The sequence below is a fragment of the Leuresthes tenuis genome, unplaced genomic scaffold (genome assembly GCF_036924035.1).
Source record: "Leuresthes tenuis unplaced genomic scaffold, fLeuTen1.0.hap1 SCAF_3, whole genome shotgun sequence".
Lineage (NCBI taxonomy): Eukaryota > Metazoa > Chordata > Actinopteri > Atheriniformes > Atherinopsidae > Leuresthes > Leuresthes tenuis.
The window spans coordinates 13,854,067-13,924,282 of NW_027325357.1; the positions used below are offsets into that span (position 1 = coordinate 13,854,067).

Sequence of the window (70,216 nt, forward strand, 5' to 3'; positions counted from 1 at the left end):
GGATTCATCTGCTCACAGACTTAAGCTGCCAACAGCTTAAGACCAGCTTGTCAGTGGCTGTATCCAGCTCTGTCCATGTGGCGCTTTTTAAAAACTAAAGGAAGGCCAAAAGTATGAACGTTAGCTAAATCACACCTATAGGGGATTCTTGAGTGTCTTGTTTCAGGATCCTGGTCATGAATGTGCTGCTGTGAAGCCCTCGTTTAACTGTAAGGGCTTTTTGAAGGATTTGGGAGCTTGGCTGGGGGGGATTTACTCAGTCACAAGAGCATTAGTTAGGTCTGCCAAGCTGTGGCATAACATGTCAGCACTGGGCCCTAGTGCAAAGTTAAAGTGAACCCTTTCCATCACAATGCAGCATAACGTTTCACCTGCTACTCTTTCTTTCATGTGGATTTTGCTGCACAGATAAATTCACATCCATGAAATCTTTGAGAAGCATTGTGGGGAAATTCTTATTTCACTAAGAGACCGTTACTGTGATATTCAAAGAACAGAGAATATGGACTGATTGACTGATTGAGAGAAAGTGGGATAGAAAATGATAGGATGATGACAATGGCATAGAAATAAGTGCAATTAATGTAACAATGAGGGGAAGCAGAAGTGATGAAGAGGAATGTGAGGCGCCAGGTTTTCATTCTGAACTTGTGCTTAAAGTTCTTTCAAAGTTATTTTATAAATGTAATAAAAGGAAATGAGTCCATAAACTATTGATTTAAACATAGAACTGTTAAGCTATTATAGAGTTTTTTTGTGTTGTGTATTAATGACATTGAGTAAATTGCATCGTGGAGCATATGATTTGGCTCAGAAACTGCTATGAATAATTTGTTCTTTTGGAATTATAAGAGGTACACTTTTGCTGACAAGCATTGATGTTGACCCATAACATCTGGCTGATTCAAACTATCCACAAAGTCAGATGGGAAAAAAAGTCAGCTTCAGACTGTCAAGTTCCTCAAAACCAAACTTAGTTTTAAAGAGTTAATTAATTATGTGCACAGTTACGACAGAAAATCAATAAGTTTCTGTTATTGAGCAACTATAATTTATGTAACAATGAGAACTGATATGACAAGTTCTCTGTGGAGTTATTAAAAACAAACTAACTCAAAATAATTTTATTGCATGAATGCATGAATACAATTCTAAATGGGAGATCATTAGATTACACTAACAGGGAAATGAGTAAGTCCATCTCGCTGTTCTTACTGTATCTTCTCTCAGTGTGGAAAAGTGCAGGGTTTTTCTGTGAAGGTGTGTGATTAACTCTGCATGAGTCAGTTTCAGGTGTTTTGCAACTGAAGAGAGCTCGGTAACACACTCCCTTCCCCAGGTTTTTTAAGTTTATAGATGTGAGACATCTTTACACGAAAGCCTACTGTCAGTCAGAAGGAGCAGCGGCACACAGGTTATCACTCACCACATTGGAGACAGTTAGAGGGTCTGCAGCTGGGGTGTCTGCCTTTACATGCTGACAGATTTAGACCAGGCTTGGAGATGACTGATGTGTCTTGTGGGAGAAAAGCTGATAGCAGAAGCAGGTAGAGTTTGCACTGACTATGGGTTGTGGATAACAGCCACTGATAAAGGCTGAATTAAGCGCCATAACAGAGGGACAGAGAGGTAAACCTGTTTTTAGATAAGATATACGTACAGTAAGGATATGTACGTCTCACTGAAGACCAACAGGACAGTTTTCCTAATTTAAGATGAGGGAGATTGAACTCCCTGGGGTCCAAGGTCTTTGGACCAACCAGAGAGCCACGTCTTGTACTACCTTGTCATCATGATAGCTATTACAAATGTGTGATGATGGTGATGACTGGTATTGTCACTTGCCTGAAGTAATGCAATGTGGAATTTCCTGTAAGGTCGCCAGAGTGACGCAAACTCTGTGTCTCAACAGCACAAACTGAGTCATCTATCTGAATAAAATACAATATACCTTCTGTGAGTGCGGCACTTTTATGTGCACGTCTTTTACTTGAATTGTACGCAGTATTGTACCACATTTAGTGGCCAGCAAGCATGAAATAACATTCTTAGGTTTAAACTAAGCCACGCTTTAATTCGTGCTATTTCATATTTTGTCATGTCATGTTAGATTCGAGGTTAGTAGTTAGTCAGCTGCTGCATTAAGCTTAAACAAAGCTCCACTTTTACACTGTACTGAGTTGAGGTTTTTTCTGTTCTCCTTGTATGGCTTCCTTTTTACTCCAAACAGGTTAAACGATCTGATTCTGATTCACTTTACTTCTGTTGGTGCCCAAATGATGACCTAACCTGCAACTGAGAGCAAGAAAAATTAAAATAAAAACTGAAAATAAAAAGACAAGCATGAAAAAAATTTGAAAGAATCTTAATCTCAATCACACACACCTCAAAAGAAACTAGATCTATGGAGTTCAAGGCACAATATCTTTCTGCATGAAAGATGAGATGGGAGAAAATTCCTAGCATGTTAGACATCATGAGAGGGTCTAATTGAAGGCAGGTCTTGTTGGTTTCTTACCTGTAAGAAAGTCTGTCAAAAGTACTGTACTCTTCCTGGGACAAACAGCAGAAAAGCAAAACTAGGAACCACCTGGTTAATATGCTGTATTGGAACATTAAGTAGTCTATAAGTTCATATCATATCAGTAGTAACTGGAGAGCAAATATCTAAAACCGTGACACCGAATAAACTAATATTGTTCTGTTTCTACTAGATGTGTAGTAGCCAACTGTTTACTTACAAATTGAATTTGCAGATTTGAAGGTGGTGACGCACCTTGTTTAAAGCTTCTTTTCAGAGTATAAAAATCTTCCTTTCCTTTGTCTCTGTCATCTCACCCATGCTGTTATCTCTTGGATAGCTGCAATAATCATAACTGAAATAGTGGTACAGTCTTAGTGAAAAAAGAGTTGCTGTCTTCATCTGCAAATCATCAGGGATTACTGGAAAATTTGGGCCAGTGATGTAATAATAAAAGCAATGTAATAGCTTTTTTTTTTTTTTTCCCCTGGTGACAATGGACAGTGAGAGCTAGTGAGGCATGTAAGTGGGTGCTGTAAACAAGCATATTGACAGGAAAATTAGCCTGGGACTGAACATACTGTATGTACTTGGAGGAAATGGGCTAATTAAAACACGGGACTAGGACAGGTTGTTGAGACACACCAGAGCTGAAGGAGTGATCACATTGGTAAGTGAATGGGTGAAACCTCAGGCTGCCTCTCTGTGGTGAATTAACTACGAATCTGTAAAGTCATATTTGATGTACACCATCTAATGGCGTTAGGTAGCCACTTTGTGAACATATCAAAAAGAGTTTTTCAACTGAAAAGAATCAAACAAAGCTGCTTCACTCATCACTACTGAATTATAATCTAAGTTGGCTGCTTTGCCTGTTCATGATGTGACAAGTATCGTCTTGTCACCTTGCTTTTCTGGGTAATTATCAATGTTTTATGGCCTCTAGTGGAGCCATTGGATATTTGAACCAAAACTTTCTGTTCTAAACAACGGTCATTGTTTGAACGCAGAGAGCTATTGGGCTCAAGATAACACTCTGGCCAATGCACTTTCACTTGTATTGCTCTATACGTGGACTGTTTACATCAGCTCAGTTGCCCGAAATATTTTATTTGCCATCTTATGTGTCAATACAGCACAGATTTCTGTCATAGCAGAGATGAACACGGGTTTCCTGGACAACGGTGCAATGATTGACACCTACAACCACCAGTCAACCTCAAAATGAATGTTTTTTCATCAGTTGACAGAGTTGCACTGCTGCATGAAAAGATGTGCAGCTGTGCAATTTTCCCAAGAGGTTTCAAGAAATACAAAATGGCAAAGAAGAGGTACACTTCTGTGATTATACATTTTCTGTTCTGAAGGTCGTATGGTTTTAGTCTGGCAGCTGGGTTGGTTTACCTGTGTTCAACCCAAACCTACTGAAACACAACTCATTGATGCCTTGCAGATAATAATAAAAAAAGCAGAAAACTTCCAGTAATCTTACAGATTCATACCCAAATGCTGATATCTCTTTAATAGAATAGAATAGAGTAGAACAGAATAGAATATTTATTGTCACTAAACACAGTAAACTGAGATTGAAAGCAACTCCTCATTCAGTGCAAACACAAAAAATGTACATATCAACATATTTACACATATTTGATAATACCATATGTAAATTACTTTTCTATAGTTGGAAAGACATCAATAGGTATGTCATCTTACCTTGACTTTTCACAGCAGTTGAAGAAATCTGTACATACATAGATACTACATTTTCCTTTATTTGGACTGCACCATGTGGTGATGGAAGTGTCCTTACGTTTTACTAGTAAAGACAGCATTTACCAAGAAACCATAACGAAAAGTACAAGCTGATTCACTTATCACTGATGACATATATTAAACTGTGTCTCAGCATGTGGTGAAGCATGACAGAGTCAAGTTCCCTGAAATGACTGGGCATGTGGCAGCATGGAGCTGCTGCTAACCTGTACTGAGGAGGACAGACACCCTGAGGGTCAGATTGTGGCAGCTGGTATGTTTCTAAAAACAGTCAACACCCCCCCACCCCCCCGTTCTTTATAGCAGATGCTGATCTCTGTCTGTCTTCAGAAGGAAGCAATTATTGAGTCAGAGGGAAAGACACATCTCCTTTTAATAAAACTGCATCAAATCATCTGATGACTGACAAACTCAACGCGTGACTCAGGCTTCAAATGTAAATGCAGGGTGACAGAGTTCAGCATGAGAGACAGAAAACAGAATTAGAGACCTTCTGGCAGGCAGAGTCAGGACAGAACTTGAAGCATCAGACATCCCAAGCTTTCACTTCCCTCCATTTATCTACTCATAAACAATACTTTTCCCCAGCACTGGGACCTGGCTACACTACCTCCGAGCACTGCTTCTGCAGTTCTCTAGCTGCTTCCTGTCTCTCTCTTCTCTGTTTAAAACTCCTACCTTCCGTCCTATGTCAGATCAGCCTCTTACATAAGTTTGTCCTGGTAAAATTCCACAGTGCTGAATTGCTCTCTGCTTCTCTGGCTTCCAAGTGTTTCAATCCGTGGTGACAACAATTTCTTACTGTTCAGATCCAGCCGCCCACTCATAGGATGTTTTTCCAGCTGCTCACTAACAGGCTACCTCACTTCAAATGAAGCCCGAATGGGAGAGAGGCTGTACGTTTAAGAGAGTCCATCGTCTGAAAACACTGTTATTACTGTGAAAGGCTCTGGCTTCTGCTCTGGAGTATCTCCTGAAGTCAGTCATAAACTAAGGAAGCTTTGGCCACTGATCTGAAGGAAACAGCTCTTTTATTTTTAGACAATATTGAATGTCCCTTGGCTGAATATGCACACAGTAAACCTTGGATGATGTACGTGACATGTCAGAAATGCTTTTTTACTATTTTTCATGGTTTTCAGATATACTTTGTGGACACATTTTAGTTTATTTTCATGTGTGCAGCTGAAATAGATAAAAATAAAAACTTTGGAAAACAACTCAAACCTATATTTAGTTATAGTTCTGTCCTCATGATAGATTCAAAGTAATCATTTACTCTTTATTAGGCTGTATTTGGTTTCTAACAATACTTTCAAACATAGGATTATGACCCACAACATTGAAATTACTGACAAGTAGGGTGAATAACATTGGTTATGTTATTACAATGCCACCAGTCAAGTGATGCAGTATATCTAGAAACAAGAAAACAGTTGGTTCTTAAAGTTTATACTTGATGGAAGAATATAAAATGTTGAAAGAGGATCTGTGTGGCTAACATTGAATGTTCCAAGATCTCAAGTGATAAGATAAAAAAAAACCCTCTAAAATAGAAGGTCTTGTGGGATGTTCTGGGCATGCTGTGGTCAGCTATGAACAACAGTTGCCCAAGTAAGGACATTGGGGAGATGAAAATGATAGCAACACCTGACTAAAGTCTGCACTTTTGGACACTTTTGGTGTTAAGAAAGAAATGGCAGCAGGCAAGAAGTCAGAGTCAGTATGATGGTCTTTGCAATGTTCTTTTGGGAAACTTTGGCAATGGGTATTCATCTGGCATGCATTCATGCATTCATCAAACCTTTCTTCCTATCACACACACCCCCTCATAGCAACATAATTCATTGGTGGTAGTCTCTTTGAGCAAAAAATGCACCGTGCCATACTGCAGTAGCTGTTAGGTGATAGTTTCAGGAACATGAGTTCAGTGTGTTTACTTAGACCCCAAATTCCATAGATCTCAGTAGATATAAGCTTCAGTTGTATTTATTTAAAGGCTAAGCCTGATCTTTTTAGACCCTATGTTGAAATGTGCAAAACTAAAAATTCTGCTGCTAACATCTCAGAACTTAATTCAACGGGACACCATCAGAGATCTTGGGGAATTAACGCCTCTAAGGTTGGATTCACACGTGTGTTTCAGGCATCGAGGCTTTCCATTCACTTTGAATGGATTGACTTATTGCTGAATGGAATTCTCGGTCTTGCTTCACTTTGCATGCAAAGCTTGCTGTGGAAAGTTGAGAACTGTTAAACTGTTTCAAGCAGCAGTGGACGCACCAGACTATCAAATTGCCCTACTAACAGTGTGTCTGATCTCATTACTGATTGGTGCTGCAATTCTAAGTATCAGGACCAGGATCATTGCATTCGTGTGAATCCTGCCCAGAGATCAAAGCTATTTAGACCTAAACATCATCTGGAACTTGATATACTGTAACGGCTTATTGGTTTATCTTTATCATAATGATACGCTTCACTCAATCCATCATATATTTAATGATTGGGTTTTTCTGCTACTTGATGCCAAGCAGGTGTAGAACACATTAAGTTATTTTTTATGAAAACATCTAACTTTGAAAAGGGCTAAATTTGAAGTCAGGCAGCTAAACAAATAACTGAAACTTCCTTTAAAGCTTCATTTACATGAAAGATGATCCGAAATGCAGACATGAGGATGTCAAGCTACAAAGAAACAAGTAAAACAAGAAAAAAGAATAACTCATCCAAAAGCTTCTTTTTCAAGGTAATTTTTTATTGTTTCTTTCATAAACGGTGCGTAATGGAGAACAAATGAAAATCAAACACTAACTGATATGATAATTCAGCTATGTCCACACAATTTTAGTCTCGACCAATAATGTCCCAACTGTGCATCTTATGCTATTTTACTTTACTATGAAATGGTTTAGTTCATCAGCTGCAGCAAATAAAAGCCGCAGGAGCAGAGCAGACAAACTCAAAGATTACAGATAACTCGTCTGATGAGTCACAGACTGAAAGATGACAGATGAGAGACCTATCAGTTTGCTTTGGGATGTAACATGACGCCACCAGAGCTACGCACACACAGTGACACACATGCATTCACATTTACATGCACGCACGGTCAAACAGGACAAACATGAAGTCAGATTAACTTTTTAGTGTCCGTTTCAAGATTCAATTTATATGTCTATTACCCAACAACAAAATTGCATGACAAAATCTTTTATATAATCCCCTTAAGTCCCTAAGACAAAAGCTTTGAAACAACTTGACTATGAATTGGTTGCAGAAGCAGAAAAACCTCGTCAGAGAGACCAACTAAAGGTGTGGAAGGGCTTTGTATTTGTATATGACATCCAAAGAAATAAAAATGAATCAGTAAAGCACATTCTGGCTTATGCAATGCACCGCAGTGTGGAGATACTGAAAAAAAGGTGGGAAAACACAGACAGTATAATGGCATGTCCCAAGCTTATATTGTGCATGGTAAGTGCATGATAAAGATATTTTCCTTCGAGTCAAAATGTGCAAAATGTTCAGATATTCAGCTGCAGCCGATTGCAGATCTGCTACTGCTTATACAAAAGGACCCCACAAACTGGTTGTCACTTCATTTGTCCCTACTGTCACCAGAGTTTACACAGCTGGGACAACACTGTGCTTTTCCACAGTGATAGATAACTGAATCAATCCTGGAGGTGATGTTGGATTTCAAGGTCTGTGGTTATTCTTTGACTCACTGCTCCCTCACAGTCAGAATAAACTAGGTGATATTTATTTGCATTTCATCCCCCTGCATATCCAGTTTGATTTAGAACACAATGGATAAAACTGTTTCTCCTCTTTATTCAGATTATTCAATAAGCTCATGAACTTCTCGTTACTTTATCCCTATCGGCTGCTGTGAGCCTATCAACCACTGCGTTGTAAGTAGCAGGGCAGACTAAAGCCGAACACTTTTGTCCCAGATTTGAACTGTGAATGGAGAGCCAAGCACCAAAGCCCCTTTTGCCCTGACCTGAGGGTTAGTTAATAGAAAGTGCAAACATTATTGCTCCAGTCCTTAGAAAGGGCTAACACACTTCTAAGAATCTAGTTAATTTATATGTACTTTTTGTTTAATGTATCAAGCTCCTGCTGTACGCAAGAAAATGTTGCTGCAATGGATTAACCTCAGCAGAAAAGCGTGATGAGAACAATGAAATACAGCAAAAGGCTTATATTCATCAGACCGTAAGCAAGATAGAACAATGCACAAAAATTGATTCTGTTGTTTATGTAAACGTTCTCACGTGGATATATGGACATACACTAGTTGCAACACACTTGTGAGCTGCACATGCACACAGACACACTGGCTACAGACACGAAGAAGAACAAGTTTTTCTGCTGGAATGGGGGAGGATGGATACTTTATTTAACTCTTCAAGGTAAGGTAAGAACACCTCCATATGTGTGTGTTCGGACAGCAATGGGAGAGTCGGATTTTTATAAACAACAGCTGGTTTCCCTGACCTGTCGCCCTCGCTGCCCCACAACGGGATCTCAGCGTTCCCACATTTCCTCCAGCATCACTGTCACATAGAGCTGATCGAGACAGATGGTCTGACGTCCAGTAGCTTAGTTTAGTATTCTGCTGCTTGGCTGCACAGACTTGCTGGCTGGCTGGATGTCCTCACTCTACATAGAGAGCCTGGCTAATAATTTGTCAGCCCCTGTGGGGTATGAAGCCAGCATGTCAACAACGAGCCCAGTGTTTCTCAGGCCAGCAATGGAGATTAGAGTGATCCAGCCACTCTGCAACCAGGGGGGGGCAGTGGGAGGGAAGGGGTGAGAAAGGAAGCGAGGAGTGGGTGGTATTCCTGGGTCTCTCTGAGGGAGGGAGAGAAGCTTGTGTTTTGCAGTGGTCACAGTCATTTGAGGCAGACAGAAGGGGCACTCGAGGCATACTATTTGCAAGACATGGTACATTTGGACGAGCACAAAAGCACAGCAAAGGTGCGAGAGTATCCATTTCTTCACATCAGGACATGCATGGAGTTCCCCTGATGCAAACAATACCTATGTTTTTCAATGTGAGTAGCTGTTGTGCAACAATGCTCCCTCCTCTGCAGGTGATAAGGCTTACCCCTGGAAATCTACAAACACAGGAAACATGGTGTCAGGATAGCAGGACAAAACAAGCAATTCGTCTGATTTTGTGAGAACTGAAAGTTCCAGGATCAAGATTATCATTGCAGCATTATACAGGTTAACTCCCTTCTGTTATCAGGTGTTCAAACAACACTTTGCTCCACAGTCTACCTGCTACCCACACAAAGAGGAAGAGTTCCCAACCACTACATCACCAACAACACAATACCTATGAATTTCTCTAATATTATCACCATCATTTTGTATGTTTGATTAAAGAAACAAATTTCAGCAGCCCTTTAGGTCATGCAAAGTGTGTGTTCTGCATGTAACTGAGGCTGAAAAAATACACACATCTGACATCTAGTGGCTGAGCTACATAAGTGCCTACATTTACAGTGTTAAGAGGATTTTAGATTTTTAAAAAAACAGCTACACAGGATAAATAAAAGTGACAAATAAGAACCAGAGATGGGACTTTTAAGTTTTTAAGAGTGAATTGTCCATGCAAATAGTTTTGGTTCCAATTTGCTGACTGAAAAATGTTAGCAGTCAAAGCTAGCAATTCAAAACTGTTCCAATAAAAACAAGGGAGAGTAAAGTCAGACAGTAGTTGTGTATACAGATTGCTGCTCAGTATTTTGATTGTATTATCTGTTGAATAATGAATGTATCTGGCTATGGACAACTTTTGCAAAACTTGTAAATAAAATAAAAGTGCTTGCATGTGTGTGACTCTGGAGAACATCATCAATGAAAGTTTATTGTTGCTCCAACACAGAAGGTAGGAGGTGAATTCACGCTTGAAAAAGAAAGCTGCTGAAGCATAAACAAGATCTTAATCTAGATCCACTGTCTGCGCACAGAAACACTGAGCCCACACTATTCACACACAAGATCCAGCCAGAGACATGGTCTAATTCTTTAATATTCCTGCAAATAAAGTGATACTGACTTTTCACAGGGAGGATAGAACTGTGAATACCAGATTGGAGTGGAAAAATTAGGTGTAGGCTGGACACGCAGGCAGGCTGAAGTAAAGAAAAACACCAGGTTTCATCACCGTTCCTCTTACGTCAAGATGACTAACAAGATAGGCAACAGAATACCTCTCTTTATGTTCCCAAACAAACCCTTCCTGTAACTGATATGTCTTCGAATCAGGCCTGTTGACCTCAAGAGATAGTATACCTGACAAAAATGGTGATGGCCACAAAGAAAATTTGTATTCACCTATTCGAAAAACCTGCAACAGTGAGTTCCAAAGGTTTGTTGCTGTAAAGCAGAAAAGAAGATCAGTTTTTTAGGGATCTGTGAGCTGTTGAGATAGTGATCACGCCTTCAACTAAGTCTTGTATGATCAAAACTGCATGTTGTTGAAATGTGTTCACTGTAATTACTTGGCCTTGCAGCCAGGGCCGGAGTGGGACTCATTTTCAGCCCTGGAGTTTCATGCCTCAGACCGGCCCACTTTAGATCACGACCTGTTATTAAAATCATGTCATTTTAACCTTACATTTGAAATGGAAAACACATTTTGACTTAACCAATTAAAATATTTTCAATGGCAAAATATGCAGGTTTATTTCATGTTATTTTCATCCTATTTCCTTTCAATTGTGGGCTTTGTGTATTTACTATATTACTTTTAATGATAAAAAATATAACGGGTCACTACTATCGCTTGGGAATAGAAAGTGGTTATATTGGAACCAGTGCTTGCTTGTTCACACACTCTGTTACGACAGTTCACCTGTTTCTTCCATACTGACAGAAGCAGTCCCTTCATCACTACTGGCTCCCGGCTCTGCTTCCTACTCTAAATCACATTTTAAAAATAGTCATAATTCTCTGCACAAATCTCCCCTTTATAAAAAGCCTTCTGATCAATTCATGTCAGTTTCATTAATGTAGTGCTGAAATCATCTAGCATCTCAGGGCACTTTTCATATAGAGCAGGTCTACACCACTTTTCATTAAATGAATTCTAATAATATTCACTCAATGAGTAATCCTACCAGCCCACACTGGACTTGTGGGCTCATGGCTGGTGCTTGGTGCTGTATCTTGCTTCTGACTCTGACAAAGTAAAATATTACAATTGGTCCCACACAGTGGTACAATGTTATCTATGGTAGTATCATTATTCTTTTTAATCCGTAATAAAGATTGTGTGAAAGCAGCCTATTGCTGTTAGTGGAACTACTTTTGTCACGGGCCTCAGGACACATATGCAAGGTCAGTTTCAGATCAAGAGTGTTTATTAACAACAGGCAGGTTGAGGAGCGCCACACAGAGCAAACAAAAAGGCTGTGAAAGACCTGATGCACTCTCCTCAATAACTATGGTGAAGAGGAGTGCATCTATGAAAAACTATCGAAATCAAAGGGCTATTAGATATAACAAACTCTCTCGCTCTACTGTTGAGGCGGACATAAATAAAGAAGCGCTCTTGGAAAACAGAGGCACTATAAATCTTAACCATAAACTTAAAACACACCTTTAATGGCGGCACAAAAGACCTCTAAAACAAAACACAAAATCGCTCCACTAATGGAGGTTTCTATGGAACAAATAAAAATCTCTCCAAAAAAAAGGAACAAGGCTGTAAAACTTACCATGAGATTAAACTAAAGCTTTGGAATAAATTACTAAAAAAAGATAATGCTCTGCAGGAGGATTCTGTGGAACAAAACGCTAGTAGTGACGCTCATGACAAGAAACAACACACTGGCATAGGACAGAGGGAGACGCAGACTATATGACCACATGAGGAACCAAGGGGAACAGGTGGAAACACTTTGGGAATCAGGGAAGACAATCAAGCACTTGACACAGGAGGAAGGGCAAGGTACCTGAAACGAGAGGGACGTTAGTGATTTTTTTAAAAATACAGGAAATGACGAGACAAGACATGAATCAAAACATAAATCGTGACAACTTTAGGTTCAGTTCTATGTACAGTAACACTAAATGAATCTGAGGGGTTGTGAGGGGATTAAAGAGAGAAATTAAACAAAATGAGATTCTGTCACATAAATCTGTTATAAGTCTATATACTTTTTCTCCAATATTCGGTTGACTGTGAGATATTGGATCATTTTAACATTTATTAAAACAAAGAATTGAAATAAAAAGGGTTAAAAGAAAAAACGAGTGTTCTGTGTATCAGTTTTACTATGTGTTGCATAAGATGGTCATCTTAAAAGTAGGCTAGAGCTGTCAAATAAATGTAAAAATGTTATAATCTGAAATTTGGTACACTGGAATAATAAAATAGTATGACAATTTTCATAAAATTACCTTATAAATAACTTGAATAAATGTATTTTCATCAATGGAATCACATTGGTTTTGTCTAGGAGTTCAGTTTCAGCACAGGTTAATTTTAGGGACATTGCTGTATACTAATAAGACAACCACGGTATTTGGCAAGTTTATTCCAGCCCTGCTAATGTCCCCCTATTTAATAAAAAAGTAGTTCATGTTTATGTTTATGCGGTTGACAGATGCTTTTATCCAAAGCTACTTAAACTTGAGGATATAACATTACAGCTAGCATCATAGCTAACAATAAGCTACATAGAAGGAAACCACTAGTCAGACTCTGTCAGAGGGGACAGGGGTGACAGTGTAGAGATAGAGTGCAGGCAGGAGGTATGGAAGTACAGGATAAATGCAAGGGTAAGAGATACTCTCTGAAGTTCTGGGTCTTCAAGAGTTTCTTGAGTTCAAAGTTCAAATGAAAGTATATAAAACAAAACAGCTATGTGGCTTTCTAAGGGTAAAGAACATGGATAAATAGGCAGCCTGAACCTTTAATAGAAATAAAAGTCGGTTTGAAATCTAATCAAAAGATCATTTGCAAGTGCAAATGTCCACTGTGGGTTAATGCAAATATTATGGGAGGAAATATGACAGTGAATGAGCTACCCTGCATGCAAAGGAGCATGCAAAACCAATACTGAGGTGTCACAAGGTGGTAATACAAAACTTGATAACACAAAAAAAATAAGCATACATGCAATGAAACATCAAAACAAGATCACTGTATTAGTATTAGCACGGTGGGGATAAACACTTATTAGTGTTTTTTATAATATTTCTGTGGCAGTTGTAACAGGAAAAAATCCTCATCAATTTTCACTGTAATGATATGATGAGCAAACTTAAAAAACAATAACTTGACAACAGTTGAGGTTTTGCTGTGACAACATCTCGGGATAAGTGGGTAAACAGGAATTTACAACATGTATACATTCCAAGAGATAGTTACACCAAAGGGAATCAGAGTTCAAACCACAAGCAAATATCAGGAAAGTTTTCCGGAAAGGTGAAACCAACCGGCACAGCGCACACACAGACACAGAAGAGGCAAATTCAGACTTTTATTGTCATGTGTAATAGCTTCATAGCTGAAAAAAAGAGTCATGAAATAAGAATGCACTTTTTACACCTCATCACAACTAATGTCCTAACAATTTTAGTGAAATTACATAACACGCACAATACTGTATTTAGTACTACAAGTATAATCATATATTCTAATAGTAATTAATACATGCCACTTTAAAATGGAAGTTAAAAAGTTCCTGTTCATTCAAACCACAAATGTTAATGTCGGTCAGTTTAATAAGGGCTATTTCACATGATTTAGTGATGCTCTCATCTGGCCCTGAAGGGGAGGGCCTTGGAGCTCTCAGGAGAGTTTGCATACAGTCATATTTTGCGATGTACTGAAAGATATGTACGGTGCTCTCGAGCTTTAACTGCAGTCTCCAGCATATCTGCATCATGGCTCACTTTATTCTGCTGGTGGTGTGCTGGTTGTGTAGAGCAAGCGCCAACGTGAGCTCACCTGAGTGGTTCAGCAACATTTCCACGGAGCTTTTCAGCTTGTCTGGGGACATAAAGCTCGGAGGACTCTTTCCTATTAATGAGCAATCCAGCAACCTCGGCCCCATAACGGAGCCAAACAGCATCAGTTGTGAAAGGTAAATTATCCCTATTATCTGAGATCGTGTGGCCACGTGTATGTTTCACCTGACTAACATAGATTCTGCTTTGTTCTTTTCTGGATGCTGTTCAACAGTGTAAATGAACATGGACTGGGCCTTGCTTTGGTAATGAAATACGCAGTGGATGAGATCAATGCAAACCAGACACTGCTCCCTGGCATCAAATTAGGTTATGAAATCTATGATACATGTGGACATTCTTCTGTTCTTGTGAAGCCTACTCTTTCTTTCCTTACTGAGAAATCAATCAACGCTCTGTCTGTGGAATGTAATTACACTGACTATGAGACCAGCATATCAGCTGTAATTGGTCCCTTCACCTCGGAAATGGTGTCAGTCATTGGAAAACTCCTGGGATTCTTTCTAATGCCCCAGGTTTGGATTCAAATACATCAATGACATACAATAACACCAAGAAACTCAACAGTTGTTACTGAATGTTCTTCGCCCAAACAACAAAAATTTCATTTTTAGATATTTTCACACGCTAGACTTCAGTTTCTTTCGGGCAATTGCTAGCTAATTTAGATCTGGAAATCATTTAGCCTGGCAGTAAACAATTGTGTGGGACAGATCTTAATATACAGAGGCTCCAGTGCAGAATGAAAGAAAGTGGCGTACACACTAGACTGTGTAAAGTATTCTTAATCTTTTGCCCTCCAAATGCCACAGAGCGGGGCCTCAACAAACAAACAGAAAACTATCAACCTTTCTCACAATGTCAATGAAAACTGAACGTGAACGCACTTTATAAAAGCAGAATTCATGGCAGAGCAGTTGAATTGGATTATTTTTCTGAGATTCATTTTTACTAATTTGATAACTGTAGAACATTCAGCAGTAACAGTTAAGTTACAAGATAATCCTGATAGTCATGAGTTTCAGCACAAAATGTAACCCAGTCCAATCAGAAATAAACATTTAGATAGGCTTTCAAACAATCAGATAAGTTGTGATCTGTATTTTTGAGGGTCAAACTTTTCCTTTACTTAAACACAGATACATTTTTAATAATGATCTTAATCTAGATTTAAAAAAACACCAATAAGACAGCAAAAACCTAATATCAAAGTTGTTGCCTGTTTTCTAATTTAAATGTTGCATAGTATAACCTTTTCTCATCCCAGATCAGCTATGGTGCCACCAGTGACAAATTCAGCGACACTCTTGTCTACCCATCATTCTTCCGTACGGTGCCCAGTGACAAATGGCAAGTGGACGCCATGGCACATCTTATACAGGTGTTTGGATGGAACTGGGTGGCAGTGGTGGGCAGTGAGGAGGAGTATGGACAACGAGGTGTGCAGCAGTTCTCCAAACTGGCAGAAAATATGTCTGTCTGTGTGGCCTATCAGGGTCTGATTCCAGTATACACTGAACCCGGCCCAGCAGTCCAAACCATCATTAACAACATCAAAGCAACTGAGGCCAAAGTAGTGGTGGTGTTTGCGCTCTCTGGGGCCGCCGAGTTCTTTTTTAAAGAGGTTAGTGTGGCAGAGAATCAAAGCACTTCCCATCATGGTGTCACATGAATTACATTGGGAAGTCATCTTGTCCACTTTATTGCAGGTTATAAAGAACAATTTAACAGGCGTATGGATTGCCAGCACAAGCTGGTCCATCAGCCAACGAGTGACTTCTCTCCCCAACATCCACAAAATTGGCACAATCATCGGATTCATCGACAAGACAGATACCCTGGATCTGCTCACACCCTACACACATGAACTCTTCCAAAAACTGAGTGAGGAGAGGGCAAAGACATCCCCTCCAGCACTAAAGCCCGGCAATCCTTTCAATCCCTGCTCACAGTGCTGGAACCTGTCAGCTGGTAATATCAGCTTGGTGACTAACCCTACAGTGACTAGAACAGCATTTGGTGTGTATGCTGCTGTCTACAGTGCAGCGCAGGCACTGCATAACTTGCTTGAGTGCAGTTCGGTTGCTTGTAAGTGGGAACCCAACACTAAAATCTATCCCTGGAAGGTAAATTTATTTTCACCTCTAAAGGCAACTGTGTAGAGCTTCTTTTCTTGTTTTGTTTTTGTTTTAACTTTTTAATTAAATCTTATTTTTTCAGCTGTTGGAGGTTTTAAGAAATACTTCAGTTGACATAAATGGTCAAAACATACAGTTTGATGAAAGTGGCAACCCAAACATAGGGTACAGTGTGATTGAGTGGATCTATAAACCCTCAGATGTTGAATTCAGAACTGTTGGATTTTACTATGATGGAGAACTGTCCCTGAACAAATCCCTTTTCAAATGGCACACTGAAGACTCAACGGTAATTTGAGTAATTCTTTGGAACACTGATATCAACTTAAACAATTCAAAAGCCCTTCGATAAAATATGTCCTAATCTTGATCCAGTTTGTGTTCATAAAACAATATTTCTTACCACAACTTTTGCAGGTTCCTCAGTCTACCTGCTCAGGAGAATGCGAAATAGGCCAGGTCCGCAGAGTCAAAGGCTTCCACTCCTGCTGTTTTGACTGTATTGACTGTTTGCCTGGCACTTTTCAGGCTGATGAAGGTAATTTGTTTATTCAGTCTTTTCTTTTCTTTTTATGAGGAATATTTTTTTAATAATAATCGTGTGTATATTCGTGCGCGTGTGTGTGGAAATGACAATGACAATATATCTCACTATAATTATTTTTGGACCTTTAGTGGCAGGGACGTTCAAGAGCCTATCCCCACATGGTTGCTAGGCAACCAGCAAAGACTGCAGGAAATCTGCGCATGCTGCCAAAAAATAATCCCATACAAAGCCCCTCAAAAAAACCCAGTTTATGTTGTTTAAGATGCTTTTACCTTCAAACCTAGCTCGACAAGCTGTTTCCACTGTTTCAGTGCTGACGTTAAGTATGGTTTACCAGGTGCTGCCTGTAGCTCCAGCTTTGATACATAGACACGTGGGGCTGATCTTGTCAGTGTGTAAGACAGTAAGACAGTGTAAGACAGTGAAAAAGATTATATCTGAATTTTTTCTGAATATTGTAAAATCAGTTTTCTCACAGTCATGGTTTGATTTCTAATGGGCATGTCTGCTGAACAGATTTAATTTCCAGTTGTGCTTTCTGACTCACAGACGCCATCCAGTGTTCCATTTGTCCTAATGGTCAGTGGTCCCAGAACCGCAGCACTAACTGCACTGACCCTGTTTATGATTTTTTGGCGTGGAACACACCCGAAGCCCTTTACATAATGCTGTCAGTGATTGCCCTGCTGATATGTCAGGGGTCAGTCGGTGTCAAGTTCCTGATGCACCGAGGAACCCCACTGGTGATGGCCTCGGGGGGTGCCCTGAGCTTTGTGGCTCTACTCAGCCTTATGGGAGCCTGTTTAAGTCTCCTACTCTTCCTGGGGCAGCCGGGGGACACGGTGTGTCGTCTTCAACTGCCCCTGATCTCAATCTTCCAAACGCTCGCCCTATCCATTATCATGTCTATCTCATTGCAGGTGAGTTATTACAGGTAAACTACTGCCCTCCAGTGGCTATATGCGATAACAACAGAGGAAGAGCAGTTTAGAGAAATGGAACGATGGCATGACATAAAACAGATCAAAAGATTACAGTGCTTTCTTCTTATTCCCTCTCTTAGCTTTCCTAAATGTAAGTTATTTCCTTACAGAAAATGTGTATATTTGGATTCTTACTCACAGTCCACACTTAATTGTAGATATTGTACTTTTGTATTGTATGTTTTGTAAAACATACAAGTCACCTTTGCAGAGACTTTGTCTTTCATGGAGAAACCAGATGTCAGAAACTGACAGATTTATATCTATTCCGGTAATATTTATATTGATTCTAAAGTCACTGTTAGACAATAATTTATTAATTTGAGACATTTAAATGTGTAACTGAATTCCACTCACCCACCAAGACACATGATAATCACTGGTTGAAACAAGACATGGCTATTAATACCTACTAAGCTAGTTTTTCTATGCACTGTGAAAGAGGGGAAAATAAACATCTAAGCCTTATTAGTTTTAGAATAAGCTAAAGCTACCAGGAGCCAGCTGTGTGGTTGTTTTAGACATTAAAATCAGAGATGTCAGAGTCGCATGTAGAACATTCCTTAGTTTTGACCAAATTGCCTGTCTTTTGGTCCCGTTGGTCAGAAATCATTATGTACAGAAGGACAAGAAAAAGAGTGCGCATTGTAATCAGTTTGTAAACTCTTGTGTTCAAACAGATTTTCTTTGTGACTGAGTTCCCAGAGATTGCCGTCTCTTACCTGCACACACTGAGAGGCCCTGGAAGCTGGTTGGTGGTGCTGATCTGCTGTGTAGTGCAGGCAGGTCTCTGCGGCTGGTTTGCTCAAGAAGGACCCTCTCTGTCTGAGCATATTGCAAGTGTTATGATAAACTTTGTGAGGGCATTTCTGTCATGTCCAGTGCCAACCGATAAACTTGCTTTAATGCAAGGTTTAAATGGTGCAATGGCTCTTGTATCATTCATGTGCACCTTCATGGCAGTGAAGCCTCTTCGTCAGTACAACCTCGCGAGGGACATCACCTTTTCCACCTTGATCTACTGTGTGATTTGGGTGATCTTTATTCCAGTCTACACAGGCTTGAGCGCTTCTGATTCCACCGGGTCAAAGAGTAGGTCTATGGTCCATGTTTATTTTACCCTGGCAGGCATCTTAGGACTGGTGGTAGCGTATTACTTCCCAAAGTGCTACCTGCTTGTAAGAAAGCCTGACCTCAACACAGCAGAGCACTTCTGTACCTTCCTGGAGGGCGTCCCACCTACACCAGCTCAGGAGGAGCCACAGCCGCAGTCAGAGAAATAAACGGTGTCTCTTTACAATACGATTTCATGAATGATGCTGTCCAAGAAAAAAATGAAGATGCACATTTAAGAGTCAAATATATCTTTGCATGCGTCGTTAATGAAATTTCAATGTTGTGTATTTTACAACTTAAAGCTAATAGCAACAAAACAGTTACTATTACAATGTGCTGTAAAACTATAACTTTATTGCACATTGTATTAAATAATCTGCAGTCATGCAAAATATGAAATATTAACTGAACAAGGTGTAGATGTAATATAGAAACAGAATGTTGTGTATATTTTTATCATAATAATCTACAGTATGTTAGTACATGTAATCTAACCAGTATCATAATAACATTAACTATGAAGAAAGTTGTTTTGTTTGTGTTGTTAATATAATGTTGTTAACAACTACATTAATTGAATAACAATAAAAGTGCAATAAACATAGACATCTGTAAGACATTATCTCTTTAACCCATTATTGTCCTGCTCTACCAGTGTGAGATTCATCCAAGACCCACCATAAACCCATCTGGGCAAAAACATCTTCATGGAAACTGAGGACAACATTTTGGAATCCCAAGCGGGCTCTAAATATTAGCCTGGATGCTAATTAGCTTGTGCGTGTTGGCTGAGCTATTTGATGGGACACATTTTGAATGACTATACTTATTCAGTATTTGTGGAGGCAAATCAGCCTGTGCCACCTCTGTCATTTGATTTCAATATATATTGCCAAGGGAAAGTGTACATCTGGCCGTCGCTTGCTCAAATTTGGATAATTTTACCATAAAGCATCGCCCTAAACATTTGTGCAAAAAAATTTAAAAGAAAAACAACAACAGCAGTGATTCCAGTTTGAATCCTGCAAGGGATTTTTTTTTGTTTTTCCTTTCCTTTGCTTTTTCTTCAGTAAGGAAATTAAAGAGTTTTCTTTTTCCTTGTATCTGTTAATGTCACAAGGCATTGTGATTATTCTTTCATGGAATATCTATGTGGGATATAAGGAAATATTCAGTCTCATAGAGCGTGAATAAATACTTTAAATATAATGAAAGTATCTCTAGCGAAGGTGTTACCAGAAAAATAACTAAAAATGTAGATTACTAAATATGTATTACTTCTTATACATATTGTGACATGAAAAATAGAATCAGTAAACTAATGGATCATCACTTTTTCATCATATCAGTTCAAAGTGAAGCAAATTTTGATGACTCCATCCTCTGAAAGGTAGGTGGACAAAAGCTTTAAGAAAAAGAAAGCTAGACCACTGTCCTGGTAAAATGTTTTTTTGCATAGTTACATTTCCCTACTGAACATCATATACTTGTTACTTCACCAGGTCCGGTTCAAGGTCTTGCCACAGCTAGAAATGACTTTTTCAATTACTTTTTCCGTCACCATGGAGTCAACATTTATATGTATAAATATATATAATTTATATATATAAATATATAATTTATATATATAAATATATCATTTATATATATAAATTCGCTAACACATGGGATATTGAGGGGAGACATTTTGAGCATATCTGAATATTGGGGGGATCCTCCCCTCCCTCCTCCTTCTCTCTTGTATATGGTAATTACGGCCTTGATTGAGAGTAACACTTAGCCTACCAAATCCAAGTTAGTCAGTTCAGTAATAATGTTTTTACAGTCATGTACTTGTGGTTATTGCAACATGATTACTGCGCAAAAATGCTAAGTTTTATGCCAAATGTTAAGAAAACTGGAGCTGAAGTAACAGCTCCAAACTGTTAGTAAAAGCGAGTTAAACATCTTGGAGCTGGGTACCTGATGCCTGTGAGGCTGAGTTCAGGGACTGCTTGTCGAAATAGTCTTAGCAACAGTTGCTAACAACTTAAGCCGCTGCTGGGCTGTTGCCTGTCCTGAGGGAGGTCGCTGGGTTTTCTCTTTTCATACTTACCGCTGGTAAGATAAACTCTTTTTTGTCCTAAACAGCATAACACATGATCTGAAACCAAGCTGTTAAGCTTTTCATAATATCTAGCATGGGCACTTTATGGTTCAGTCATGTTAGCATTGAGTAATGATTGTTATTTTGATGACAATGGGCATAAACTAAGGTTTGAATATATTATTTTGGTTAACCGTATTTACTTGAAATACAGCAATGCGCAGCAAGGCACAATTATAGTTTTCAAAGATGAATATGTTTTGTTAATTGTAAAACTAATGATAGTAAACCTGATTTTCATGGTATGCAATAGCATAGAAAATGTGGTGCCATAACAAAAATCCTGTGTTCAAATGTTATCGTCAAGCAAATGATTTTGACAAAACTTATATTTTGTAGCCTTTCCAATGTAAAAAAAATAATAATAATAATTTTTTTTTTTTAAATGGACAGAAAGTCAAGTGATGTGACATGCAAATGCCGCTTCCAAGCAGAATTTGACCCTAAATAGTTTGGTTTTATTTACTTAACGGTCAGAAGAAAGAATCATTTTCACTAATAATAAATCAGTGTAATCTGTAAACAGCAATACTTTTCACCTTGGTTCTGTGAAGCCTATCTAACCATGCCTCAAGGAAGATCAGCCAAAAGTGCGCGTTCGGACAACAGTGAAATGGAAATTGATGGCACAGGTAGGCTAATGTGGGTCATGCCATTAATTTTAAATATTGCTACTCTCTCAGGAGTGTTATTTTTGACAGTTGCATGGTTGAAACAGTTACAATGTGCACCTGATCTTTGTCAAACAGAATCAGAGCTAGCCAAACTTCAGAGACAACTAAGGATCATGGAAGGAGATCGGCAGGCCTACATCATCCAGGCCCGGGAGCAGATCCGCAAGCAACAGTGAATAAGCACTATACTGAGTTTGTTTGTACTTTGTTTTCTTTATATATCTGATCAACTGTCTTTGTGATGTGGATGAAGGCAGGAGATTGAGAAGCTGCTGAGGGAGCGACATGAGCTGCATCGAAACCTCAGTGCATGCACAAGCTTTTCCCGTCAGCAGCAGGACAGCGAGGACACTCAGAGCCTTCAGATTCTGCTCAAGCAGAGAGACATCGTGGAGGAGGAGCTGGAGAAAGAAAAGCAAAGTCAAAATGAGTTGCAACAAGAGGTTGATCGAGTTCTTTTTCCTCATCTCCTCTCATGCTGCTGAGATTTTTGGTCACACAAACCATCGATTATGTCATGTGTCTTTAAAACTGGTAGATCTCAAGCATAGAGTTGAAGCTGGCAGAACTGAGAGTGGTCAGTACCAGTGATTCACAAAGGTTGGAAGTACGGAGGACTCAGAAGACCATCCGCACTTTGGAATACAAACTGGACAGAGTGAGTCATGATACTCTTTTCTACAAAGTAGCTAAAAAGAAGAGACAAATCATACATATTTCCAGGAGTATATATTTTCATTTTTTATTCTATTCTGTTTCATTTCATTTTATTAAAGATTGAATTTGTCTTATTTCTAGGCCTCCATCCAGTTCAATGAGCAGCTGGCCAAAAACAGCCACCTGAAAGAGGAGTTGCAGAGTCTTCACATAGAGCGAGCCCGTTTCCAGCAACTGCACAACAGGCTCAACAAGGTCAGAGGCTACGTCATATATGATTTAAAGACAAGCTAATTCTGTTTTTGTGTACTTAGCTTTGTTGTCATTGAGCTTGCCTGTCATTTATTCAGGTTGTTTCACCTGGTAAACAGTAGTCAAATTAAAACATGCCCCTCTTTATGTTGTAGGAGCTGCAAGAAGTCCGCAAGAAGATCGGGGAAATGATCAACTCGTCCACTGCTGCTTATGATGCGAGGTGAAATTTAAGATAGCTTCCTCTTTCAAATCTCAAATGTGGAGCAAAGAAGTATAATGTGCAGCCTTTATTTGCCATCTGTACATAAGGGTGGAGGCTCAGTCCAAGATGAACATGATGAGGGAGAAGGCAGTGAAGGACCTTGCCCAGTACAATGCTGAGATGAAAGAACTTGAGAGGGTTATTGCACACGAGTTTAGCCTGAAAGAGTTCATGAGTACCAAGTGCAGCGAGAGGAGTGGGCAGGACAACGAGCACGAGATGGGACCCAGACAGTGTAAGAAGCAGCCTTTTTCATTAAATGTTTTAAATGTTACTGATTAGCTGATTGATTTATATCGTTGAACACCATGACTATGACATTGGTATATTAGCCTTAGGCAACCTGAGTTTTAAGTAATTAGTAGAGATTATATTCTTCCACAGTCTTAACAGCACACGTACTGCCTGATGAACGATTCTTAGACGAGGGGTCTCCAAATTTGCACTGTGCTACACCAATAAAAGGCAAAACAACATACAAGTTTAAGGTCTTTTAGCATCATTACCTTCAGCAGTCAGTTTCAGGAGGAATTTGTAAATGATAAACATGACACTGGTTGCATCAGGTAGAGGTATTGTTGAAGCCATTTCTGCTCATTGTGGTTGTAGACGTTTTCATAGCATTGTGCTCATTCAGCTGAGATTGTGATGGATTTTGCTAGTGTCAGAGCTGAAGGAACAGAAGAGGATGGACTCAGGGGAAGAGTCGCTGGATGCTCTGGAAGAGGTGTTTGAGAGGATTCAGACTGTGACAGGGGAGGACAACCTGGACCTGCTGGTCACCAGGTTCATCCAGGGTAAGTCTTTCGCACCCGTCTATACTCAAAGACCAAACTTCATACTGTCTATTTGCATACGGTGCCAACTTTCATTACTTTGATTTTGGCCTGATCTATTTCAGTGTGAGCTACACCAATTTATAGTACTTTTATTTAAATTATGTTAGAGCCTTTCTACCATATTGCATGCTCATTTTGAGTCACACTGGACCAAAATTCTAACACACTATATATTTTGGATGAGCCATTGAGGAGGAGCAACTATAGCCAACTATATCCAACTATAGCCAGTATGATTGGGTGAGGAGAAATGGTTGAAACCTGGAAAAGAATATAGAAAAAACAAGCATTGTGAACGAAGAACAGTGTGCAGCCAGCTTGGGCTCAGGAAACTGTACAGAATTCAGACTTTAGTAAGAATACCGATGCCTTTTTTATGTTTGCTGCATGCAGAATATTGTGAAAAGAGTGTAAGTTACTTGTGAACCACTGGGCATGCATTTGAAAAACTTCACTTCTCGCATGTGTTTTTGTGACCAAACATCATTTGAAGACCAGACAATCAAGTGTGGGCTTAAGCCTGTGAAAAATCCTGTAGCATGTGACCTCCTTTCACGAGTCACTTGTTTAGTGTTATAACGCTACGACTTCAAAACTCCCAATCATTAGACAAGCAAGTTGTGCAGCATTAACAATGCAATGATCCGACGACACTGACTGAATCTGAATGATGATACTCCTCAGTAATCAAACCAGGGTCTTTTGCTTCAATGTCTTTTGGATATTTAAAATGTCAATGCATTATTTGTTTAAATAATGTTGAGTGAATGTTTATTTCATGTATTTCTGTGATGAGGTTTCTTACTTTACATTCCTTTTCCTCTGAAAGAGCCAAGAGCTAAACACATTTTAACGTATTAAAGATAATCAGTGTCAGTTTAGAGGATTAAGTTTCTAAGATTTCATGTACCTTACTGCTATGCTGCTTTGTTGCTGTTTAGTTGAGGACCGAAACTTTGCACTCTTCAATTTTGTGAATGAGCTAAACAATGAGGCCGAAGCACTGAAGGATCAAATCAGCCATGTAAGTGTTTGTTTTCTGATCAGCTCTAACGTTACATTAAAAAATGCCTTTTACTCTAATAGAACAAGCCAAAGTTGCAGAAATATTTAAGCTTACTCTTTGAGCATTTAATGAAAGGGGAAAATAAGGGTTAATTTAGTTTTAGCAAAAGCATGGTGGGAAGAAGTAGTTTAAGTCATTTAGATATTTACTCTCTACAGATTCGAGACGAGATGGAACAGTTTCGGAGTAAAGGTCTGCAGCGGGAGCAAGATCACCGCTCTCTGCTGAGAGACATTGAAGTGCAGCAAAAGGAAACTGAATCGAAAGCATGGGATTTTGAAAGCAAAGCCAACATCATAAGCAAAATCCTGGATGAGATTAAAACAGGTTTAGCAATGATTTATTTCATGAATTGACTGTATAACAGATAGCTTCTGCTTAGACGAGTGTTTGTTTAGTTCAATTGCAAATAGATAACTTGCAATATAAACAAAAGTGTCCTGTAGTACATGAATAAGGTATGAATAGTTACAGACACACTGCTTTTTTCGAGCAGCTTATTTGGGGATTGACCAGTAGCATAAAGATTGGTCTTAGATACATGTGCATCCACTCATATCTGCGGTCAGTGATTAAAAAGTAACTGTAGGCAAATAACGGATTCATCATACAGCTGTTTTGGCTAGATATGTATCATACACTAGAAATACATTCACAGACAGCTTCAGGGAAACCTAACTTGCTTCCTCCATCTTGCAGGAGTAAACAGTATCATCTCCAAAATGGAGTGTGACCGCTCAGTGATTGAGGATAAACTGGGCTCCTCTACAGGAATCACAGACAACAACATAATGTCCTATCTGGGTCTTGTGGAACAAAAGACCAATGAGCTGCTCACTATTCAGGCTTTCCTAATGTCTAAAGTCAGTGTTTGAACTTTTTACACATATTCTCGTTGCATCTACTGTATTTATTGTGATTTCTGTTCTGTAATACAGTGTGTTTTTGTATTTACAGGATCTGAAAAAGGACTACAATCCGAAAGACCTGGTCAAACTTCTATTGGGTCAGAATCAAGATCTACTTCAGCAAAATATTACCATGCAACCTGCTCTGAACAGGTCAGCCTTTTATTTGTTAGTTACATGTTTGAAATCAAATGTGTACAAATATTTAAACACACTGAGTTGATGAATGTGTCTGTGTTGCTCATCAGTGTGCAGTACGATGCAGAGGAGCCTCTTGGTACTGATGAGGAGGAACGACCCCTTTCACAAGAGGAGCTTCGCAGAAGAATAATCAAGGGGGTTGGTGCAATTAAGAGCCATATCTACTCTGAAATTATTACTTAAGGTTTACATGCTGATTGTATATATTTTTTTTCTTCACTTGATATCCTCAATGCGATTCCTAGGTTATGCAGAAAGAAAGTTCGGCCCAACATGCGGTGACAAAAGCCTCAAAGATCAATCAGCAGCCTGATGGCAAACAGCACTCCCTGGAGGACGCACTCATGTGACACACTGACATCCATGTCTGCGCGTATTAAAAATATGTTCCAAAACATTATCATGTTTTGTAATGTAGATCTATGCTAAACATAATGGCTGATGGTACCAGTTTTAATGTTGTAGCTTGAACATGTATACGTGTAAGGCTTAATTTTATTGTGTGAATGTCACCTTTTTTCTTGAATCATCAAGTATGCCCTGCTATATTATATATGAAAGTGATTTGTTTAGTTGGAGCTAATTAGGTTTAGAGCTATAAAGACTCGGGTAACCAGCTGTCGCTTTGATGTGTGCCTCGCCATCTGGCTTTGACTATACAGTCTGGTCGCAGTACCTCCACCCTCACTGGCAGTGCTTCATTAAGTGATACATGCTGCTATGCTCACACAAAAAGGTTGGGGGCAGCAGAGCCTTTTGTAATTTTAATTGGCATGCTGAGACGATGCTGAGCTGGTTTCACTGTTCACTCATGTTGAACACATTTCAACTCTTTTCACGTGATTTTGCCTTTGTGTTCACTTGGATATTTGAGCTTTCTTAGCAATTTGAACAGGATATATCTACTAAAAGTGGAAAGCTTCTCTTCAGTTTAAGTGCCCGTGAGTGGGATATGTCATGACTGTAAAGCCGTACTCGTCTTCTTGTGAGATGTCACATGACAACTGGAAATACTCCAGAGTAGCACCTGACTCAATAATTATGCATTGATATCGGTGCCACGTGTTTGGATCTATCTGCAATATTGACAAAAGGGTAGACCTGGGTTGGTTAGAGATGGATTTAATTTCATCTGTAATGTGTAATCAGATAACAAAACATAAATCACTTTAATCATTTTAGATTAAATTTGGAAGAATGTGCAACTATATTCTAGTTGCATTATCAAGGATTGTCAAATTGCATTTTCCATTACCTTATCATTTACAGCACGCCTGTAGATGATTATTTCAGCATCTTTTTGTAAAGGGTAATTTGATTAGGCCAAAGGAAAAAAGAAAAGCTGAATATGTTGTCATGCATATCAAAGAAAGTTTATTAAAGACCTGATGTTTTTTTTTTGGGGGGGGGGGGGGGGGGTTGTTATTGTTGTTGTTTATGATGATTTGACGATGTGCAGTTTTTTCCTTCTTTTGTATTTACACTGAAAATGGATGAAGGGAATTTTGAATGAATGCTCCTTTTTAGAAGAGGCTCTTCTTTTGGTCAAACAAGAGGAAAGAACACAGACAGATTACCTAAAGTTTGTCACAGTTATGTTTGTTTAAGGTTAAAGGGGGAAAACGGTCAATTTTAAATATGCAAAAATGCATTTTATTTGCATTGTAAATGTTTTGAAATGCATTATGAGGAAAAGTAACATAACTCTTTTCTTGCAGAAGCTGCAATATGCTCAGTGTTCAATGCTGAGAAAATCAAGAAGGATTCCAGTTAATTACTTTCGAATATGATGGATTTTGATGATAATTAAAAAAAATATTATCATGTATTTTTTATGAGTAACTGGGTACATTTAAAACAATCATTGTGATACGGAAAATGTAGGCCTGCATTAAACTCAGCTTGTCAGAAAAGTGGCATCTTGTCTGGTTGTAAAATGTTTGTAATAAAAAAAAGATGCTTTTGTTTAAGTTTCTATGTCATTTGAACATTTTAACCTGCAACTGAATTTTTTTTTATGCATTCAACACAGCAGCCACATTTTATTAGTCAAAGCAAAGTATTTTAACACGCCTTCAGACATGCCTTGATGTGATCTTCAAATAAACTTTTCTGTTAAGCTTGTTCTTTGTGTTTGTACATCACAGCCAGTAAAGCTCTTTCCCTGTGTCTGCGCAGACTGTTACAAATTTACAGTCATAGTCACACCAAGCAGATTACCATATTATTTTCCCGTGTGTGTGTGTGTGTGTAATATCAGGAGCATCCAAAATAGCCAGTTTGGCTCTAAAAATGTACAGATTAAAAGAAAAAAAAAAAGAAATTCACTTTGATCCTCAGGAGTCTCAAATGTCATCTTATCCAAACATCCTGGAGCGAGCATTTGCTGGGGCAACGGTGGCATTCACTGCAGAGAGCAGCTTCCTACACATAACAGAGAAATCAGGATGGGGAGCTTATTTTAAGAAACATATTTTTACAAGCAGCTCACTGAAACAATTAACAAAGCATGTTTCTATATTTAGGTTTTAAAGGTCACATTGATGGTGTCATACATTTTTTATGAGGTGTGCAAAAGAAGCGATGATTTGACAGACGTGTCTGAACAAGAGGGAGATATATTTAGGTTACTACGTTCATTATCCCGAGTTTAGTCTTTTTATTAACTTGTCAGTTAAAGGATTTTCCCAGGTAGGCTTTGACAGCTGCATTTTCAGGAAGTAAAACCGCTACTTTGTGAGCATTTCTGACTGATTAACCAATGACTCGGTTTGCTCAGGATAATCCCCTTTGCTGTCTCAACTGAGTGGCTATGAAAACAGATTATCAGATATAAAAGGGTGCTGTGGTGGCGAAGCAGAGGGGTGGTGGTGGGAGAAGAGATGGAGGAGGCTTCGTTCTTTGAAATTCAACTCTCACTAAGCCCCCTCCACACCCAACAAATTCTCTGTGCACACGGCTCTCTGCATTGCCATAGTAACCTTCCTTTTAATCACAACAGAAACCTCATTTCCTGCTCCTGACAAAGAGCCCTCATTGCCTGTAGAGGCTGCCTGCATTAGCCATTTCTAAGGCCCACCTTCTTCTACAAGATGAACCTACCAGCACAAGCAGCCTCCTCTTTTTACCCCTCCTCTCCTTATAAGCACATTTTTCACCTTTTCTCATGCTATAACTTGACCGCCGTCCCATTTTAAACCTAGCCCTCTTTTCACATCACCAAGCTCGTATCAAGTTTGTCCTCCACACGTGTGATTGTTTTATTTAGTTCAAGTCATCCCAACAGTTTCTAGAAACACCCGGCCGGCAAGCAAGTGCATGCAAGCACATGGTGAGTTTCTGCGAGCTCATACCTGGCAACTACATGCTTGTCTGTGGTTCATTCATCTGTTCCTCGTCAACCAGTCAACCAGTGTCATGTGTTTTTTAGCTATTGGTTGTATTTAGATTTCCTGTAGAAAGTGCTCTACTTCCTGTCTCCAGTCTTGTTCTGCTTTTGGAAACAAACTACTGCTTTCAATAAAATGCCTTGTTCCCTGCATCTCTGATAAAACTGTTATCTGAACCCAGAAAACCCCTGTCCTCTGTCTCCGCTCTGTCCTCCTCCTCATGTCTCACCGCCTTGTTTGTTTATTTGGGAACTTTGCCAGGTATTTCCCCAGTCAGACTGCCTTCACCCACAACGCTCCCTCCCCTTAAAGTACCCCACACCTCCTCACCCACCCTCCAACACTCACTCCCACCCTCCTCCCACCCGTGAATGTTGCTAAGCAACCACCCACCATGAGAGCTGGTACATTTAGCAGCCAATCAAATTACTGAACATATTTTCAAACAGCCTAAAAAAAGCAAAGGTTTTTCTTTTTCTTTTTTCTGTTTTAAACCAAGTCATTCTTCATTCATGACATCTAGGCATTGCAAACAGATGCAACTGTTACACACTTGTGCTTCTGACAGAAGAGTGCTTTTGATCATTTTCAGAGTCTGTCCACCCCCCCCCCGCTTGTTTCAGCAGTCCACCACTGGGTGGCAGCACGGACAGTTTCTCTGTTGCCACACAGGCTGCAAGAATTTTTTACTGCTGTTGCTAAGCAATCCTGACTCTCATGTCTTACCTGTGAAAGATTTCAGATTTTTACAGATGTCCCTGACACCATTTTGTCTTTGTTATCACCATTTTGAAATCCTTCCGACTCCATGAGGAAACAAAAACAGAACATGCTGGCTCTGCTGAAAAATCTGATCACATCCCAAACTATTAACCTTCTGAACCGACTGTTCATTAGAAACGATTGCAGACAAAACCTGCCTGTTTCTGCTGAGGAACTGACTGAAAAACCCACAATGATGGAGATCCAACTGTGGGTTAAATATTAGCCCTGTACTGTTTCAGTTGGCTTCATCTCATCATGCAGGAGGCAGGAAATGTGCTCTTGAGTGATTAGGCCTGTAGCTCTTGTCTTCAGCTAATGGAGAGATGTGTGTACTCTTTGATATGTTGTGTAGCTTCTTGTTTTCCCTGAGTACGAAGATCTGAGATGTTACACTGACTCTTTTGATGTTTAGTATTTATCTAGCTAATCCAGCTCTATTCACTTTTTCATCATCCAATTGTTTTGTGTATTTCACTCTCCAGGTCCCTGCCCCCCTCCTCGGTCCCCTTGTGTGCGAGTCCCTCATCTCAGTTTTGGTTGCTGTGCAGATGGCTCTTTGTTGGTGCTTCACAATGGGTCTAAGGTCAGTGTGCCTCATGCCACTAACACACGTAAACTTCTTCACTCCAGCTGTCTTGTGGCTTTATCTGGAGTTTATCTAAACAGATTTTCCACTAAACATCATCCCTGCTCATGTGTAAACGGCTAAACTTCTGCGTTAGATTTAGAGGAAGTTATAAAACCACAGATGTAGTGTAACGATAGCCAGGACATCTAAGGCTGTAAACATGTTACGGTATCTTGTTTTCAATACGTGAGGCCCCTTTATGTAGTCACTAAAGTAGACTCACATTTCTTGAATTCTGTGTAATGTGTCAGCTGTAGACAATTTTGGAGCATCTCTGAAATAAATCGAACGCATGAATCTTAGGGAAATAGGAATGCAAATCTACCATCTGCTCTGTGATCTCAAACCACCCCTGCTTTATCATTCAGAAGCTAACGTGATAGTTGCACATTGCTCAAACCTTCATATTTAGAAGGTGGTGTGATACTCTGTATTTAAAAAATAGTGAACAAAGGAGAAGTGTGATACAGTCTAATGGAAAGGTCAAAGCAAAGAACACTTTAAAAGAAAGTATTCCTAATTACTAATCCTCTTGTCGCTCAAATAAAAGACACTTAGCACTATACATTTTTAAATAATTTGTATTAGAAACATAAACCTATGTTAAGGTACACCAAGATAATGTACATAAGTGCACAGCTATGAAAATGAGACTATGTTTTGTCTTTGAGGGTTTTTTTTCTGTGTTCTAAGTAAAAACTTCTGAGCACCACAAGGTTGAGAAACAAAGCCGTGAGGGCTTCAGGCCAGTATGCTGCAGGAGAGAGCAGGTAGTGAAAGAAAGGCGGGAAACTAGAAGGAGGAGGAGCACTTCTTGCAAAGCAGTAGGAATTACTGGAAATTTCCACTTTCCTCTGGCAGGACAGCTACAGGGGTGGAGCTCAGAGGTGAAATAAATAAGGTAGTAAAGCACAAGTTAAACACAAGCAGTGTGCTTGCAGGAAACCATTTGTTACTCCTTCCATTTGTCCTATACTAAATTCATGAGACCTCAGATCTTCACATTATTTGAAAACCATACCAAACTGTGCATGAATTATTTAGTTGTATTCACTTGATCATTAGCAGCTTTGTTCCCATCAAATTTTACCGTGCATGTTCAACAATACTATACACAGTTGGAAAATATGCTAACATGTCCTGCTGCTTAGTTGTTCAAGATGCCATGCATGTTAAATTTGTGAGGATGATTTTGAAAAAAATAGCAACAGTAAGTCCTGCAGCAATCCAGCAACAAAACCAGACGCTAACTCGCTATTCTAATATTAAAAGAAAGTGTGTTTACATGCCATGCATATCATCTCTTCATTCAGCGACATACTCATTTTGCAGCTGCTTTTAGGAGTGATGTAGCTTCATACTAAAGTACCTCAAGTGACCTTTACCAATCAGCTTCCTGTAACGCTTCCACAAAAACCCTCATGTCAGCTGGGAAATGCAGTCCCTGTGGCACATTCTGGATCTGAGCTTTACTCTTTCAGCTATTCTCCATACACCCTCAGAGTGCACCTGTGCAGAGTCTGAGGTCTTGAGAGGCAGCAGTTTTGATAACATGCTGTTTACAGAACAATTGCACTTCAATATGCTGCCCCTGATCATCACAGACAAGGAAGGCAACAGTCATTCAGCACCAATTTTAAACTGTCTTGAATTAAAGCCAAAAACGGTTTCACATCAGAACCCACAGAGAGGCACTCAGCATTGGGAAAACTACTACTGCCTTTTCTAAATCCTTAAAGTACCTACAGACTAATCCATGAAACACTGAAGAGACATGTCCAACCGCAACAGCCGTAAGAGTCAACAGCGCTGTTAAGACATCCATGGTACTAAAAAGCTTTGGTCTACTTTATCTGAATTATTTACACACCTGGATTTTCAGTTCATTTCTCTGACTTTTTGTTGAGTAATGATGAACATAATCCATACTGGTTAATAATATACAGCCACAGACTATGAGTTACATTTCCGAATTGTAAGTCTGAATACATAGTAATATATAAACAATATCTTTTTGTTCCTACATGAATTTCTATCACAAGGTACAACAAAGATTGCATGGAAGAAGGAAGTCCTACCTCTTGCCACAGAGTAAACACCTTAAGTTATAATTTCATGAACAATAAATCAGAAGATTTTAATTTCTACAGTGTTACGTTTTTAGAATTGCTGTTAAAGCCTTGTGAAAAATGTATGATTTAGAAGTTATCTTTGGAGCGTGTCTGGAGATTTGACTGAAAAATGCGTCACTAGAGTCGAGAGACCTTGTGATAGTAGGGTACCAGCAGTCAAAATGTTTCCATTATTATCAATGTTGACTGTACTTAATTGTATTAATTATAGATGAGCACAGTTTGTGCACTTTCTCCGTGTGCATTTAACTGAGAAGACCCAGTGATAAGTCAACATTATATTGCCCCTGCACTCTGCATGGGAACCAGAGAAAGGCAACCAGGCCTTGTAGGACACTGCTGTTCAAAACAAAAGAGCTCAGTTTGCCCCCACCAATTCCTCCAATTATTGAGACCCTTCCCCCACCTAATCCTGACCTTTGCTCTTTGATGGGCCCCACTTTGCTCTTCCCTCCAGCACTGACATTCCTTAAGTGAGGTTAGTTCTTTGTCTTCAAGAAATTTAGGTGAAATGAACCTGCTTGTACTTCCTTTTATTTTATTCCAAAGTCTCTGACCCCAGCAGGAAGGGGCTCAGCTCTTAAAGAAATGTTTTCCCAGGTAGGCAAAGACGAACTGCAGAAAAATATTTAATTCATCTTCAAACACGCCTCACAGTGAACACAAAGAGGCTTTTCTTTCATACAATATTACTTTCTGTGGTCACATTATTTTGGGTAGCATAAAAAAAGTTTTCCTCTGCCTCCGTGTGGAAAGTATGATAACAAAGCTGGCAAATAAGTTTGGTTTACAAAAATCAACTTGTTCTTTTTCTTGGCTGTTTTCACCTTTAAATGTCTCTTTGCCTGACAGCTGCATTTGCTGCTACAGTTTGGCCACTTATTTTACCTGTAGAATGAACGGGCTGCCTATAACTTTTCTTTCTTCCTGTGCAGCAGATCAGAGGTACATGGAAACACGTCGAGGTTGGCAAATTGGAAAAAAAAAATTGGCAGGAAATGATCTCACAAACACTCCTCCTCTCTCTGATTGCTCCCATTTTCCAGTTATAGAGAAAGAGTGAGTAATGCCTTCTGCTGCTTTTTAGTCTGCTCTACAGTTGCTCCCATTGATTTATAGTAGGTTATACCCTCGTACTTTGACAGTTACATCGTAGATGCCTTCTTCAGTGTTTTTAGTTTTTTTTTAATACACTTTATTTACTGTTCCTAATTACTTTCATATGATATATCAGGAGCCTTGGAGTGCAAAACTGAAATCCTTTTACATATCTTAATGGATATATAAAGGTAATATGTTAAATAATATACTTGATATAAATGAGAAACCTTGAATGAAGAAATAAATAAATCTCTGTAACCAGCTCCTTCACTGTCACACAACCCTTTTATCTCTGTCTGTAATTATGCTCCTCGTAATTATATTTCAGCTGAGTGTGGGGTGAGTGACAACACAGGGCCCGTATGCTTCTATAGAGTCAGCAGCTTGAAAGCTGGCATGGCATCGAGAAGATAATTGAGATGGCGTGGGATTAGCTTTTCGAAGGTCCTAAAATTAGAGGGTTTAGAAAAACTTACATTGAGATATTCTTCTTGGATGTGTTGCGACAAGTTCAAGTTGTGAGTATGAATAGAGAAAATTACACTGTTACATGGATTATTGTGTGATAACTGTAGGTCAATTTATGCTGAAAATAAGAAAGAAAGAAAAGTAGAAGTCATGGCAAGTGTTCAGGTTGAAATTATTTTGTTGAAGGACGAGTAAAACAATTGTAGGTCATACTGACATGAGACAGTGGGTGCAGATTTTATGATCAACTTTGTAACTAACTGAGAATGAGAAACTGACCAGCTGCATGCTTCAAAAAACAAAGTTCAGACCCCCCAAAGTTGTGTGTTGCCACTTCCTTTGGTTTAACAGATGGATGGTTGACTGCAGTGGCAGCAACGAAAGCTAACCTCAAATAACTTCTGAGGTAGAGGGAAAATAGCTTTGACAACACCATATTAGCTAGACTAAGGGGTTCTTCATGAATGTGTTTTATCTGTTAACCTGCAAATATGAATTAGACACATCACTCCCATCTGTCATCAAATATCTCTCCCACACATCATACTGCAATACTTCAGTCACTTCAGTGTATTTATTTGTGCTTATGGCAATGTCATCAACAATGTTCAATACAGACTTGGCCACAAATATCTACTATTTTCTACCTCTCATAAGCTTTGAACTGTGTACCTTCTCAGGAGGTAACACTACATATTGTACACCACCTTTAACAGTGTAATAACTTACTCTTATTGTGTGCCGTAAAGGATACTGTCCCACATACCACACCTCATTACTGTCTAAGCAGCACATGTATTGGACATCTGATCCTCCCTATATGACAAACGCATTTGTATAAAAAGACTAAAAAAATTGCGTTTATCCCCTCTCCCCTCTGACTGATACTCTTTGCTATTCTTATTAACTAAGATGTAGCAGTTTAAGGGATATTTTTCCATAAAATATGGACATCAAACAATTCATTGTCCAATTTCCTATTGTCACTGAAACATACAAAATAACTGAATAATTGACTAGAAATGTATATCCAGCCCTTAGGTTGTTCCTGATGTTTCTCAGTAGTTACCAGTGTAATTGAATAAAGATCTGTGTTAAACGTACGTTTTACGCTGGTTTTCCACTGGTTTTGTAAAAAGTGAAAGTGTTAGCACACATGGCTTGTGTAAATTTCGTTAAAACAGTTGTAAATGAAAAGGAGGAGTGGTTGCCTGCTTTTCACACCGGAACATTATTCCGGTTTTTGTGTGTAATTTGACACCTCATTTGCGTAGAGCAGAATGTTAAGACAAAAGATGCTGTTTGACCATGTGTGGTTTAACTTTAGCAATCTATCAACTTCAGAAAATGTTCGGTTGATTTTGGAATCATACAAAGTGTGATTACATTAACAACAGGCCACTTATATCCATTGTCCGTATTTAAGTTGAAAGCCAAACCAAACTGATGGTTAGGAGAAGAAAAGAACTGAGGTGTCACAGAGCAGCGCTTTAAATAAAATTGACCAATCAGTGATAAGATGGTCAGAAGGCGGGACATCTGGTTGAGATTGACAAGACGTTTTGCCAGTGGAAAAGCCCTGTAGTCGATATTGACCAATCCTGTGCGGGATTGAACCGTTGTATCCAACGAGAGTGGATTTTCAACGAGCTCGAGAGAAAAGCTGAGAGGAGCAGACATCATTTCTCTCTCAGCGTCTTTGGATTAACCACACGAAGGCTCAGAGACAAGAAAAAAAATTCTAAACAAGATTATAATTATCTATATAAATTAACAAAATTAGCCATGGCCGACACAGCTGTTGACACAACCGCCACTACAGAGGTTACAGCCAAGGTTCGTTTCATTCACCTTTTTTTCCGGTTGAACAGTCGCGTTAAAAGATTCAGATAACTTTTAAAGTAGTTGCTGTATTTGTTTCATGAATTGATTTTGCTGGCTCCTTTCTTAACAATATTCGACGGTAGCATAACAGTTGACGTTACTTCGTGTAAGTTAACTCAATAACTAAACAAATAAACGTACATTACTTAAATTACTGTCGTCTTGAAATGCTTTTTGCGGATTTTTTTTCCAAATTACCCTACAAAAATTTCAAATTAGCTAGGGAAATGTGTCGGTAATTTTTTTAATATTTTTTTTTCGTTTAAAGTGACTGTTTTTCTGTCCGGAAGTTTAAACGTTTTGGATGTTGGTTGCTAAAAATGCCCTGTTGAGCAGACAAAGCGGTACAAATGGTGCAGCTGGTGAAGCGAAGCTGCTGTGGGCGGGAAGCCGCAGCGCGTTCACACTGCGCGGCATGAGATGAAAACGCTCAACATTAACTACTTTCCTTTTCTAACGTCAATACAGTATTTTCCCCCCCTTTTTTTTCCAATTTATTTTTTTACACAGAAGTTTTAATTCAAACCGACTTGGTGCTAATGGGGTGGTTGTTAACACTTCATTGGCATGAACACTGATTACGGGCTGTTGTTTTGTAGGAGCTGAAAGAGAAGAAAGAAGTAGAAGCGGAGGAGGAGAAGAAGACCGACAACGGGGACGCACCTGCCAATGGCACAGTGAGTTTGAGACGGAAACCAGCCTCGTGGCCTTTTGTCTTTGCGCCCATCATCATGCAGGTGTCGCTGCATCCATCTCCCCCTCCTGTTCAGCTGCTCCCTCCACGTTCTGCTTTGTTTGGGTTGTGAAATGGCACAGATGTTAGTTGGTCGTTTCCATTGGTTTGTTCAGTCTGTGGTTTCTCACAGCTTGATAGTTAATCCTCTGGGGAGGTAATAAGAGTTCTCTACACATGCCCTTTTTTCCAGAGTCCCCAGAGGAGATCTGGGCATGTTAGCTTTTGAGATAGTTGCTTGAAATATTCTGTCATTATTTTTTTTTAACCCCTGCCTCCAATTTTGGGCAGAATCCTGCAGCTTTGTTCAGATAGTTAGAGCTTTGTCACGACATGCCTAAAAGGACTAATCTATTCTTGTTTCCATTCAGAATGGTGCTGAACACAGTGACAAAAAGGAAGAAACCACAGAGGAGGAGGAGGACAAGGAGAAGAAGAATGGCGAGGGTATGTTAAATTTTCTCTAATGGAGTTGAAAATCAAATGTTTTCCTGTTACTTTTTTTTCTTTTTCTGATGTGCACCACAAATAAATAGCTGTAACATGGATGTTGTAATTAGTTGTTGAACCCTGTGTAAGTGGACCTACATACAAGTACAGGGAAGGATAAGGTTGTAATTTGTCAACTGACAAACTGTCCTTGCAGGAAAAGCAGAGGAGGCGCCCCCTGCTGAGGAGACTGATGCACAGCCTGTGAAGCGTGCAGCTGAAGAGGAGGAGGTGGGTTGTCATCAAGCTGAAGTATACAATTTTGATCTCTTGTTCCTGACACATCTGGTGATGTCTGTGCTTTGCTCATTTGTGACATATTCTCCTTTTTTGTTAGGAAAAGGCGGAGACAAAAAAGCAGAAGACAGAGGAAAATGGAGATTCGAAAGAGGCAGAAGTGAAGGCTTAGGTTTTTGCCCTGCTACTTGTTTGCAGTACTGTCTCACCAGCCTGGTCAACATCGTGTTGTAGAGCTTGTGCTTTCTGTATCTTTGAAAGAGATTTCTTTTTGGTTGCTCCCATTTTATCACATTGCACTGGAGTCTCAAAACATAGTGGCCCTGCATCTTTTTTTCTTTTTTTTTTTTAAAGAAATGTTATTTATTGGTCTTTAAAGTGAGCTTTTTTCTACTCTTACAAACTGGGCCACACCATGAGATCAGTTTTTCATTTCCTGACGTTTCACATCAGTATGTTTGAAGCACAGTCTCTATTATGTCAGTGCTGACCAGATGATCCATACATACAGGCAGCTGCTCACCTCCAAGGCTCATGTTGACCTCTCAAATACACTTAAAGGACCAAAGATAAGTTTTAAGCAGGGGATAATGGACAGTTGTTGTTATTAGTTGAGGTGTCATTTTTTTGTGTTGAGCTGCTACTTAATCCCTGGCTGCCCTGTTAACATAACAGATGGTGCAAATGAATAAAGGGGCTCTCTCCTGCACCTCCACGGATAGATAGTGTGACCCTTTTCAGTGGAGGCAGGATTTTGCAATGTTAATTAACCCCTCTTAAATCTTAAAGCTTTGGTCATTTGTTCTGTATGCATTCCACGCAAGTTTGTACCATTTATACTTTGTTTTTCTTGCATTTTCAATGAGTTTTATGTTAAGGTTGGGTAGCCCAGTTCAGTGTACAAGACTGCCTTTTTCAGAACCAGAATGGCATTCGGTTACTTCAACCACTGCTTTGTATATTCTGATTAACAAATAAATTTGTCTTTTTACTTAAGTATGTCTGTTCTCTGTTTATCTGTTTGAATATCATCTGTGTTTTATAAAGCCATGGTTTTATAAGGGGATGATGTCACTTGACCCAATTTTTTTTCTTAACATGGAAAATGGCTGGCTTAGATGCAGGAAGGAGCATGGATAATTTCACTCACTGTAATGGAACCGGGTGCACAGAGTAAGTGGTCGGTCTGCTGCTCTTTGGTGTATTATGACTCCCCCGTGTGGTGTAGCTGAAAGTTTCAGCTCGCGCTTGAGTTGATAAAGCGGGACCACTGGTATCTGAGCTGCAATGGGAATCATTGATCAAACGAAACAATAATTGACACGAGTCAAAAATGGCAAAATGATCATTTTAGTTTCAAATGAACCCTGAATAAACGTAGCTTTTACAGTGATGCTAATATTGAGCAATAGGTGGTACAGTGTAACACAAAAAGGTATTTCTTCCTCAAGCAAGCCACAACAGCATGATCCATACAGGTACTGTTTCCTCAGAAACATTAGCAGGGTGTGCATCTAATCAGTCCAGGAGACTTTAATAGTAGGCAATTACTGATATTCTGCAGAGGCACCTGGACGTCGGGGTGCTCAATGGAACTGTCACAATGAGAGGCTTAGTATACTAAATGACATGTTGTAAGCCCCGAAGTCAGCTTTTGAGGCTCAACACTCGCCATTGCACAGCAGATGTTAAAAATAAATCCTATGTACCACTTTGCTGATGAAGATTACTTCTTCATGATTTAAAAAGGGATGAAATTAAGAACTTCAAGTGACGACCTTTGCTATCATCCATAAGGTCATCACTACGCTGAGATAATGGGCTGAGCACAGTGGAGCAGAAGCCGACTACCTTTGGCATGCGCCCTAATGTTGACAAGAAGCACTTGCTGCTGACTCTCTGAATCCCACAGTCTTTACTTTTAAAGTTGTCCATCTTCAGGGTTACCCACAGTTCACATGAATCTTCTCTCTGATAGCTGTGTTCTTCTGTTTTGTTGGCTTTCCGACTGAATGCTGATTCACACCTCAGTTTCAACTTCTCTTCCTGACAATGACAAGAATCACTGTCATTATTACAATGGAATGGCCGGGGGTAGGGTCACAGCTCACAGGGCTGTACGTGACTTTGTGCGGTTCCCAGACAGAATTAGCCACCAGTACACATTTCTGTTTTTGAAAGTATGTGTCATCTTGTTACTCATGCCTCTATGATGATTAAGTACCAAGCCGGCATTGTACTCATATGCTGTGGGACTTCATTAAGAGTTCCCAGCTCCAAAATGTTAATTGAGGGCCAGCACACCGATTAAGTCTCACGCTGACAAAATCGTGTGGAAAGTGTTGCTTGTTTTGTACATTATGAAGCCCTTCTAAGTGTGGTTTGGATTCAGGTGAATATCAAGTATAGGTTTTCGTATTTATGTGGAAGGAGCTCTTGAATTATTAAAGTGTGAACAGTCACTGGCAGCACATTCATTTAGTCAGAAAATCCTGCTGTAAGTGTGATGCTTTTACGCTAACTCAGAGAAACAGGCAGGTAGACATTCCTTCGGCCATATGACCAAAACAAAAAACACTACCACGTGGCTTTGAGAGATTACACTGCAGATCATGCAGACGTTAGGCAACTGATAAAAGGAAGAAAAAGAGGGGAAAGCTGTGGTTAACTTGCATGTAGTGATCAACATCGCTATCCTAAACACCAACGGACAAACAAGCCAGAAAAAAATGATTTGACAGCAAAGAATCAGACACAGGAACAGGTCAGTCTCATCTGAAATCAATCATAAAATTTCAGTCTCACACACACACACACACACTCTCACACACTTATGCATTCAAAAAGGGCTACAGATTAGTTTGCAAAAGTTAGGAAAAAATGCATGGGCACACACACTGTATGAACACACGGGTCATGTTTACACCTATTAGAGCGGTGGCCAATGTCTGTCTGTCTGTCGAGCTCTGAGAAGAGCAGTGCTGATTAGTGTAAAACAGCGTATGAAACTGTGCTGTACAGTGTGCGGCAGGATGTGCGGTGTGTCCGTCACTAGCAGTGTTAAGAAGGTCAACACACTCAGACACTGAGCGACAGTGTGGGAGCGTGCGCCGTTCTGTGTGTGTGAGAGGTTAAATGAATGAGGAGGCTTTGCTAGATGTGCACCAATAGTGGCTGGGTCTCGCTTTCGGGGGGCTCACCCTCAGGGGGGGGCAGCTGGTACACCACGCAGAGAGAGGAGTACAGGCAGCCCACGAATGACATCAGGCTTGCAAAGTACATCACTCCCTGAGCCCCACCCACCAGTGAGGTCAGAGGTCCCATGGCCACAGAGACCAGGATCTGAGCCAGGAAGTACTGGCAGCTGAGCAGAGAGATGTCCACCCCCATCCCTCGTCTGGTCCCCTCCTCTGACGAGCCACAAAACTGAAAGACAGGCACAAGTTGGTTAGTCGCTTGCTCATATCACGCACACTTGCCATGTCTCTGCACTAAGGATGAAGCTTTAGTCAGCATGTGAATATTAGTTGCATTTTAGTTCCTGTGAAGATCCAACAGAAAACCTACTGATTACAGGGCTTTTAAAACCAAGCAGCAAACCAGCTACTCGCTCTATCACACTCATCATGAGCCCTTTCAGATGGGCTTTTTTTCCATTTTTCACCCTCATGTTTGAATCAACACCCAGGTGCTTCTCTATAACCATTTGTGATGGCAGTCTTACAAGAGTGGTTCAAGTAACTTTCACTTTGAGCATACCGCAAATCTGACCTACACACAGGCACAATGGATGGACATCAATCATCTAATCAGAGTTCTGTGTATCATCAACTGTTCAGGAAGCTTAAACATTTAGAAAAGCAAACTTTTCATCTGATCTGATCAACCAATCACACCATGCCTGACAGGCTAATACGACTTTGGCATCATGTCTTATATACAGTCGTATCTAATCTTGCAGGAATGACAAATAACATTACAGGTATTACACTGTGGCTCTCTCTGTCACCGTCTTTGTTATGTCTGAACGAAGCATGAGGAATATTAACATCAATGCAATCAAATCTCTGAATGACTGCTCAAGACATAAATATTATGTCTGAGAAGGGCTTTCATATCGTGTTTGTATCACTTTTGACAGAACACAAGTCTGAACGGTCTGAACATTTGGTCTCTTGTCATACTGCGTTATTAGATAAATGAATCAAGATGCCGTCCAAACATTTTTTGCCCGATTGTTTTTTCTACCATTGTTTAGGTTCACTTCCACGCGAGGATTGAGAAAAAACCTGCCGAATAATGTTTTGTGTATGGGGTTGAGAGATGCAGCTGCAGCTTCTCCTCTCAGTTGAACACGACACACACAGCGGCCAGCAAACCCAGGTAAAGCATGAGTACGTATATGTATGAGTAAAGTATTTTAGAGTTAATGATTATGTTTTGTCAGATGTAAGTTCGAGAAAGACCCGGGGAGAAGCCAGTCAGCGTCCTTGATCAGCACCCAATAACATGAGGAAAACCAATGTTTTCAATTGCTCATGCAGACAGAGTGATAAAGGCTATTGACAGCTGTTGTGGGAGAATGATGCGCTGCTGAAAAAAAACTATGACTCTTGAGTGAAGGACAATACAGTGTGTGTAATGTGGTTCTCTTTTTCACCATGATGTCTAAATTGAACTAAGAGGATCATTAATGTAAAAGTGACTGATGTCTTACTGACAGAGTGCCGTCCCTTTAGACTGGTGAAGCTCTAAATTAACAGTGGTAATTGTTGTCTCATCTATATCATCTTAATCATCTCAAATCTTTACTAATTCCAAGTAATCCCATTGTAGTTTTGGCAGGATATTTCTGTTTACTTCAGTTTTGCCTTTTTTTTCAGTCTCGTTACCCATTTGAAACACGTCAACCAAAAAATAAAAAAATGTCCTACACTCCCCCATTTTTGACTACTCAGGGAAGACTGTGCCTTTTGGGAGAGGGCTTAAAGAGACAAAAGCTAAAACAAGCGTTTCAGTTAGAAGGTGACAAGAGGTGCTGAAAGAAAGTATTTTTTCAACGTGCTAGCCTCTTCTCGCAGTCCTCAGAACTAATTCACAGACCATTAAATGAGCATTTAATGCACTCTGTAAGTTGATAATGGAAATATAATGACAAATAATCAATTGCTGCACATAAATAGACACTCACCTGAGGGCTCTGGTAGTATTCACACAGCAGAGAGTAAGGCAGCGTACATAAAGAGGAGAAGAGCACTCCGTAGGTGACACAAAGAGAAAGTACCACGTATAGGTTGGTGGACAGTGTTGCGAGGCCTGTGCCCAAACCGAATGCCAGGTAGGCAAAAAAATATAGAGTGCGAAGAGAGAAACGCTCCTCTAGTTTCTCCAATATGGCTGAAAGGATAAACATAAGGCAACTGTCAGAAAAATCATGAGCAAATTCAACCAAGGTAAAAAAAACAACTTTTCTTGAAGGCAGACCTACACTAATATCCCACACATGATGTGATTATGAGAGCTAACCTGAATAGAAAGCAGCACTGAATGCATAGATGCACATCCCCCAGCAGCCCATGCTGACCCCAGCATTGTAACGTTGGTAGGCCTCAGAGTCATGGGGTGCTTTAGGGTCTCCTTCAAAGACAACCTCCCCCATAAAGTCAGTATAGAAGAGCAGCATGCCCTCGAAGGACAACCAGCCTACAACGCAGAGAGAAACAAAAAAGCATTAACTTACACTATAGATATTAAGTATAAAACAGATTTTAAGATTTATCAGCCTTTTGATAAAAAAAATCACATTGAAATTAGGCGATTCTTTTCACCTAAAAAATGATTAGTGCATAAACTCCGCAGAGAAGGAGGCATCCTGTAGATGGCTATACACAGCAGCTTCATTGACATCTGGGATTCTCCTGTCTCCGCATTCTCACTTAGATCACTCTCATAGCGCACTCCATTCAACAAAATATTTGCAACCTACACCAGAGAAAACAGAAAGACACCTTGTTTCAATGTGTTGTTATGACTATTCACTAATCAGCTTTAGTTAAGATCAGAATTTGTGCCTGACCTGCTGACTGAATGTCACTGTTCTCCTGCGTCCATTCTCCAGCCCAACGATCTGGGTCGCCATGGGCTCCTCTATCAGTGCAAGACTCTGAGGTCGTTTCAGGATGCCAGCAGTGGACCCCCGATGCAACCCTGCACCAGGCTGAGCCCCAGCTGTCACTTGAGGCGCCACATGAGATTGTGAATCTTCCTCTGGCTGAGACGCCTCTGCATGCTGAGCATCCTCAGCTGGATGAGACCCCACATCAGCCTGGGTCTGTCGTGCCGGATGGTTCCCTGCCATCTTTGTGGACTCATCCGGAGGAGGGGAGTCCCCTGGTGGCAGGGGTATTGTGGTGGAGCTTGGGCCCAAGGCCTGTGGAGTCTGCTGACCTGTGTAGCAGTCTATGAGCACACTGTCTATATATGAGGTTCCTAATGAGGAGGCAAACTCATTGATGCCAGTGAGTGAGCTGTCCCTGCTTATAAAGCTGCCATATTTTGGAGTGAGGGGGCTTAGGGGCGATATGGGGCTGGTGAGGCCAGCACAAAGACGTGCATTGGCACTGCAAGAATGGGCCAAAGGGTCAGGATTACCTGGGTGAGACTTAGAAAAATTGTAGCTGTAAAGACCTTCCTCATCTTCCTCATCCAGTCCCAAAGCAGCTCCAGGGGGAACAGGAGGAGAGGGAGGAAGAGGGAGGCTGGGGCTTTTCAGGTGGTTTTTACTGGAACTTTTGATCGTTTGGCTCTTTGGTAAGGGCCTCTCAGGGATACTCATCAGAGTCATGGCTGTGGCGATCACTAAAGCAACACACGTAAACATGTAGATGACCCGCAGCTGACCCCCCATTGACCTTCCAAATTGAGTCTGGTCCCAGTTGATTCCACCCACAATGTAGCCAAATCCTCCTCCTAATCCTGTGTGGGGAAAAAAGGACACGACAATGCCAAAATGAGACATCAGTTTAAATCAAAATTTGTATCTGCTGTCCCAAATTATCTTGCAAGAATCACATTTATATCTCCAGCAATATAATAAGAAGGAGTAAACTAGTTTCCCTGCCTGCGAGTAATGCATGAATGTTCAGGCCCCGGTCCTGGTCCTCTGGGCTGCACACATCCATCATGTAGGCATGGCTCGGATTGTCGGCTGAATCTGCGCTGAAGTCCATTAGAACCACACCACACACTGTCAGGACAATGCCCCACTTGTGATTTGATGCTGTGTCAGCCAGGACACCCCCAATGTCCCGTCCATTCAGGACCAGGGTTAGACCAACCAAAGCTCCTGTAAAACAGAAAAGAGGTCTGTGATCGAGTTCAACAGACATAATGCACATAATGTCTTTTGTGGTTCTGAAGTTTTCTGAAGGCTAAGAAAGCTACTTAAGTGTCAACTCTTTACAAAACAGACACCTAATTGTAGAATCTGTCCGTAAGTGCATAGGATCTGACAATTTTGACCATTCTTTATCAAGTCTTTCTCTTGCAAGCTTAATGACTTTATACAAGTGCAATGAAATAACACTATGATATCCCCTAAGCATGTCTTACCTACAGCCAAAGCAAAAATAAAAGGTCTCCTCCGCCCAAACCGGGATGTACAACGATCACTCCACGCTCCTAAGAGAGGCTGAACGAGGAATCCTTAAGGTCAAAGACAGAGGGCAAAGTTTAGTCCACAGAGTCAGAACAGTACCTTATAACTCTTATTCAAAATCACATCATCGTACGTTGCACATCTGCGTGAACCGCTCACCTAGAATGGGACTAACTAACCACACCAAGCTGTAGAATTGATCAGGAAGGCCCATCTGTAAGAGCACAGGAGTCACATAAGCCGTTTCCATGGCATAGCTAAATTCAATACCAAACAGGATGCAGCCATTGAAGAGCAGCTCTTGGAAGGTACGTCTCGGGGGAAGCTCACTGAGGTCCAGCTGGTCCAGGGGACAGGGCGTATTGGGTGGGGGAGGTGGTGAAGGTCGTATCAGCTTCCTACGCTTTGGCTGTCTTTGGAAGTTGTTGGCTCTGTGACTGAGGTGCCGAGTGGTGGATGTTGGGAAGCTGGCAGTTTTAGGCAGTGAGCTCCTCCAGATACCTTCCTGAGCTGTGGATGACCTTCCTCCTGGACTAGCCAAGAGGGGGTCACTGGGAGTGCCCATGCCTGGAGATGACATCTCTCTCAAGCCAGAGTACACTGCAGCATATGAAAAGGTGTTATGCAATAGCATGTTAAAACCCAGAAATGATTCAAACTTTAAGTTTTAAGATTCTGATTACAGATCATTGAAGATCAGCATAACATAGTATGCATGCGGTTATTCTTGTGCTGTTGATGGCTATATATACAGAGCTACCAAGAGGACACTGCAGTCATGGGTAGACAGGGTTGATGGGCACGACGCACTGCATCCAGTGCGCATGCTGTGCGCAGAGCCCATGTGCTCACCGTGGCTGACTACAGCAGAGTACTATGCGGCACCATTCTCATGACGCTTGTTTCCATTTTAATTTTTCATGTAGGAAGAGCAAGTCGGACACAATGGAGCCGTTGTAAAGACGACCAGAAAAACAACGCAGCAACACCCGTCGTATTTAAACGAAATAATTGAAATATGCAGAATGTGTACAGCCACATAGCCGTAGATCGATTGTTTACACCTTTGATGCGAATCTTTCAAGACATTTCCCTCGACTTGTCATTTAGGTTCTAAAGGTGAACACCAAACAATCGACTAAGCTGGGTAAGGAGTTGAAAACGGCGTGCAAACGGAGAGATGAAAGATCATAATTACCTTACCGGGGCGGCTCGTCATTTATTGCGGCACACAGTATAGGTAAACAGAGGAACCACTGTGATGTACGGAAAACGTGGTATTAATTACAGGAGTCATGACTGTTTTTTTTTATTTTTCTTTTTGTTTTGTTTTCCTTTGATGCATCCATCCCCCCGCTCTCTCCTGTGTCCCTTCTCCTCCTTCCCCCTCTTCCCTTCTCCCCATTCGCCTCTTTTCCCGGTCTCTCCCATGACGTCACGCCCCTCCCTGCAACATCAGCACCGCATACACATCTGTCCATCCACACACAGTACAGAGTCTGCATATTTACTGTACCTGAGCACAGGTTCATGGCATTTATACTAAAGTAGAATACATGTTACGCTTTTCTCCATTATCAAGTATAAGCAACACTGTACTTTCATACATTTACATTTGGTAACGACAGCTATTAATTACTTAAAAAGTTAACATTTGACCTGTTCGTATTTGCGAAAAAATGTATAAACAACAAATATAGTCATACAGAATTACAGATAGAACAGTATAATTACAAACTGCTAGTGATTGCTGATATCTGCATTTGTTCACTTATGCTATATTATTATACCATAACATTTTAGGATGTTTAGCCTACTAAATGTTTTAGGATGTTTAGCCTACTAAAAGCCTACAGAAACTACTCATTCTCGTCTATCTTATTGTTACTTAGCAGTAAATACTGACATAATACGGAGACTATTTCAACCTCCTGATGTATGTGTTTTGTTTCAGTTTTACAGACGGAAGGTGTACAGGTTTATGTCCATGATTTGCAGAGAAATGAAGCACTGTGTGGGTAAAACATTCAGACAGATTAGGGTGGGTTTGTCCCATGTACTCCCTGTTTTTCAGGCAGTAGAGCTCCAGTCTCTGTGGAAGGACCAGACAGTGATCTTCTTCTTCCACTGAAACAGTTTTCTCCTACAGGCCTAATTTCTATGTTTCTTATCTGACTTTGCATTCATTCAAAATATACATTTTTTAAATTTTAGATCAGTTTTTATGACTGAAAACTATCCAACTGTATAAAATTGACAACAAAACACCAAAACTAATTCAAACTCTTGGATTTGCAACAACTAACAGATAACTTTTAGTCTCTCTTGGTTTGGGTGAAATGTCAGCGTCTTCTCAACTTTGAAGCTTCCAGTCAACAGTGTTGATCATTTTGCAAATAAATGTACGTAAACTACTTGTTTCTTTTTTGTTTCATATAATTATGTATAACTAAAAAACTATAAATAATGTATTCATCTGAGGTTTTCCCCAGTTTGCTAATATTTAACTTATTATTTAATGTAGATCTTTATGTATTGTCAGGAAAATAAGAAAAAGGTGCAGAAATTAATTTTAAAAAAGCATTCTAACATAACTATTCGGTCACTATTTGGTAGGACTACCTGTTCTTCAACACAGCCTGAATTGTAAAGCAGGCAATATCCAAAGACAAACTTTGAACAACACTTAGACAGCCTGGTGAACCATTGCTCAAAACCACTTTTATGAGACAGTTTTTTTGACACAGTAGACCATTTTCACAGAAGATATTCTGATTTGGTACAGCAGGGTAATCTAAAAAAATAGAGATTAGAAATAACAACACATCTTTCATCATGTTTCAGTAAAACCAGCAACACTGAGCCAAAAGAGGCTTCAAACTAGTCCCAGTTGTTCTAAGTGTCATGTATATGTCTGCCTTGAAAAATCTTAGTTTCTCCGCAGTGGTTGTATTTTGTGTCTGCTATTTGAGAAATGGTAATCGTCTGAAGTAAATCTTTTCGGCCAACCTTATTTCTGTGGAGCAGATGGGATGTCTCACACGAGAGGTAATATCCTCCTTAAGAATTTAAAGTGCCAGCTTTCTGCCGTCTTTTCTTTGACAGTAATGGTCTCTGCAGAAATACTTTAATTTTAGGATCACCTCTAAAAGCAGGCTAATTATGTCTAATTGACTTGTTGTGTGATAATCTGGCCTGCGGGTTGAGGAGGAAAAACTCCTAAGGGATGTTGTATTAAAATGGCTGTCACTGAAACATGAGCTTGATTTTTTTTCATTAAATCATTTCTAGTTTAACTAATGGGCACATGTGAAAGCATGCTTTTATTAATGTGATGTTGTTAAGATAACTGACAAAACTGCAAATTTAAACTCAAGTTACCAACTACATTAGACTCCTGGACTCCCACAAGTTCAGCTGGTATTAAAACTGGGAATACTGGACCTGAGAATTTACATTGACAACAAACTGGGCGGGTCAAAGTTGCATCATCTTGGGAGGATCAGATCTTTCATTGTTTGTAAGACCATGTTGCACATATTCTATCACTTTGTGGTGGCGGGTATGATCTCTCTGGTGGTTGTGTGATAAGGCCGCAGTGAAAAGTACAATATTTCTTTCTGAAATTAAGTAGTTGAGTAGAAGCAGTATGAGGAAATAAAATCACCTTTAATGTATACTTAAAACAGAGTTTTAGTAAACTGTGACTTGTTTTCCCTCCAGGTTTGATTACCACTGATTTTAAATCAGAAAATGGTTTACCAGCAGTTCAAAAGAAAATAAACTGCTGTTCAAACTCTATAAAACTCGGCCGAAGACAGCAAACAAAGGTATGGCAGTAAATACCTTTGAACTTTCAAGGTGTGGTATAGACACCTTATACAATCTGTGTTATGAAAAACTGAATATTTACACATATTCAGGCACCAGTCTGAGTTCAAGTTAAAACGACTCATCCACTGTTTCACACAGACTACAGGCATTATACAACAGATATTATACGGAGAAATAACAGATTTAAAAGGGAAACAAAATATTTAATAGGAGTTGATCATAGGGACATCTGCACATGCTGAAACCAGTTCCTACAAAGTCCCGCCTCCTATTTTTTTAAACGCACCTTCTGATTGGTTGAATTTTGGGTACCACCAGAGTCTGATTGGAGAATAATGATGAGTGGGCGTTTCAGGAAGAATGTGTTTTGCAACCGATGTGCGGGCGTAGTATACGTTAAGTTACTTACTCATTACAGACAGTTTGTCTCACTTGGATTTGTTAAATCGGAGTCGTTTAAAAGTGCGTGTAGTTTAGGTGTAGAAAATGGCAAAAGTTGATCTTGTTAAAGTTGGAAAGAACTTACTTAAGAGCTTTGACAGTGGAGAGGTAAGCTACTTTTCATGTAAAGCTGAAGCTTTCCCCCTTTTTTTTTTAAAGGAGTTTTTAATTTAAGGGATTTGTTTTTACTGTGCTCATTTTGTAATGAAGCTGTGCTGCTTGGTAGAGGCCTGGCTCCCTACTGTGAGACACTCCATTAAGCCAGCCATTACCTCTCAGCATTGACATAACTGCTGCTTAATAAGTCTGCGGTGATATAATGATGATATGATGGGAATACACACGTGACGTCACATCGTTATGACACTGTTTAAATATGACTCCTGATTTCCCACTTACACCTACTTCCATTTCCCTTATGTTTACACCTGCTTTTCTGCCATTTACTCCCTGTGTTTCAGGCAGTAGAGCTGCAGTCTCTGTGGAAGGACCAGCCGGTTGTCTTGTTCTTCCTGCGTAGGTTTGGCTGTCAGGTGTGTCGATGGATGGCTTCAGAGATCAGCAAACTCGAGCCTGACCTGAAGGCGGCTGGTGTCTCACTGGTGGGAGTCGGACCAGAGGAGTTTGGGGCGCAGGAGTTTAAGGAAGGAGGGTTTTTTAAAGGATGTAAGCAACATAAAATTAGACTGCTTTGCCTTTTGGTGAAGGCTTAATAAGATGAAGAATATTCTGAAAGTTATTAACTATGTGGACATTACCACATCTGTCTGGTCAAAAATTCACGTCCACTGAAACAGTTTTCTCCTACATAACTAATTTCTATGTTTCTTCTCTGACTTTTCATGAATTTTTAATCATTTTTGGTTGTCAGCTAATTTATTTTTTGACAGAAAACTATCTATTTACTATTATTTAAACATCTCCATCTATCCATTTTCTATACCGTCAATCCGTTAATCGGGTAGCGGGTGGGCTGGAGCCTATCCCAGCAGTCATTGGGCGAAGGCGGGGTACACCCTGGACAGGTCGCCAGTCCATCACAGTATTTAAACATCTATTTTGTTTAAATCAACAACAAAACACCAAAATTAACTCAAACACTTGCATTTACAATACAAAAATAATCTCCTCACAAATATTAGATATAAAACAGATATGAAATAAGAAAATGTTAAAATCGAACTAACATGGCAGCTTTAAATTCCCACACGTATAAAAGCAGAAGATTTCAAACCTCTTTTCAGACCGGGGGAAAAAAACTTTAGTTTTATTGACCTTACTTCTGTCTGCAGTGACAGTCATTGTTGTGACCTTGTTGCACACTTTGATGGCAGAAAAGCTCTCGACTGCCAGTCCTGTTGTGAAGAACAACGTGAATAATCATCATTTATCTTCTTTTTGTAGCCATTTATGTGGATGAACAAAAAAAGTCTTACAAGGATTTGAGTTTCAAACGGTGAGTGCAGTAAACACATCGTTGTCAACTGTCAACAAAATGTTTTTTTTTTTTTCTGGATAATATTTTGACTATGGCTATGATTGCTTTAGTTTCCGAAAGATGACCAGTTTTACTTATACAGTGCATTTTGGACTGTCTTTCAAATGTAAGAAATACTTTGTGTATTTGTTTGGTGGTTAAAGATTCTGCTGTGCATTTAAACTAATCAAAGGATTGGTTTCATTGAGTCTTGCATCTTTAGATTGTCTCGCAAACTGTATTTTTTTTCTTTTCCCACTCAGGTACACAGCTTTAAGTGTCGTTCCTGCTGCTTTGGGGAAGAAAGTGCGCGATATAGCTGCAAAGGTAACTTGATGATGTAGTTGTGTAATTATTAACGTGACACTGCTGTGTGTATATATATATATATATATATATATATAAATTGTTTTCATGCATTCATTAGCTTTTGTTACTTTGTGTACAAATACTCATACAGTTGATTATTATTTAGTTATATTTTCTGTTTGTCATTTATGACATTAGATTACGTCTCATTTTCATAATTGAACATGAATATTTAGAACAATTGTAGTAAAAATAAATGATTATATTGATGTAAGAAGTCATCAGCCAAAGTCTTACTTTGATATCTGCGAGTAAAGGTTCACCTTATTCTCCTGTTCTTTCTACGTAATCTCACATAAAATTATGTGCATATACGTTTTATATATGTGGTCACAAGGTCAACACTCTAGTAACTGATTGACTCACTCACCTCCTCTGACTGCCTGTTGTCTCTCTTGCTTTCAGGCGAGTGCTGACGGTATCCAGGGAAACTTCTCTGGAGATCTGCTCCAGAGTGGAGGCATGCTCATTGTGGCAAAAGGTACAGTCACTATTCATAAAATGAATAAAGTAAGGACTTTTAGGCGAGTTAGTGGATGCAAAACGTGTTTATTGTTTTTCAAATCACCTGGTCAACACTTAAGCAGGGGAAGTTTGCCCTGTTTAAACGCATGCATTTCTGCAGTCTGTCCTCTAGAGGGCAGTGCTGCATCACATTGTTGAAATGTGACCGTAATTCACTCTGAACAATCTACTTTTAATGTTAGAGCTGTCCTCACATCTTTATTTCATGTATGCAAACACATAAAAAGTTTAGAGCGTTCAAATATGTAATCAAATAGTCGAGTTTAAAATTCTGAAGGGAAACTCTGCGCGTAGAACTGATTTTTCTAACTGACAAATGAACTTCATATATGTAGCACTTCTCAGACCAGTCACATTTAGTTTTTTTTCTCTCATTGGAAGCAAAGCGAGGTTTATTGTCTTCGACATATAGACAAGGAAAGCTGGGGGTTCAAACAACCGATATTCCAGTTTGCATATGATGGCTGTTCCTTCTGAGTTCCAGCTGTCCCAGCGAATAGAAAGATGAAGCCAAGAGCATTTAAAACTAAGCCTCAGAACAACTGAGAAAATAGTCTAGGTTTCATATGATTTTGCTGCTGTTTAAGATTGTTGTCCAGGTCAAGAAAACAACTATCCAAATAAAAAAATCAGTTTATCTCCCTCTGGGTTAATGTTGTGGATCACCACATTGGTACCCTTTGACAGGGCTGTAGGGCAGCTTGCATTCATGAGAGGAGGTAGATTACAGGTCATTGCTCTGTGTGTCTCCATCGTTTTCAGTGTTTTGCCCTCACATAAAGTCCTTCTTGTGGGGGTTGATCACCCAAAATGTCATGTTTTTAAAGGGGAACTTTTAAACCTATTTTTAAACCTAGACCTTATTTCTGGCATGAAATACGTTTATCTACTAACTGAGAACATTTTGGGGAAAGTCGGCGTCCTTCGGAAGATATTTAGATTCCTCGAGATCTGCGTATATCCATATAACGGGAGAGAACAGGGCTTAGACGATGCAGCCTCTAAATTAGGCATTATCTGTCTTTATTTCACCAAGTTTTCAGCACTGGTTTCTCAGTGAGTAGATAAACGTATTTCATGCCAGAAATAAGGTCTCTGTTTAAAAATACCGGAGTTCCCCTTTAAGCAACCTCAAACTGACAAAAATGGTCATTCGTTCTTTAAAAACAGATTGTATCAAGCACGTCTGAATTATTTTCTAATTTATCTGAGTTTTCTTTCAAATTCATTCTATGGCACCGAGGTGAGAAATGCAACGATGTTGGACAAAAGACGATAACACGCTGAAACGGTGAACACAGCATTTTAAATCTCAGAAAAATAAAACGGCTGCACAAAATGACAACAAAGCAGCTTGTGATGAAACTTAATGAAGTACAACAACATTTTGGAAAACTCATCTAAGGAAGAAAGAAAGAAGATCTTAGATAACACGAAAAAAAGATTTCACTAAACACACCGTCATCTGAGAACAGAAACAGAAAAAAAACAACAATGTGACAAAACCGGAACCACACGTTTCCTGAAACAAGCGCGTCTTGGAGAACACAACAAAGAAACAGAAAACCCCAAAACATTTCACACATGCTTTGTGAAATCTTGTCATTCTCTCTTTTGTAGTTTTTGTTCATAAAATGGGATTGGTTGCCTGTAAAGTTGTGTCAGCAGCCCAGTATAGATGGTGACATCGCTCATTTGAGCAAATAGAGCAGAGATTTGTAATCATTTTTGTCATGAGGTCGTGAAATATCTTTTTTTCTTGCGCATCCAAGGTGGAGAAAAGGTGTTGCTCCACTTTATCCAGGATTCACCTGGAGACCTCGTACCTCTAGAAGACGTCTCTAAGGCTCTGGGAATCTCATCTTCAGCCAAAGCAGGACAGAAGCCTGTGGTAAGATGTCCACTATATGTCTTCAGATTGTTTTATGTCTTTTCCTTCTTTTTTTAAACAATATCCAGAGTGAATCCAGTTAGTTTAAGCAATATTGTGAAGAGAGAAATAGGGTAGATTGTGTTGTTCTGTTCATCTGTGTGTGTGTGTGTGTGTGTGTGTGTGTGTTAAAACGCACTGAACTGATCTGTTTTTCCCCAACATGACTCTCCTTTACGTCAATAGAGACGCAGGCATCAGAGTAGCCTCTTCAGACAATTTCACACTTATTACAGCATCTTCATGGTCTGTCAGTATCTGTGTCAAAGGCCCGCAAAACCTTTTAGACTTGAGTGATGAACTCTGTTCTTGAAAACAAGAGAAGTTATTGTACACATTTGTACCATATTTGCAGGATAACTGGGAAAACCAGCCTTCGTAGCCTTTATGAAACGTGTCTTCCTCCACAAAGACCAGCTTCAGCAGCGAATTGGAAAATTAGATGTCAAGTCTGCGAATGACAAATTCATCTTTTTAGGACATCTTTAATCATTACCAGTAATATTTTGATGTCAGTGGGAAGTCGCACATAAGAGCGAGTAGTTGAACTTTGACCCTTTAAGTTTTGTGCAGTCACAGTTTGTCCATCACGCCACTTCGCTCTTACCATGTTTGTGACTTTCTGGTAGAAGCTGGCCTGATTTTTACTACTTAATGTGCAGAGTAGAGCTACGACCACAAAAAAAGAGTTGATTCACGTATTTTCTTAACAGATCAGTCAGCATTTCCTCACATTCTATAGACAGCTGCTACTAACCAGTTATTCGAGAAAGTAATTGACAGATTAATCGCCCACGATTGGAATTATTAGCTGAGGCCATAATGGACGGCAGGATTTTAAGAAGCTGTATTGATCAGTTCTGTCAAACCAGTGCTGAAAACTTGTTACCTCTTAGAGACAACGTTATGAAGTTTAAACAGTCTGTTAAAATCAAACAAGTTTGAGTTTTTAAATGCTTGCCTAACATCTGCTTTGATTTATCCATACAATAACTGACCGATGAATGTGGCAAGTCATGGTTTTTTTTTTGCAGTATTATTAACCGTAGCTTTCTGCTTGTTGCTTGGTGACGTCACCATGACAACTTTGGGCAGTTACTGGTCCTACTTCAACAGACTGTATTATAGCATTTCCACTTTGGTTTTTGTATTGACAAAGCTTTTTACCAGATTGCCAGATGCTGAAGTTGTGCTTGTTGTTTACACATGTTTCTTTCCTCCGTGTTTATTCAATATCTGAAGCTCTCACATAGGAGCAGGATCCATTCAGTGGCTTCAAAGGGAGATGGTTGTGCACATTTAGGCACATGACTGGCTGGAATTAACTTAATAAATTCTTATTAATTATTGGATGATAGCATCGATCAGAATTTAACAGCAATGAACGCTTTCACTGCTGTGCTTACTTCAGATTTATAATGAGATCAGTCATGTTCAAGTCTAATATAGAAATGGGTGGTAAAGCAATACAGACAGCAGATTAGATTTGTCTGAGCTGCTGATATTAATTTGGTCTGTTGTGTGGCTTTGGGTCTTATAATGATTGCATCGCTTGTTTTTTTTTTTGTTGCTGGAACAGACATGAAATGAATCTTCAGTCGTGACTCATTGTTGATACATTATTGTGTACAAGTGAAGCATGGCTGACACTTGGTGCACACTGGATGAGAAGGTGGTGCTTAAATGCAGCACTGACCTTTGGACAAGGCCAGGCTTCTCTCTGTTTTCTTTCTTAATGCCAAGCTAATGACATTATTCCATAAAAATGGATACACTTTGGTTGCTCATATCAGAGACATAACATGGATGCACTGTATTTAAAACCCAGGTGGAAAGCAAAGCAGATGTAAGAGAAGGAGAGCTGATTTTAATTTATTTTTTTTAGTCTAAACCCTGTAGCTCAGAGATTGCTACCTTGTTGTGGCTGTGACGTCGTATAAAGCGCCATAAGATAGAAATTCCAACTTCAAATGCAGTTTACAAACAGCAAAGACAGATAGCTGTGAGATGATTGACCTAATATCTCAAGTCCAGAGCTTTCCGGGTTCTTTCCTGTGATCTTTGGGGCTTTCGACATGCCCAGCACATGGTCTTCAACAGTTTTGCCTCCCGGCTCTGTTGCTTGCTTCCCACCGTGATGTTGCAGCATGTCCCCGTGACCTGTGTGAAGACCAACAGATTTAATCGCCACCATCCAGGAACAGAATAGACCCTGTTTTCACTGAGGGGTCATAATGTGTCAGGAACAAGTGCAAGTCACAAGCCAGCTGACATGAGTACGGGGGAAAAGGCCCCCGGCAAAGTTTGTGAGCAGAATGAGGTTGCTGTCTGATCTGTGTCAAAGCGCAGATTTTGACTGAAGCCTTTCACCTTCAGAAGTAAAGACGCCGATCGAAGACGCCGTTCACCTCCTGCTCTTTATGGTGCCATAAAGAGGATGAGTGGCTTTACATCTGGTTCAGAAAGTCAAGGCTTCCTTCAGATGGAGCTTTTCACAAGGAATTGAGTGCTGCTCTCCTGTTGTAGGTAAATCTGGCAGCACTTGGCTCCATGGTGTTCTCATCAATACGCGATGTAACACTAAACCAACTCATTTGACATTTATATAGTTTGTCCTCCCGTGTCTTTTTTATTCACCCCGTTACTCAATGCTGAGTTTATGTTTTATGATAAAAAAAAAATTAAATTTAGAACTTGAAGTCGATATCTTCTACTCCATGAACATCCAGATACAACGATGGAAAACGATCCCTTATCTCATGAAGCGGATATGATATGCTACATGTATGTTGTCATTTTTGGTTTAACAACAAATGAAAGCAGCAACTACCTATAATTGTTACTGAAAAAGGTAATTATTATTGTAGAAGGCCTGCCGGATCCTCCTGGTGATCTCTTATAGGTGCTTTTTTTATGCAGACTCCATGAATTACATTCTTAAATAACTGAATTACTGCTTTTGTTCAAGTAACATCAGAAAATAATAAGAAATTCCTACAATTTGATTCTCAAATGAAAATTTTCCAAAATTTACACTGATATTAAAGAGTATTTTTCTGTTCAAAATACGTTTGGAACCATTAATTGTAATTAATTTAGTCCTGTGTAGTTTTTACTGAATCCAGGTTTATGAGTTTGGTTTTAGTTTTAGTTAGTTACTTTATTATTCAACCACATTGGTAAAAGTGTTAAATCATTTCATGTTTTTTTTAACTGAATGCCTGGGAACCACAATTTCATATCATCATGTGCATCAGTGTACTGAAAGGTGTAAAGGTAAATGTGGTGAGATGTCAGTGAAAGTCCTAATATACAGTCATGCAGTTAAGTTTGAACTTGATGTAAACAATGAGTGTATTCAAAACACACATGTGTGAATCCTTTAGATATGTTCTCTGTGGCCCTCTGGCAGAGAAAAGCTACTTTAAGAAGCAAAGGTGGAGTGGAGCTCAGCGTTTGGCTCTTTAATCAAAAGCTGAAATTGACTGATAAGACTGATGCTGTTTAGAGGCTCATTTGACTCTAGCCTGTATGATCTGGTACTTCAGTGCTTTGAAGCTTGAATGTGTTTTCTTCTCTCTGCTAAATGACTCAATGTTAAGTTCAGTGTTCAGTCTCGCCTGCTATGTGTGAAAAATCTCTTTTCCTCTGACCTTGTTAAAACTCAGTGCCAGTTAAGACATTAATGAAGGATGTAATGTGAATCGTTAAATTCTAACAGCTGGAAAGTAACTTTAAAGATCACAAATATTGAATTTTTTATCCACTATATGTGCTCTTCTCGAATACATTTCAAGCACTTTTGAGTGAACTGCAAATAGCTCCAAGCTAATGCATTTAGAGTTCAAAAGAAATGAGAAAATGTCAAGTTTCAAGTTCATAAAACAACGTTAAGTGAGTATTTGAGTCGTTTAAGAGCCTCAGTTGTTTCCAGGATGTTAAACTGAGCATTCAGCATCTGAGCTGATGCTGATATTTTGTTGCAACTCTTTGACCTAAGCAGATATTGAGATGTAAAGGGTGGGTGAGTCACCGAAATGATCGACCAGTCATCGAGAAGATGTACTGATTACTTTTTACTTTATGTGATCAACATTTCTTTCTTCTCGAGAAGTATTTGTGTGGCTTTATTAATGTAAAGGCGGGAAAGGCAGCTTTCATTTAAAAGGTAGCACACAGTAATCATATGAAGATATTTAGATTAACGATACTAAGGCATCATTTCCATCGAACAGCCTGTAAATGCACCTTTAAAGCTCAGAGTTTGACGCTGAACTCTTTGTACATCCTCTTGCAGTGCAATGATGACGTTTGTACACGATGAAGAGGAAGCTGCCAGTTTTACCTGAAGCACTCGTGCCAACAAGATGGATTTCTACTGCAAAAATGCTAAGATTAAGATTGAACAGACTGCTAATAATTCAAAATCAATAACTGCTTTTGTTTGCTTTGTGACGTTTTTATTACCTTTTACAAAAGCTGTGCACGTACAGTATAATTAGCTTTTTTTTTTAAAAATAATTGTTGGTTATTTTAAGATGTGATTTACTGTTTCTGAACTTACATGTTGATCACATTATGTGATTTTAGGTCTTAAAACCTGTTTATAATGAACACAAATGTCTTTGTATGCATCTTAAAGAATTTTTACTGTAAGTTATTTGATTGGTGAGAATTTTCTTGCGGACAAATCAGAATTTCAGACCAGGTCACGTGGTGTGTGACTTTGTGACTTTTTATGCTCATTCTGCCTCTATGAAGGATTATTTTCTGCCTTTAATGAATAAAAACTCTTGAGCCTGAATCATTGCACTACAATTTTCATTTTTGGGCTTTCTATTACTCCGCTTCAACAATCCACGCTGTTTCTCTCCATCCAGATGTTAAAAGTCATTGCTTTAGACATTTTAGAGAAGTCTATTTCATTTTATTGTGATTGTGTGCAGTTGCCTCAGAGTCATACGTGAAATGTATATTTTTTGCTTCAGGACTTTGGACGATTTCGGCAAAGCTCTGAAAAGGGTGCTTTGTTGAATCTTAACTAAACCTTCCTTCTTCTTTAAAATCTGAATATTCTATAAATTAGATACGCTAAGTCTAAAAATCTATGTTTATGCATTTGACAGATTCATTTCATGCAGGGAATTTGAACCCAGGTCTCCCACACATAAGGTGGCAATCATACCACTACACTATCCACTATCCAGTTTATCTATCTATCTAAAGTCTGAACTATCTGAAAGTGATGAAGAGATTCGACCCTCTGTTGAATCAAACTATCACACATAAAAGTCAAAGAGATGCTCTAAACAAGTCTTTTTGCGTTATTCTAGAAGTCCTGTAGTCTATGTTGGTTCTGTGTAAAATAAAGATTACACATTTAAAGAAGAGTCGTGAGATCGCACTGGTTGAGACAGTCACTTTAATGGCAATAATTACAGATCTGAGTCACAAAAATAGCAGTCTAGATAATTACATAGCAGCAGGAACATTCATAGAAACATATTTAACATCTGAAATCTTGCAAAGCAACAATTTTACTTCATAAATAGTCCTTTAGATAAATAAACTTCTTTTATGGGTATGCAGATGAAACTTGTTCACATGTGTATATATATATATATATATGTATATATATATATATATATAGCAAAAAAAATGCATTTGTTCTTGGCGCGTAACTTCAAAACAACACAGTTTGACCATTTAAGTGAATGTGAAGCTAAGATTTTCTGCTCAATGTACAATGACACAGTTTATTTTATATACCCTTGGTCTCCATTTAACAAATGTTGCACTCTTTTGTTCAGGAAAACAAGACAAAATATACAAGAGTTCCAACATGTTGCTCTTTTAAAAACAGCTCAATGTTGCAACACAACCTCAGACTCATCCTCCAGCTTCGCTTTTCTCCAGTCGTGATAAGCGTGCCTTTTCTCTTTGAGAAACAGTTTGACATTTTGTGAAATGGTCCTCTGTGCTTTCAGGGGAAGAGTTAACGGAAAGATAATTTCCTCCACGCAGCTGTTCATTAAATATAAAGTTACTGCCGATAGTTTGTTAGCGTGTGCAAAGATGGAACAATTAACATTGCACACAGTCACAAAGTACGTTTCTTAGTTCTCTCAGGGGGCTTAAAAGCTCAGCTTTTATTTTCAAAGTAAAGGGAAGGCTCTAACAAGGGGGCCCTTCAGTTCTCGGTCAAACAGATCAGACGACGCTGTGCTCTCAGTTTTTGTAAATAATTGCAACCAGCTTTGATCAGTACAAGGATATGAATCTTCGCTGCTTGCTCAAATGTTGTTACACAACCTTTCTTGATGCTCAAATCATCTGTAACAACCACAAATTTATCATCCAACACTCGTCAGCGTTGACTTAGAATTTGGGCCGTGCCCTCTCAAAACATTTGCCATCGATATAGTTCACTGAAAGGTTCAAGATGAGTCCCTGAACTTCGTCAACACATTCATTTGCTGACCCCAGCCTCCAAACAACAGCTGCACCATTGCCAGACCCACCTTTTCTCAGGGGGTTAACTACTGTTTAACCTTTGTCTCTAAAGGAGTAGAGACATCGATTGTAGGCAGCAAAGCAGCCTTTTGGGATTTAGTCAAACCATGAGAACCTGGAGTACATTTTGTTTCACCAAACATCTGAACTCCCACCAGGTCAGATGGGCCTTCTTCTTGGGTTCAACATCACCCTCAGCCATCACTCTGGCTCTGAAAACCAAAGACCCCCCAGAGAAAATGAAGAAGATTCTTCACCCACACTGCGTTTTCAGGAAAGTAATCGAGTAACGGTTCAACTCTTCACAGACCAACCACCTGTCTGTTGCCATCACATGGTTACACTTCAAGTGTTTCTCCAATCTGGTGAGCTTCATGTATTATCCAAGCTACTTTCCACTAAAGAGTTTGTGACAGCCAGAATTTGGAAAATTAAATATACAGCACTGCTTGTGCCTTTAGTTTGGACATGTGGTCAAGAGCCCTTTGCATCACATTTTATACGGGGTGCTCCTTTAGTGCAATTTTTCAACACACAGGGTAGCAATCTACGTTACCATCTTGCTGGAAAAGAAACATCAAGAGTTCAGGGTTGACATATATGAAGATGTTTAGATTACCTTAATCAAATATGGGAAAGCACACAAACTTTTTCATGGTTACCAGTGTCATCATGTACCACAATAACTAATTAATAACAGAGAACATTTGTTTATGGTTTCATGTCACCAATTTCAGATGATGGACCCACATGCATGTTGAAAAGCTACGATAAAGGGGCACACTGTGCGCTAAAATGTGAGAAGTGAAACAGTTTTTGTAATGTTGTTCAGCCATCTCTTTTCTCTGAAATGATCCAACTGATCCCGCTACTCCTACCGGCCCTGCAATCATTTCTCGCCCTACACAGAATTACTCTCGTTTCCCCATTACTACATTACCTCTCGTTAACTTTTGTTTTAATTTGTTAATACTTCCCTGCAGTTACCAGATGTTGCCTTTTACTTTTTTTTCTGCCTGCCTGCCAGTCTCTTACTGACCGGTCTGAATCATCTGGACCTAACTTCACAGAAACCTTTGTCACTCACTGTCTAACAACAAATCAGTTCAAAGAGGCAAAGAGCTGGAGCTGCCACTGTCGGTCTTCCTAACACCTAAAACAAATCAGTAGCTGCCTGTACAAGATACAGTTTGTGTTGAAAATGGATTCTCTGGTGATCCAGCTGCCTCACAAGGTCTGCCGACCTTCTCTTTTCTGCTCCTTAGTCAGTATCTCTGAGTAGTTCTTTGGCTTCCTGTTTGTCACTCATCTGTCACAAGTTGGGCTCTCATCAAGACAAAAATATTTTCCTCTTTTTTTCCTTTTTTAATTAAATTTTGCAACTTTATATAACACCAATTAACAAACTCTGCCAGAGAGCAAGTTAGTCAGTGATTGGAAATTTGGCTCCTTGAAGGGAGGAAGATTTTAGGGCTTCACTTCTCTCTAAGAGCTCTTCAAAAGAACAGCACATTTTTCCTGTTGGCTTGAATCCAATAGCACCAACTGTCTGTCAAATGACTGACTGACCAGAGGATACACAACTGAAGTATTACAATCGCTTGATGGAGAAAAAATGTGTATATTTCAATGAGAACTTTATTTAGGGCCTTTTATGAAAAGATTGAAGCATTTTTTCCTAATAAGGACTAACCATTTAAATTCAGCTATATCTGCTTCTTGAGAAAAATCAGGCAAATAGTTCCCGACTTTAAATATCTGTTAATTGCATCTAATCTCAAAATATTATCACAGAGTCATAAATATATTGACTTTTCTTCATTCGAAACCTGTTTTTAGAAAGTTGCCTGATTTTCACTTCTAGTTTCCAAAATGTCAAACGTTTGCATCGAGATGGCAACACATTATCTGCTCTTACATTATGAGGTAAACAGACTCTTATCAGCCTGTCCTATTCACAACAGTATTTGCCAAAAGGTTGAGATTGAGAGACAGACTAAAAAGCATCAGTTTACACATTCAGTTCAGCAGCCTCTGTTGAGACCTAACAGTCGTGTTCAGTTTACCAAGGCATCCTAAGTGTGACATGCAACAGCAGAGATTCAAACCAGCTGTGGTTTTCTGCTGTGTTCAAAAGCTCTCCTTAGCCAGCGACTGTGTCCTCCTTTATGAGGTCTGCTCAGCCTTGATTCTCCTGTCATTACCTGTTAATAAAGGTAGAAAATAACAGTCCTGGCCCTAGCCATCTCGTTAATGACAACACTCTTCAGTGTGTCTGCCTGCAGGTTGTGGATCAGCTACAGTGGTCACCGCACTTCAGCACGCTGCATCCATCCTTTCATCTTACAGGACATTAATCAATGCAAGATGAGAAAGCAAAGCACTTCATCTACTGCCTCTCCATATGTGAGTGTATCAAAGAGGGTTTTCTTTTCCGTTCTCTTGCATGTAATTGGCTGTACCCAGAGGTTAAAAGTCTTGTAATTACTGTGTGCTGGAGTTCCCTCACAGGAGATCATATCAACAAGGAAAGAGAGGTTGTTATACAGACCAAACACTGTTTGGAGATTTAACTTATAGATATCATGCAAATAGATATAATTTTTTGCTTCATGTGACAAATTGAACATGTCAAATGTTTTCCCAGATCAGGCCAGTGCGAATACTTGGGAACCTCTCAAAAACTTGAAATTGTGGAAGCTGCAGAAAAAGGGCTTCAAACATGCTAAATGAATCTAAAGTCAGAACTGGTAGAAACCTTCATGATAATACTGATATCACATCACTCTGCCTATAAACATTGCTGAAATTTTGCACAAGCTAAAAAGTTTGAGGCCACCAATAATTTTAACCTGGAGTATGGTTTCTTCCAGCAAATTGTCCTGACAGACGTTTAGATTTCTGCTGTGAGTATAGAGTAACAATCATTTGCAGAATATAGTAAAGAAACTCAGAAAAAAAAAACATCCACAAAAAGCACTATAAAGTTTTGTAAATGTTGAATATTTAACCTCACTGTAAGTGTAAAAACAGCTGCAGCTCACCATGAATGTTAATTTAAGCTTAAAGCTGCAAAGATTTAACAGTCTTAAAGTCTTTAGGTAATTTCTTTTCACGTAACCGTAACCAAACTCTCAGAGTGTGACTAATTCAGTGTAGCCTTACTTTAGCAAAAGCCCCAATAATTTATTTCATATTCTTCAATAAGAGTTTGATTTACTCTCTATTTGCTCTGTCTTTTAACTTTTTTTATTTGCTTAAAAAATATATATCAGACCAAAGATACCAGGGAAACTCTGTGCCATGTGTTATCGGTTAATTCAGAAACATCTACAGAAGAAATTTTTGAAAATAATGACTTTGTCAAGGGCTGGGAAAGCCTTTAAACCCAACTGTATCAGCGTTAGCCTTCTTACAAGGTCTTATATATTCTATGTGGTCTTTTCATTCTTGTACCCATTCTTAATCTGTTCTGGGATGCAGAAAAAAAAAGAACAAGTGACTTCATCATCCACACAGAATGTTTCAAACTTGAGAGGATACTGTAGCAAGTCTGAAACTGGGGTGTAACGTGTGGGGTGTCGTCCAGGATATCATCCAATTTTCATACATCTACAGTAGTGTATATGCAAATTTATTCACTCTGCACCAAATAAAATTGGAATAATTTGTCAGCACGATGTCTCAGTGGGACTAACAAAGTAAAACTTGTTCTTTTGATTTGAGTTGCTTGTGTTGCTTCTACCAGACACGACACTTCAGCTCAGGGTTCATTGGACTGCCTTTTTTGCACTGAAAGGCTTCTGAGAAGGCTTCAAAATTCTGGAGCGATCCAAGGACCCTGAGGACAAAGGAGAAAAAAATGAAAGCAATAGATAAAAGCGTAAGTTATTAAAGAATGCAAAAGAAGCATTGATTAGTTATGAGTCCATCCTCCGAGTCCTCTTTTGGATCAGAAATCTAAGCTGGGACTTTTGCACAAGTGAGAATATAACACTTTCAGTCTGCACCATGTACAACTGAATTAAAGTGTAAACTTTGCCTCTAGGAAAATACAATATTTACTGATGCAATAGCAATTTTTTGCAAGTTGAAGAAGCATAAATAAGCTGTGACATGTCAAAGCCTTTAAAGTGGTGTGGCTAACACGAGGCTCATTGCTAAAATCCATCATATGCACAGAGCATTTTTGTTGATCTAAAGTTTCTTTTCCAACAGACACTTCAGTTGGATCGATGGAGGTTTCAGCACTGGCACATTTGACTGTGCTTTGGCGTTTGTTCACTTCTGGGAAGCATGCTCTGGTCCAGTAATGGCTGTCAAAATTGTTTTAGATCAACAAGAGACAACGCCTGGTGTTCTGAATCTGAGTAAGACAGACCTGGTCTTATTCACTTCACATGCGACATAAACAGGAAACTTAATCCACAATAGCTCCAGCTGTGCGCCATGAGCTACAGTTAGCATAAAGGTAAACTATTTGCAATGTTCAATATGTTACTACACAATCGTAGTTAGTTGCCCGCTGGTCCAACAGAGGAGTGTCAATGGACTGGATGTGGCTCCAATTTTATGAGTGTAGTTTGCTGATACAGACACGCATTTCACTGTATTTTTTGTCAGACTCTCTTTGAGTCTTTGATATGTTTCTTTATTTGAGATGCTTTTCAGCTTGTCATCTGTTTGTGTGGTATAGCCACTATAAGCATTCTCTTTCTGAAAAAACCTGTGCTTACCCAGAGTGAGGAGGACATGCGGATGTCTAGTTTGTTCAGACCACTTGAATAACAATATAACCTGTGCCTTCATTAACCCTCTGGTGTCTGAGCCCAATAATGACGTCATGTGATCTGATCACGCCGGCGTTAAGCCAAATGGTGGTAAATAGTTTGTGCCCATTAGTTTGTGCTCCATTTAACAACATTTATAGAGTCTTACTTAAATTTAGTCGGCTTTTAAATAACTGAAACACGTTGATCAATGTCAGGACTTAACTTCAACTTGAGAAACAATGATTAACGCTCCTGCATGAGAAACCCAGAGTTTAGGCAAGCGGCTAACTTCTAATCAAAAGTGAGGAAATTCGACAGTAAATCTGACTTAATAAAATGGATTCTAGTCTTTCCACAACTTAAAGATAAATTAATACATGAATAAATTGATAAATGAAATAAATAACCAAATAAGTCATTTGAAAATGTTATGATGTATTTTGCATATTAACTGTTTTCACTGCATGTTAAAATAAAAAAAAACAACAGACCGCAGTCATTGTTTGACGTCAGACTAACGGCACTCTAGATAACAATCCTGCAGTTACAGAAATGTACTTGAATCTGTTGTAAAAGAAAAAAATATTACATCATACAATAAATAATAAGAAAAATACTTCAAAGTACTTTAAAAAACACCAAAGATAATTTTATACATAAAGCAAATATTCTGCCTTGACTAATAATGGGTATACATCTTATTAATGTGCAATTTTCTCATTAAAAAATGGTTTTTAATTTGACTGAAAACACATAAACATATAAAGTTCTTTTCACACGTGCAATGCGGAACATCTCTGTGTAAATGCGATGACATTCAATCATTCACACAGTGGTCACTTTCTGTTGATGTTCCTCCCCCTTCATTCAGATGTGCCCGTGAAAGTGGGAACTGCGTGGTATTTGTCATTAGCAGAGTGCAGAACGTTATGATTTAATAGTCCCTAACAGTTTTTTAACAACGCCATGACATGTTTCCATAATAAACCACATAGGCATTCTAATATTTTCTTTTGTTAATTTGCTCAGATGATGATTAAAACACAAATCTGTGCTGCAGCTATATTACTGTAGACAAAATGAGGGCAGATGAAAGATTGAACAGGGCTGTTGCAACCTGTCAGATTCCTAACAGCTAATCAATTGTCAAATCAACCCATCGCAGCTCTGTGAATTCGTCGTTAATGTGACTACAGCAGCTTGCACTTCTGCCATGCTGAAAGTGATAAGTACATGTTATTAAGTCTGACCTTGTCAGATTTCCATATCAAAATGTTCAGAAAAGGTGTGAAGAGGCATTGACACGTTCATTTGCCACCAGATTAATGAAAAGCTGTGTGTGTGTTAAAGGGGCTTCATTGACTTTCATATTTCCCTGTGTAGTGAAATAACCTCAGAGAACATATGTTTGGGTGGAGGAAGACTTAATGAGAGATTGTCAGAGGCTATGGAAATGTGTTACCAGTGCTCTAATGTTACTACCTGAGCTCACTGAAGTGTCTTACCTGTATTCTAAAGGACTGTGTGAGTCTGTTTTAATGGACTGGCTGGCATACTCAGGCCGATAAGCACCACACCACACCTAGGAGAAAAAAAAAGTATTGGTAGATAATTATATATTAAGAGTTCATGCAGAATGTTAACGTTGCAATTTAAAAATATTGCACTCAATTACGAGACTGAAATGCAACATCATCCCAGCTCAATAACCGTTTATGTTTCTGCTTTAGGCACAAAGCACTCGCTGCAGCGCTCATCCGACACAGAAGGTGTCGTTACTCAGAAAAATGGCAGCACCACACCGCATGAACAGCACCAGTAGACGTTGTACAGGAAGTACAATATGGATGCGCAATGACTACTCAGTTTTCAGTTGGAAGCACTTTTTGATGTTTTTGTGGGTTTTTAATGGCTCGTACAAAAGCACTTGACAGGCCATAAAAATCTTGGGGCGTACGACCAGCTGAAATTGCATGAAAGCTCCTGATGCACAAGATATTGTGACATCAATATGGTGACATCACCTAATTTCCCTTCGGGGATGATAAAAGTTAAATTATTTCTCAGGTCTTATAGTGTATGTACCAGTTTGGTTCAAATTATTTTACTCAACACAGGCTTGTAAATCTCTTAACTAGTATAAATGTTTGACCTGTTTGATAGTTCCTAACAGTTTTTTTGCTTTTGCTGTAAATTCTCTGGCACCATTCCTCTTCCCGTCACCCTGTCATATCAATTTGTCCTGAGCTTTGGCTCTGGTAAAATTACTACCTGCTCTCTGTTTACTGACATGCTACATTCAGAAACAACATGTTCACTCATCACTTACTTGGGCAAAGTTAAGAAAGAAAAGTTGTTTGTGATCCATGTCTAGACCAGGTAGACGAGATTCTTCACCCTCCATTTCCACCCACTTTAGATAAGCCTGTAAACATACACCTTAACTTAAAAACACTACATTTTAACATTATGAGCATTTTTGTTGTCACTCATTGTTGCCAAAATAGTTACATGTGGTAGTTGAGCAGGTGACATCCTACCTTATATGCTTGACGAACCCCTCCATTGTCTGCAATATTCTCCCCTAAAGTACTGATTCCACTGACCTGCAGTCAGGAACACAAACAGACACAAACATAGCAGCATGAAAACACTCATTCTGGTCACATAATATGTGGTAAAACTAAAGCAAAACACCAGTGTGTGCTTACATTTTGTCCACCCGCGAGCTTCCAGTTGAAGCTGCCGTATTGTTGCACCATGCACTGTGACTGATCTTTAAAGTGCTCAGCAGAGTAATTACTCCACCAGTTTAGCATATTACCATCCTTGTCAAAGTTGCGCCCTGCAAAAAAAAAGGACATCAGCAAGTTAGTAAAATACTGCTTTCCAAACACGATGCATCTGAAAATTGTCAATAACAGATTTAAGAGATTTGCTACTATAAAATTACAGCATATTACAGCATACAACATATTATGAACTATATAAGTTCACCACCGTCTCACCATTGTCATCAAATCCATGTGCAATCTCATGTCCGATGACCATTCCTATTCCTCCAAAGTTAAGGGCCTGATGCTGGTGTTTACTGAAGAAAGGTGGCTGCAGAATTCCTGCAGGAAATACTGGACAGAGAGAAACAAGTGGCAACTGACAGCGTTCGGCAGAAGTTAAATGATGAGTGAATGTCAGTCCCAAACATCAATGATCACAGAGGCTACCTGTAGCCCTGCTGATTCTTCTGCAGCTCTTACCTATCTGGTTTCTGTTTGGTGAGTAGAAAGCATTCACAACAGCAGCACCGATGATCCACCTGAGGAGCGTTTTCAACAGTGAAAAACAGTGAAAAACTGTTCATGAAACATTCCCCTTCAACGCTCAATTCAAAAACACTGAACTTGAGACAATAAAAACAGTAAGGCATTAAATTCCCTTTTTTTTCCTAAGTGCATTCCTTTTCATTTTCTTATGACAGAAAAAGGGACAAAAACGTTATCATTTAAAAGAGAAATTTGTGTGGTCACCATGCATGGCTTCATGCATAATGCACTTTGGTCAAGAGCACCAAAATCGGATACAAAGACAGCCAGCTTGACTTTCACTAACAAGGAAAACTAGTCATTTTCCATATATTTTCCACTTACAAATCAGGATCGACAGGCTCTCTGAGCTTCTTCAGGCCCTTGTGTGCTTCAGACTTTAGGTTCTCAAGGATGTTCTCAAAGTAGAGTTCCTCACTGAAATTAAGCTATGAAGAGAAATCTGTGATAAATACATACTTCAGACATTTACAAAGTGGCAGAAACAAGACTCAGTTTTTACTTACATGAGCATACTCCTGATCCAGCTTCTGATTGCTTCCCTGGAGAATATGATCTGGATAACCAATATGTTTCTTGATTGCCATTGCCTAAAGAGATGCAGTGCTGTCAGTGTGAGAATTCCTAACAATTTCTGGAGACCTGCTCTGATTTTCTCTTGCTTGAATAACCTTTTCTTTTGCCTTCTCCTTCGAGGGAACATCCATCCAGTTTAACTCTTCCAGCGTTTCCACATAAGCTTTCTGGATCTTACTGATGAGGTCACTAACCTGTGAACACAACACAAATGCAATGGTTTCTATCACTGAGTGTCATCGCTGTCTCATAGCTATAGATAGACACTGTATTGCACAACTGGAGAACACAGGAAACAAATGTCCTGTGTTGTATGCAGAACAGTGTGGTGTATACTGACAAAATACACAAATAAATCATTTGTATAACTGAAATAAAGAACAAAAAGATCAAATGAAAGATCTGACACATATAGCCTAAGGCTAGATGACTAAAACTGAGCACAAATTCATGACTACAACAGCCCGTAGATGCAAAGTTGGAAATTTGCACAAGAATTTTTTTTTCTTGCAAGATTTAGAAAACAGCACAAATGTATTGTTTTTTGTGGACAAAACTAATTACATAATAGCTGATGTTCACAAGTAGCCGAAGCAGCTTGTAGACCTGAACACCTTTTAGCCGAAGGAATTTTGAATTTTCAGAAATTGACTGATGAACAATTATACAACTGACCCACAGTAAGTTGTTGCTCCGGCTGAGGTTTAGCTGGCTTTTTTCATTAAATCTATTCATACGTTTCTTGTGTCTTAAAATGAAAAGAACAATCAGCAATGAACAACATTTTGATTTTATCAGCTGAAATTTTATCACAACGTTATCATCATATGTGTACCATCAACACAACATTGATATTTCAATCTTTTAATTTCATGATTATCG

The 70,216-nt window shown here is 39.4% G+C and overlaps 6 protein-coding genes across 9 annotated transcripts in view; 4 read left to right on the plus strand and 2 right to left on the minus strand.

Annotated features, from left to right (window-relative positions):
* The first annotated feature begins 14,163 nt into the window (after positions 1-14,163).
* tas1r3 (taste receptor, type 1, member 3) lies at positions 14,164-19,686 on the plus strand. Its single transcript, XM_072381924.1, has 8 exons — positions 14,164-14,415; positions 14,514-14,814; positions 15,567-15,923; positions 16,009-16,425; positions 16,520-16,726; positions 16,855-16,975; positions 17,534-17,904; positions 18,648-19,686. The coding sequence occupies exons 1-8, from the start codon at positions 14,216-14,218 to the stop codon at positions 19,248-19,250; spliced, it is 2,577 nt and encodes an 858-aa protein (XP_072238025.1). The 5' UTR covers positions 14,164-14,215; the 3' UTR covers positions 19,251-19,686.
* A 1,953-nt stretch (positions 19,687-21,639) lies between these two features.
* On the plus strand, positions 21,640-27,470 carry odad1 (outer dynein arm docking complex subunit 1). Of its 2 annotated transcripts, XM_072383122.1 has the most exons (14): positions 21,640-21,861; positions 21,979-22,075; positions 22,157-22,346; positions 22,442-22,561; positions 22,702-22,815; positions 22,968-23,035; positions 23,125-23,312; positions 23,740-23,874; positions 24,858-24,940; positions 25,141-25,309; positions 25,682-25,845; positions 25,940-26,043; positions 26,139-26,229; positions 26,337-27,470. In XM_072383122.1, exons 1-14 carry the CDS (start codon positions 21,795-21,797, stop codon positions 26,439-26,441), a joined length of 1,695 nt encoding a protein of 564 aa, XP_072239223.1. In that variant the 5' UTR covers positions 21,640-21,794; the 3' UTR covers positions 26,442-27,470. The 2 variants fall into 2 exon arrangements, with proteins under 2 accessions (XP_072239223.1, XP_072239222.1); XM_072383121.1 differs by having other exon boundaries at positions 21,640-22,075.
* An 8,745-nt stretch (positions 27,471-36,215) lies between these two features.
* On the plus strand, positions 36,216-38,913 carry LOC140303241 (uncharacterized). 2 transcript variants are annotated; one of them, XM_072381926.1, is made up of 5 exons: positions 36,216-36,410; positions 37,058-37,135; positions 37,563-37,638; positions 37,838-37,932; positions 38,018-38,913. In XM_072381926.1, the coding sequence occupies exons 1-5, from the start codon at positions 36,360-36,362 to the stop codon at positions 38,087-38,089; spliced, it is 372 nt and encodes a 123-aa protein (XP_072238027.1). In that variant the 5' UTR covers positions 36,216-36,359; the 3' UTR covers positions 38,090-38,913. The 2 variants fall into 2 exon arrangements, with proteins under 2 accessions (XP_072238027.1, XP_072238028.1); XM_072381927.1 differs by having other exon boundaries at positions 36,219-36,410; positions 37,838-37,911.
* A 923-nt stretch (positions 38,914-39,836) lies between these two features.
* slc45a1 (solute carrier family 45 member 1) lies at positions 39,837-47,045 on the minus strand. Of its 2 annotated transcripts, XM_072381929.1 has the most exons (10): positions 46,773-47,045; positions 45,734-46,174; positions 45,529-45,621; positions 45,038-45,262; positions 43,994-44,892; positions 43,746-43,899; positions 43,444-43,620; positions 43,109-43,314; positions 41,118-41,343; positions 39,837-39,963 (listed from the first exon to the last, which is right to left on the minus strand). In XM_072381929.1, the coding sequence occupies exons 2-10, from the start codon at positions 46,152-46,154 to the stop codon at positions 39,938-39,940; spliced, it is 2,427 nt and encodes an 808-aa protein (XP_072238030.1). In that variant the 5' UTR covers positions 46,155-46,174; positions 46,773-47,045; the 3' UTR covers positions 39,837-39,937. The 2 variants fall into 2 exon arrangements, with proteins under 2 accessions (XP_072238030.1, XP_072238029.1); XM_072381928.1 differs by having other exon boundaries at positions 39,912-41,343.
* A 2,706-nt stretch (positions 47,046-49,751) lies between these two features.
* On the plus strand, positions 49,752-58,954 carry prxl2b (peroxiredoxin like 2B). The gene is made up of 7 exons (XM_072381930.1): positions 49,752-49,957; positions 50,311-50,515; positions 51,254-51,305; positions 51,590-51,653; positions 52,101-52,176; positions 53,993-54,111; positions 58,448-58,954. The coding sequence occupies exons 1-7, from the start codon at positions 49,895-49,897 to the stop codon at positions 58,472-58,474; spliced, it is 606 nt and encodes a 201-aa protein (XP_072238031.1). The 5' UTR covers positions 49,752-49,894; the 3' UTR covers positions 58,475-58,954.
* Positions 58,955-59,549: 595 nt separating this feature from the next.
* Positions 59,550-70,216, minus strand: part of mmel1 (membrane metallo-endopeptidase-like 1) — a 24,793-nt gene continuing 14,126 nt past the window's right edge. Inside the window, exons 15-24 of the mRNA XM_072381931.1 lie at positions 69,430-69,528; positions 69,265-69,348; positions 69,083-69,186; positions 68,693-68,751; positions 68,444-68,563; positions 68,147-68,280; positions 67,976-68,041; positions 67,765-67,860; positions 66,941-67,017; positions 59,550-64,504 (exon numbers count right to left, since the gene is read on the minus strand). Coding sequence (XP_072238032.1) covers positions 64,405-64,504; positions 66,941-67,017; positions 67,765-67,860; positions 67,976-68,041; positions 68,147-68,280; positions 68,444-68,563; positions 68,693-68,751; positions 69,083-69,186; positions 69,265-69,348; positions 69,430-69,528 — 939 coding nt within the window. The 3' untranslated portion in view covers positions 59,550-64,404. The remainder of the gene's footprint in view (positions 64,505-66,940; positions 67,018-67,764; positions 67,861-67,975; positions 68,042-68,146; positions 68,281-68,443; positions 68,564-68,692; positions 68,752-69,082; positions 69,187-69,264; positions 69,349-69,429; positions 69,529-70,216) is intronic.

Coding starts and splice junctions, on each gene's coding strand:
- tas1r3 (XM_072381924.1), top strand. CDS start 14,216: ATGGCTCACTTTATTCTGCTGGTGGTGTGCTGGTTGTGTAGAGCAAGC. Junction 14,815..15,566: donor GATTCTTTCTAATGCCCCAG/GTTTGGATTCAA, acceptor TTCTCATCCCAG/ATCAGCTATGGTGCCACCAG. Junction 15,924..16,008: donor CCGAGTTCTTTTTTAAAGAG/GTTAGTGTGGCA, acceptor ACTTTATTGCAG/GTTATAAAGAACAATTTAAC.
- odad1 (XM_072383121.1), top strand. CDS start 21,795: ATGCCTCAAGGAAGATCAGCCAAAAGTGCGCGTTCGGACAACAGTGAA. Junction 23,313..23,739: donor CGAGATGGGACCCAGACAGT/GTAAGAAGCAGC, acceptor GGATTTTGCTAG/TGTCAGAGCTGAAGGAACAG. Junction 25,310..25,681: donor CCTGGATGAGATTAAAACAG/GTTTAGCAATGA, acceptor TCCATCTTGCAG/GAGTAAACAGTATCATCTCC.
- LOC140303241 (XM_072381926.1), top strand. CDS start 36,360: ATGGCCGACACAGCTGTTGACACAACCGCCACTACAGAGGTTACAGCC. Junction 36,411..37,057: donor CTACAGAGGTTACAGCCAAG/GTTCGTTTCATT, acceptor GTTGTTTTGTAG/GAGCTGAAAGAGAAGAAAGA. Junction 37,639..37,837: donor GGAGAAGAAGAATGGCGAGG/GTATGTTAAATT, acceptor CTGTCCTTGCAG/GAAAAGCAGAGGAGGCGCCC.
- slc45a1 (XM_072381928.1), bottom strand. CDS start 46,154: ATGTCATCTCCAGGCATGGGCACTCCCAGTGACCCCCTCTTGGCTAGT. Junction 45,263..45,528: donor TATTTTTGCTTTGGCTGTAG/GTAAGACATGCT, acceptor TCTGTTTTACAG/GAGCTTTGGTTGGTCTAACC. Junction 43,621..43,745: donor ATGCACTAATCATTTTTTAG/GTGAAAAGAATC, acceptor TCTGCGTTGTAG/GCTGGTTGTCCTTCGAGGGC.
- prxl2b (XM_072381930.1), top strand. CDS start 49,895: ATGGCAAAAGTTGATCTTGTTAAAGTTGGAAAGAACTTACTTAAGAGC. Junction 49,958..50,310: donor AGAGCTTTGACAGTGGAGAG/GTAAGCTACTTT, acceptor CCTGTGTTTCAG/GCAGTAGAGCTGCAGTCTCT. Junction 54,112..58,447: donor AAGCAGGACAGAAGCCTGTG/GTAAGATGTCCA, acceptor ATCCTCTTGCAG/TGCAATGATGACGTTTGTAC.